Below are 72,089 nucleotides of genomic sequence, written 5' to 3'. Positions count from 1 at the left end.
TGGTTTTCCTTTGTTTCACTCATATCGTTCATGTTTCTTTTTTTTATTGTGTCAGATCTCTTCACTTCCTGTCTTTGTGTGTTTTCCCACCAGTTTTGGACGTCTGTCCCGTCCCGATTCGTTTCACCTGTCCCTCGTTAGCCGTGCACTCGCCACACCTGCTCACCTGTTCCCCATTAGTCAGTCACTATTTATACTCGCCCGGTTCCTTTGCTGCCTGTCTGTTCGTCTTCGTTGCATCATGTGTTTGGAGTTTTGTTGTCTGTTCCCTTGTTGCCTTTAATCCATTTATCAAATAGTTGAATTGCTCCTGCTGCCTCCTCTGTTTCTGTATTTGGGTCTTTCTCCTGCTAACTGCACTCAAAACTGTAACAAGTTTCTAGCTGGGAATATCTTTCCATTAATAAAAAGATAAAAACAAAAAGGGAAAGGAAATTCAAAAGAGCTGCTCTGACACAGTCCTTCAACGTAACAAATAGATACATAAACGCTTAAAGTGCAGAACAACGTGGTGTCACAGATACACATGAAATGAATAACGAGGTGGTGGCACCACGGACGAAATGCAGGTTTAGGAAACGAATATCGTGGTTTGTGTGAAAATAATTAACTAAATGTTAATCTACTGTTCTCTTTGTATATTTCTAATAGTTATCTGTTTTTGGTGCATCTTAATATTTATATGTTATATGTATTTATAGAATTTCTGAGTGTGATAGTTGTAAAAATGACCTTTACTGGTTACACACACATACACACACACACACACACACACACACACACACACACGCACACTAAATTGATTGACGGCTATCACAATCTTTACAGGCCTTGGACATGAAGTATCTGGATGCCCCTACCCAATCCTGCTCCACTGGTTATAGCAAAAACACATGAAAACCCACACATAATCCCTCTCACACACACACACACACACACACACACACACACACACACACACACACACACACAGTCGATGCTTCTCCTCGCTTCATCTTCCTGTGAGAACATCCTACAGGCCATATATGGCATACAGTGATATGACTCTCTGTGTGTGTGTGTGTGTGTGTGTGTGTGTGTGTGTGTGTGTAGCATCTTTCCTTTGGTGTTTGCTCTCATGCACAGAGCCTCGGAGCACAATGAGTGCAGCTAGCATGGGTAGCTTCGATATGAATTAGCTCGTAAACAGTGCGAGTATGTCAGTGAATCAAATTGGCAGCGATCTAACTTCCCCTCCCCCGCTCACTAACATACACTCCTCCATGTTTAACACCCAGCTCGCTGGTTTTCCTTCCTCTGTCCGTCCACCGACTGAGCCAAGCATTAACAATGCCTGTGCCCTGGAGTCACCCTCCACTACCACACACACAGGGAGAGATTTCCCTCACCTCCTACACAAAGTCACAGCTGCTGTTGCCTGTACTCCGGTCTCTCTTTGTTGTCTTAATATATGTCACTTAGCATTTTTCTCTCTTTCCTTCCTAGTGCTGTACCTTCCTTTACTTACTCTCCTACTTTATCCATGAATATAATTAATGTCTTCTTATTTCACCCTCTGAACTATAGGGCGCTTCCGCATTGCGTCATTGTGTAATTGTACGTCCGTTTTGGAGTGGAAGTGCGATTACTTTGCTTAGCCGAGTCTGCTTCAGTACTTTTGTAGTTCCTCATGAGAGACACTACAACGTTATAAAGAATATCCTTAAATGTGATTTCAGTCCATTTTAATGTCGGGCCTCAGACTCACTGATAGCTGATGGATGTGATACTATTAAAACCTTCCGATCGCTGCGGTGTAGCTGCCGAATGTTCCTAAATATCATTTTATTAATGGGAAGAGCAAATGCATTTGAACCGGATGTGAAACATTGGAAGGGCAGCATAAGGTGAACACTTTATTCAAGGTACTCGATATCCGACTATATCTTTCATATATCCATGTATCTTTTTTTTTTATTTCTATCTTTTACCTTCCTTTCATCTGTCATCATTCATACATGTTCTGCGTGTAGCATCTTCACATTAACAAGCTATTATCACATTCTCACATCAAGTTTGTGACCTGACTACAAATAGCATAAACAAAAGGCACCATCACAGCAAAGACGGGACGAGAATAGTGTGCTGTGTTTGTTCCTGTTGTTTTCTGTGTAAACCCACATGCCAGCAGCAGCAAAACAGCCAGACAGAATACACCACTGTCCTATTTTACAGTGTTGAAACTCCAGAAAAGCAGCATTTTTTGTAGATTCCCTCCATTGCTTATAGCACATCCAGGCAACTGTGCCGACATCCTTTCCGTGTCAGGTGTGGTGCGTCTTCTGTAGTCTTGTACCTGTCACGGTGGACAAGGGGAGGCTCATTGTTGAGCTGTAGAAATATCCTGGCATTATAGAGATAACGTTTGAAAAAAAGAAAGACATTGGCTGGTGAGACGGAGCTGGAGAGTTTGGATATTCAGGTGAGAAATAAAGGGAAGTAACATAAAAGTCTTCTGAATCGAGGACCGCACTACAGATTCACTCTTTATGCTACATATTGGTATTCATTTTAAGAAAAGATTGGATCAACAATAACATTGTTGTGTGACACAGACCAAAAGAAAATACTTGTGTGCAATGATTGCCTTTACATCAAATTAAATAATGACTAATGACTTTAAGGGTTCTTTTTTATTTGTTTATCACAAATTTGCTGAGATTTGTTACAAATATCCTGGATATATGATGAGCAAGATATTTACAGTCGCATTACATTTAATGTCAACAATTCAAAAAGACAATGGAATGGTTTGATATTTGGGAAATTGCTTGACGAGAGTTAGATGAGAAGATTGATGCCACTCCCGTGTCAGATGCTTAGCTTAGCTTAGCATAAAGTCTGGAAAGAGAGGGGGAACTGCTAGTCTTTATATCCACCAACCAGCACCTATTAGGGGGATGTGGGTACTTTCAGACCGAGCCAGGCTTGCTGGTTCTTCCTGGTAAAGTCCAAACGAAGATGACTTGCGCTCGTATGCAGATGATATTGTACTAGGTGTCTAACAGAAATGCTTTTTCTTCCTCTCCTTTCCAATCCATCCCATTTTTCCTCCTCTTCAAATTCTTCCTCGCGTCATTCCTTTCTCTCCTTCACGATCTCATAAACTCCACCTGCAGAGGAATCGTCGGGACACCTGTAACTTTGACAAGGAGTTCACCAAGATGCCGGTGGACTTGACGCCGACTGACAAGCTCGTCATTATGAACCTGGACCAGGACGACTTCCTCGGCTTCTCCTACACTAACCCTGAATATGTGGCTCCTGGGATTTAACACACGCTTTGATCCCACTGATGGACTGGTAGAGAATTTGTTTTTTTAGAGCAGATAAGAAGGCAAGTTCACTTGTTTTGTCTACGTTCACTAAATGTCTGCATTCCTTGTAGGCCACGCTGAGGTTTGTCCAATACTTCAGCACAAGAAAGGTATCGCAACACCAAACTTGCACAGTCGACTGGATGCCAAAGATTGTATTGTAAAAAAAAAAAGTATTGTATCAATAATGCCCAATATGTCAAAATGTGCTTTTTATACAGGACAAAATACAATCTAGATTTGTGTGAAAATATTAATTCCAAATGACTATAATTGACCAGTTCAATGCACGATGCATTAAAATGATAGAGGCAGCCCAGATGCCGACACACCACACCAGTGTTGCTTGCCAGCTTAACACGTGCTCCCTTTTCTTAATGTTGTGCCACAATTATATTAACGATACAATTTGGTTTGCTTCTGGAATGCGTCTGCTCCAATCCTACAGCCAACCTAACCCAGCTCACTCGCTTCATCAAAGTCTGGTGATACGTTCTCTCGTGTTGTCCCACCAGTTTTAACTCCGTCGTTGTGGCATCTCAACATCTCAAACCAAAACCATGTAATGAGAGGGAACTAATCACTGAACGTGACGTGACATGTTGAACAAATCTGAATGGATACAAGCAGCAGGCTCGGTCTCCAGAGTGTGATTTGCCTGGTGCAGTTAAAATAGCTGCCATTCATGAGCAATGTTTAAAGGAGCGTTGTCTTGAATATGTGGGAGGACAATATGGTACAATCTTTCTTTTCCTAATTTTTAGTCTGTTTTTTTTTCTATCATAATGTTAAGTTTCAACAAGGGGACTAAAACGTGTACCCTGGGTAGTTCTAGATCAACAAATGTCTTTAGATCATGAGTGGACTAAATTGAGTAATTGTTAGCATGTCGTGATGTTAGCAGTTTTATATATTTTAATGTCGTTACCCTCATCCCTTTGGTGAAATGCATAGGAGTAAAACTGATCAATTCTGCAGCCATTTAACTCGAGGCGTAGCTACGCAGGCTCTGCCTCCACTCGTAGGCGTTTTTTAACGTGCGCACCGTGAGTAGCCGCTGTGTATCACTTCAGCTCATGTGTCTTGACCATTGTTGCCTGTTTCAACCAGCCTGCGCTCTATCATGAGTTGCACTGTGCGAGTGCCGACACACTCGAGACTGAGCGTCTCACACTGGGCCGTCACAGAGGAATATGCCTAATGAGCAAACTTCACAGCCTGTCAAATCTTTTCGTCCTTCTCGTCCTCCTTTCCTTTGGCTCTCGCCCCCCCCCCCCCCCCATTCCCCTTGTTGTCTCTCCTTTTTATTTATTAATTTTTTTTGTTTTTTGGCTCTCATCCGTACTTCTGACGAGGCCTCACTGGGAGCCTCGTATGAGGTGGTGTCACAGGGTTGGCGATGCGACAGACACTAGTGGAGCACACACACACACACACACACACACACACACACATGCTGATGCACACACAGTGAACGAGAGGCTGCTTTGACAACCCCCGAGTGAGCGATTTCACAAACGGCAATAATAACAAGAGCAATGCTGCTTTTCTCAATTATTTATTTTGCACTTCTTTCTCCTCCCCATCTGCATGTGTGTGTGTGTGTGTGTGTGTGTGTGTTAGTGCTGTGTTTGTGTTAGTGCTGTGTTTGTGTGAATAAACGTGTGCATGTTCTGACAAATGTCCATATGCTAGAAGGTGTGTGTGTGCGTGTGTGTGTGTGTGTGTGTGTGTGTGTGTGTGTGTGTGTGTGTGTGTGTGTGTGTGTGGTTTATAAGGCTTCATTGGATAATGCCAATTATTTCAAATTCAGCTCAAATTCAACAAATCTGCCTTCCAGCTTCAAACCACATTACATTGGCTATAATGCCATCTAGCTCTGTGCACTGTACGCACACACACACAGACACACACACACACACAGACGTCTATACAGTCCAATCCATGACTGAGGGTTGGAATTATTAGGTGAAGCGTAACAAGGCGGACAATGACTGTGAAATGTTCGCTCCTGGAGGCACAAGACATATACTGTAGGTCCATTACACAGGCCTAGAATGTTTTCCCCCTTCTTTAATCAGCACAAACAGTACCCTCATGTATATTATATACAGTATACATATGCATACGTTGTACATATATAAGCATACAGGATCCTCCCTGACACACTGGATCTGACTCTGCAGTCCCGTTCTTTTGTTTCAACGTTGTATAATGTCGAATATAACGTATAATTTGTGTGTTGGCCTTTCTCAAGCGTAGAGCTGTGTATTGCTCAGGTCAAGGGTGTAAATATCTCCTAATGTTAATCACGCCTACTCTTCAAATCTGCTGTTGGGAGTCGTAGACCCTGAAGCATTCAATAGCACTAGACAGCCGTGTCTACCTGTGTGTGTGTGTGTGTGTGTGTGTGTGTGTGTGTGTGTGTGTGTGTGTGTGTGTGTGTGTGAGTGAAGGAATGTGTAACTTTACATGCATGTAGTTCAGATATGTTTAGCACTGTACTATTTAAAATAAGTCTTTAAATCTTGTAATAAATCTCCCTTTGTTTTGGTAAAGACAGAAGCTAGCTGAAATGAGTATCTACTGAATCACATGTATAAAAACCTTTTCCTCGCGATGCTCCGTTCTCAGTGTTTTAAGAAGCGGTAACACGATCAGCAGCCAGTTACTGGTTAAGGTTATGTGATGGTGTTAAAAATCCCACATCAGGACTATAAGGAAACATACTATGCATGCATGTGATGATCTCTCTTTCTCTTTCATATCTTGTTCCATGTGATATGGATTTATCCTATATTAAGTGTTGATTGATGGACCGGTGTGTGATTATTACTTTATTAGGCATTGGTAGGGTATGTGTTTACTTAATTTATGATAAAAGTACGTCATGACATTGTAACCTATTTCTGTAATATTATACAAGAGCCGTGTTCTGCTTCATTTGTACATATATATAAATATTTTTAAAATGTTTAGGGGTAAGAGTCTTCCATTTCCATAATTACGTTTATACACCGAGACGTTTATGTGTTTCGGGACAAAATGATATATATATATACATATATATATATATATATATATATATATATATATATACATTAATATATGATTTGCAATAGAAAACAGACAAATATCTGAGGACTGAACCATAATTACATATAACATAAAAACCATCCCAGTATAACCTTCCAGCCTCTCATACAGTGTTCTAGGTTCTGCAGAGTGGAACAGTAACGACCTAAATGTGTACCAACTTGTCTTCCTTCCTTCACTCCTTTCTTTCTTTCCGACCTTTTCTTTGATCACGCTTTTCCATCTGTCATTTTATTTTTTTCGTCTGACCTTTCCCTCCCCCCCTCCTTCTCCTTCCTCTCTCACTCAGCTTCCTCATTGTCTTTTCCTTACCTCATTTTCTTTCTCTTGACCTTTACCCCTCTCTACCGTCTCCACCGCTCTCCTCTCCTCTCCTCTCTTCACGATCCATTTCCTGCTTGTTTTTTACTCTTTTACTTCCACTTGTCTCTAATCCGTTCTTTATCATTCTCCTCTCATTATCCCTGATGTGTCTCTTTATATTTCTCCTTTTTTCTCTTGACATGAGATTGAAATCTGATGAGCTATTAGTACGATTTAAATTTGATGCTTGCCTCTTGAAATTATTTCTGCTTTGATTTCAGCCGGACTTACGAGCTAAGCAACAAATAGTTTAACAATAACATGAAGATAATTCTGACATGCTGAGAACAGCAAAGATACTGTAAAAGAAGAGTAAGAATGTGTTTTGTGAGATAGTTTAGTAATAAGACAATTTGTATTGTGATGTGTTCAATTGTAGGATAATAAATCATGTTGAAAGATCTATTGTCTCGTTTCCAGTCAAATGTCTAATGTGGATGCTGGTGCTTCTTGTGTTGTCTTCTAACTAAAAGTTAGTCTACATCTTCTGGGTTCGGCTGCACCAGCGCTTTGTAAAGTAGTAGCTTGTGTGTAAAGTCCTAACTTCACTCTTAGTAACTATGGCTTCAAACAACACATTGTCTAGTTGTAGTAAACTGAAGTATGTTTAAATCTGTTACGAGGAAACATCTGTACAATTGTGTAAACAGGAAGTTGCTGTAGCGTCACAAGCTGTAACATAACTTCCAAAAGTAACTAAAGTAATTAAACTTAACTTTCAATGCGTTGGAAATAGATATGACTTTTTTGTATTTGCATCAATATATACTCTAGTATTCAGGAAGTTAGGAGTGAGGGGGAAATGTCAGATTATTGCTAACCTAACCGACGGGGTCGTCTGTTTTTATGCTAACATTATTAGCATAAAATATTTAATTTGAAGTATGTTGTGTTCTCTTCATTAAACAGCATTTTAATCCAGTCACTTGTCAGATGTGTCGACCACATTCCAAATGGCCTCTTTTACTCGTCAATGAAAAATATTAAATGTACCATATTATATACTAACATTTGCTTCTTTTTTTTTAGTAAGTTCAGTTAGCTACACAACAGCTACACGTGGCAGTGAGTGTATTTAGTTACAACAAATCTCTAAGGAAGAGTCTGTGTGGTGCAACATCTTAATGTAGTGAAATCTTCATTTAAACACTACAGTTACAACTTGGCTACAAAAACCAGCTGGTGCCACTGACGCCTGTTCAATTATTCGGTTAGTTTCAGGGCACATTTAGTTGAAACCAAACTGAAAGGAAAAGTCATGGTCTTTTCCTACAGGGCCTCAGTAGGTAACCTGTTTATTAGACACAGTAAATCTGTATGTGTGCTACTTGAAGCACAGAGATTAATGGGGTACCTGTTAATGATGTGTAGTACATTGTGCCGGCTTGACAGCAAAGATAGAATAAATCTTTATTATTATGCATACTATCAATTGACAGGCTGCCATCACAGTTTGCCATTTACACAAACACACACACACATACACACACAACTCTATATGTACATCCCATAAGGCCATGCTTGGCTTCATCTGCCTCTGTGATAATAATAATAGTAATAATGATCAGCATCAATATAATCCTGTGCTACAGAGAGTATGGGGTAAGTCAGAGAGACGGAGCGAGAGAGATGGAGTTTAAAAGAAATAGTGGGATTAGAAAATAAAAAGAAGCAGGAGATAAGAACACAGCGGGATGCTTATATACCGGTGTACTCCCGTATACACACACTTATACACAGAGTACTACAGTACAACACACACACACACATTCGTTCCATATGAGAATACACACAAAGAGACAAATACAAACATTATAGTCTGTTCTGCCAAACAGTTACCTTCCCTGAAGACACAACATTTTTCAAATAAACCAAAGTCACACATTCATACACACACACATATACACACACACACACACACACACACACACAAACACACACACGCGTATGTATGTATGTATGTGGAGTCGAGCTTTCTCTTCTCGCATGGCACATGCAAACTAAAGATCGTTAGTTGTATTTAAGCATTGGGTCCTTAAAGAGGTAAATGAAGGCTTCTCAGATCTAGCTGATGAGGACCGTCAATGTTTCTATCTGCGTTGACAGCTGTCGCTAGCAGATGTGATTAGCTGTAGCTAGCTAATTAAGCTAACATTAACTTCATGGGTCAGTTGCCTCTGGATGCCTTTTAATGTTTCCAGCTGACTGACCTGCTTTAAAAACAGGAAGCCTGTTAAAGTGTAGATTGCTGCAGAGATGACATATTTTTGTAGGCCAACCATTAAAAGTTAGCATCGCACTGATTCCTTTGACCAAAAGCCAATGGGATTTTTGCATTGGATTTTAGATTTTTGCATAAAATAAGTTCTGTGGCAGACAAGCGTTCATGATACTTACACGTTTAGTTCAGCAAGGTAATCTTCACCACTTTTATGATTTCTTGAAGCGTGAATGCAATCTTCAGAAGTAAGAAGGTTGAGGCTATGAGTGAACTACACCGCGGTCACATGAGAAAAAAAAATCCCATTTAAAAAAAACATCGACTTCGAGACGAGGGAGCCGGTTGTGAGAAAATGCAAACTTTGGCTCAGGTTGCTGGAGTGTAAACTTCCCCAAACCAACGAGGAGCAGAACAGAGCTACCAACATTAGCTGACCCTAAACTCTTTTATCTCTCTTTTATCTCTCGCTACGGCTAACGCTTCACAAGCTTCTAGAGCTCGACGGGCCTTTCCATACATAGTTGTGGTTTCTAAGCTATGATTGGACCGTTGCTGTTGGGGGGTTAGGGTTCAGCGTTCAATTAGATGTGTTATCAATGCTCGTGATTCTCGAAGGGTCTCTGCACTGACACTGTGGCAAGCTAGCTAGCAAAGAAGCTAGCTGCTGTTGCTGATGCAACGAAAAGGATGAAGAGAAAAGATGGAGGCTGAAGTGAACGACAGTTGGGCACTGCAGCACACTGGAGAGAGAGAGAGAGAGAGAGAGAGAGAGAGAGAGAGAGAGATGAAAAGGGGAAACTGACAAAAGCAAAAGAATCTCTTATTTATTTCATTCAGTGGATCTTAAAAACGCTCAAGAGGGGAGCATGACGGAGGAGCTTATTGGATTTATTTCACACTATCTTTCTTTCTCGCGCACTTCCTCTCTCTTTTACTCTCTCTCTCTCTCGCTCTCTCTCTCTCTCTCTCATGCAGCCCTACACACATTTTCATTAGGCAAACATATTAGACACACTTTCACACCATGAGACATGCGCCTTCCCAATTAAGATACATCTCTTTCACTGTGTGTCTCCCCTTCATTCACTCTCCACTTCCTCTCTCCCGCAATCAATCAATCGAACTGTCAGTCCTTCGCTTAATCAGTGTCCAACACACACACACACACACAGACACACACACAGAGACGCATACACACACACAGACGCATGCAAACACCCTTACACACATTTTCATTATGCACGCACATTAGAAACGCTTCCACATGATCACTGACCTTGTGTCTTCCTCAAAGTGTCCGACACAAACACATTATTATGTCCTACACAAGCTTTAACTTCAACAAACATACAGATACAATTGTAATCTTTGGAATTTAAATCTGGCCTGTAATCTTTTTTCTTTTCTGCTCCCAAACGAGTCAATACACACATCTCACTTCTCAACCTACACAAACGCTCTTTGGTGGAGCGTTTCCCGGGGCTGTGTCTGTGACTTCTAAGTCATAAATCACAGTTTTGACATATTAGCGTCACGCCAGAATCATGCCACATCACCATATGTCCTCTCTCTGCCCTGGAGCCTTTCCCATCTGGTAAAACACAACAAAACACAGAAACACAAATACAACCACAGACACACACACACACACACACTGTGATCCTCACAAATACATACTGAAATCTCATAAACTGGTCAGTCAGAGCAAAAAAACTGCTTCGTGATATTTCATTGAAACTCACTCTTTGATGCTAAAAACATGTGTGTCTCTGTACTGTATGTGTCTTATGCCCCCCCCCCCCCCCCCCCCACACACACACACCTGAATGTCCACAGCTCACTCACTTTGCAGTATATTTGTGTTGCACTTCCTCCTCCTCTCTCTTCCTCCAAACAGTTTATCGTTCCCTCTCTAATTTCTCTGTGGTTTTCCGTTTCCTTTGATTTCTTCCTCTTGTCTTGCCTCTTCCTCCCCCTCCTCCTCCCCCTCCTCTTCCTCCCAGTCTCTGAGCACTGGCCAGAGGCGTGAGAAGGTTCCAGCTCACTGAGCAGAAACCCTGCAGTCCTTCTCCTCCTCTTCCTCCTCTCTTCAAGAACCAACCCCAGTCTTCCTCTCCTCGTCCTCCGGTTGTTCAGCCGATAACTGAGAGAAGACAAAAGTGAGACATGCAAAAAGAGAGAGAGACAAAAGAGAGAGAGACACATCAGTGATTTTTAAACTGCATTTCCCATGATAATCAGAAAGTCTAGTCAGCAGTCTACTTCTTTTCAAACACACTACTTCTTCTTTTCAGACACGAAAACAGAAGAAGGAACATATTTCTGTATACATTCATTGTATCCATATTACGTTATGTTTTGTAATGTAAAATATTCTTCTCTGATGAATGATGGCAGTCAGTGCTAACTGTAGTGACAAATGCATCGGGTTTCCCCACAATAAACGCCAGCATCTTTTTCAGCATTTGATCACTTTTAACGTGAAGCGGCAGCAGCAGGAAATGTGCAGTGTGCTTTTTTTTAATGAACAGTGAGGCTTATATCAATGAGATGAAACTATGATGGATTAAAGGTGGGATTAGGAAGGCGTTCTGAACCCAGTGCAGGTATGGCGGACTCCGCCACCGACACTAACTGCTTTATAGAAAGGATATTACCAAATGACACTGAGGGGCTATTGCAGAAAAATGTCAAATAGAATAAAAAATAGGGTTTTGTTTGATTTTATATTTCTATCATTAGTATTAGTGTTGTTGTATTATTATTATTATTACTTACATAACTTTAATGTCAGGGAAAGATGTTGGATATAGAAAATGCACACTACACAATGTTTTTACAATTTTAACATGTAACCGAAACCCCCATCTTTCCCAAACCTTAACAAAAGTATACTTTGCCCCCAACCTCCTACATTTCTTCCTCCCACAGTCTCTCTCACCTCTTCGTTCCTCTCTTCTTCCTCCCTCCTCTCCTCCTGTGTTGTCACTCCTCCTTCCTCGAGCTTCCCTCCCTCCCTCCCTCGCTCCCTCCCTCCTGTCTCTCACCAGAGGTGAAATGCTGTACTTCTCTTCCTGAAGTCATTTCTATGTTAATGAGTCTCCTTGTGAGATAACGCAGGCTGCAAGGGCCTCGCACACACACACACACACACACACACACACACACACACACACACACACACACACATACTGGCAGAGCAAGTGAGAAGGATGATAGGACCTGTCACTGCTCTCTCTGTTGATCTGTTCATGCAATTATTTAATTATATACAGTAATCCTTTTTCTTCCCTCTCTCTCTCTCTCTCTCTCTCTCACTCTCTCTCTCTCGCTCTCTCTCGCTCTGTTTGTTTTCAATCGCTTTAATTCTTCTGTTTCGTCCTCTGTTTATTTCGTAGTCTGTCCGACAACCACCAATCCCATCAGCTACACAGCCGGCCGCCCTGTCAGTCAGCTTATCACTCGCTCCATCTTTAAGTCACTTACAGCCTGATAGTGGGTCAGTAAATCAGTCAGTTATGGCAGTTAAACATTGAAGCCGATTGACACCAACATACAGTTCACACAGTTACCTAAAATAACAACCGCTTCACAGTTTAACTAAGCATCACTGTCCACTCGTCTGTCTGTTGACACGTTGACAAACATGCACCAAAGGACAGACAGAAAGAAATGACTGAAGGAATGTTTGTTTTTTGTACACTATGTGTGCATGTGTGTGCGTGTTAATGCACACACACACTGAGCCACCTCTCATTGATTAATGAATATTGGTCTGAATGCTCGGAGAGAAAGAGATAAAAAAAACTGCAGAAATCAGTAAATAAACATATCAAATAAACAATTAGAGAGGTTACATGCATTTATTCATCCCTGCAGTCTTGTCATCCTTTCACTTGAATTGTCTCAAGTGACGAAGACAGGCGTTCATTCATTGCTGTTTAAACAAGCAACACAATGAGCTTTTAAACAGTCAGATCTGTTCAGCCGCCTGAGGCGCGCACGCACACGCACACGGACACACACACACACACACACACACACACTGACTCGCTCTCTCTCAAAACGCCTCACCATGACACTTACACATGTTCATGTGTGCGCACATTTGCACACAGCCGAGTCACGTGAACAGAGAGACAAACAGGCGCACGCCTGCACAGTGCATGCACGCACACTCGTGCATCCCACGCGCACGAACGCGCACGCACTCCCCGTGTGTTAAGTGAACTGTGAAGAGGCTCAGACCGCCTTGTGTGGAAGCCTCGCTGGAGTGGAATCATTAAAAACGGTCCGTGGCTCTTTAAGTGGCATCTCTGCTTCTCTCCCGGGCGCGATTCTTCATGCATCGCTTGCCAATCTCTCTCTCTCTCTCTCTCCCTCTCCCCCCCCCCCCCCCCCCCTCTTTTACTCTCTCCTCTAACTAATCAGTGCGGTGCAGGGACTGCTGGCGCCGCGCAGGCGGAGGACAGAGGGAAACAGAAGGGACGCTGCGCTAGGACCAAGGACAGCGCCACGGCGCGTTTTCAGCACCACGGACAGCTCTTCAGACGCGGCAGAAGCTCCCCACGCGGCAAACGGCGCGGTGCTGCACTGCTTAAAAAAAGACACTGAAATCTGCATTTAAGACATTAGAGGCAGGTGGTTTGTGAACATAGCTGATCATCCCTATTTGTATAACACTTGTGCTTAGATATAAAGCAACATGTAACTACAATGAGTTTGAGTTTGAGCAACATATGTGTCTCTGATGAGACCCTCACTTTAAGAAGTAACCCTCCTTAGCTATACATATTCTCTCCTCTCTAGACTGAAGCCCCCCCCCCCCCCCCCCATGCTTTATACTGACGGCGTTGCGGCGCTGGGCGGGACCTGCAGAAATGACGGATACGTGATTAGCTCCTGAAGGGCGCTGTCAGCCACGAGCCCAATCCGAGCCGAGCGGTGCGTCCTCAGGCGGAGTTTGAGGAGACGCGCGGTTAGTTTTAGTTTGTGTTGGTTGGACCGAGAGGAGGAGGAGGAGGAAGACGAAGAGGAGGAGGAGGAGGAGGAGGAGGACGACGAGGAGGGAGGGAGGGAGGAGGAGGCGACGGCTGTCATTTTTTTTTTCATGTGTACCAACAGGGCACGTTTCTCGGGAGCAAAACCCAGGCGGGTGTAAACTGTCCATGCAGGCTCCATCAGCAGGCGTCTTACCGGACCCGGTCTGTCCCGGTTGCGGTTGAACTTCGGCGGTCAAGAGAGAGCTGTTTTTTCTAGAAGACATTACATTAATTCCGTCGAGGTTTCATTTTTTGTGGTTGCCTATTTCAGCCCGTCCAACGTCTCTCCACTGCAGATAATGTGTGAGGAAAAAACCTGCATTTATTGGCCTATTAGCGGCTGATCTGGACATCGAGGAGGGAGAAGAAGAAAAAACATGTCAGTGAGTCAACAGCTGGAGTGGAAAACACACGACGGATCTCGGTCAACGTCCGCGCTTTCTTCATAGCTGACGTATGGGCTTTATTCAACCGTCCATTCATTCAGTAATTCAGCAGGAAAAAACCCAGCTGTACCGCCTCATATCTGGTCCAAAGAGGACATCCTTCAGCCAACGAAACCCAGCGGTGAGTGAGGGGCGAGCCGCCTAATTATGCTTTAGTTGAAACACACGTTTAGAAACCCGCCTCCCTACCTTAATGCTGTGCGGTTACACCAGTCAAGAAAAACAAACTAACCCCCCTTTTTGTTGTTGTTTTTAAAAGATGGACTCCCCCCACGCAGACCTTGGCTGTTAATGGTTAACAGATTGATAAGGGAGCTGTGTTGGAAGAGCAGAAGTTGAAAAGGAAAGGAAGGAAGGAAGGAGAGGAGATCTCCGGTTGCTGGTGGATAACGCGGCTCTAACGCAGCTCGTCTAACCCCCGGGACTAGTAAACGGAAGGAGGCAAGGAGAGGCGGAATGTGGCATCGCTGTTACCCTCCGCTGTGACTGAGTGAGGCCAGTGTCGGGGGGACAACCGGTGGTCGTTAAACCTCCGGTGTGTGTGTGTGCGCGCGCGTGTGTGTGTGTATGAGGGTGGTGGTGGTGGTGGTAAAAACCGGTTTTTGATGCGCGAGAAAGTGACGTGCCGCCCTCCCACCTTCCCGCCCTTTGCCACGAGCCTCTTGTCAACCCAATGGACGAGGCATCTCCACACTAATAAAATCATCGATATCTCTATTATTTTTTAATTTTTTTGGAGTGCCTGTCTGTTGAACCCTTTCACTCCGAGTCTCCAAAATCTCGCGGGATATAACAATAAAATAAAAAGGGGGTGAATCTAAAAGAGAGGCGGATAACAGATATTAAGACAAAACAGGAGCCGCCTATATGAAGATGCTGATGTGTGACCGCGGCGTCCAGATGCTCGTGACGACGGTGGGCGCGTTCGCCGCCTTCAGCCTCATGACCATCGCCGTCGGTACCGATTACTGGCTGTACTCGCGCGGGGTCTGCCGCACGAAGAACAGCGGCGACAACGACACGAGCCGCAAGAACGAGGAGGTGATGACGCACTCCGGCCTCTGGCGAACCTGCTGTCTGGAAGGTACGTGATCAGTCTGACTGACTGTCTGTCTGTCTCTCTGTCTCTCTCTTATAGCGGTCTCTCTGACAAATACTGTGTGTGTGTGTGTGTGGACGAACATGTCCCCTCTGTGTGTGTCTGTTTGCTCTGTATTTTCCTAGTGTGTATCCATGTGTGTGTTAGTATTTATCTTTCCCTGCCTCTCCACACACATGACACACACATCCTGTCTCTCCTGTCCAACACCAGAGGAGCGTTGGTGTACCCAGTGTGTGTGTGTGTGTGTGTGTGTGTGTGTGTGTGTGTGTGTGTGTGTGTGACAGCATCCCATAATGCCTTGAAACCCAATTCTTGAGAATCTGTCCATTCACGAGTACACCCTTCCTTTCCTCTGCATCATAAAAATACAACGACAGAATATTTATTGATCTGCTCTTGTTGTCTTCACACTGCATTTAGAGCTGAAGGCTAACAAGTAACCTGAATCTGCACACTGTTGCCGGGACTCTTTGCACACACACACACACACACACAGACACACACACACACACACACACACACACAGTGTTGTTAGGAATTTGCTCTTTTGAAGCCATCTTGTTTGTCTTGTCATTTGGGAGCCAGAAAACACAGATACAGGCAGCGCGGCATATAGGCCGGTGCTGGGATCTGGTGTGCATTTGGCAACCAGAGAGACCTGTCGATTCAAGCAAACGCTCCCAAATAACTTCCTGGTTTAAGTCCTAATTCTCAGCCTAAGAATCCAGGACATGCTGACCGACATGCACAGTGACCGGTGAGAATATTGAGAGTAACAGTGTTGTGGAAAAATCTTTTGATTCGATTGTTTTTTGGAGAGAAGTTGAATTCTTCCCATAAACTCAATTGATCATTTTTTGACAACTTTCATCACACAGGTGTGCTGGTCGTCGCTCGTTCCTGCTGCATCAGTGACATTTTTTGACTTCCTTAAAAGTCCAATTGTCGACTCCACCAGTCAGAAAGAATGTGCAAATTTTGTATCTTTTAATTATTTAAGTGAGATCATAAACCCCCCCAAAAATCAAACTGCCCTGTTAAATCACACTTTGCGACACGTCCCACTAGACTAGACTGTCTGTAGCTTCATACCCGGACTACAGTCCTGGACCAGCTCTCTGGTTCTTGAGGCCATCTGATTTGCAATCCTCATGTGTCGTGGCTGTACGTTGATCTTGAAAAATCGAAACCTCAACCTAAGTCAAGGGGGTAAGCGGGGCAGGGATAATTGAGGCAGACAGATAAATAAGATAAGATGGATGAGATCAATTTAAAGAGGTAAAGTGGCCCTTTCTCATTTGAGTTTAGTTTAATTGCTGAGCAGTTAAAGCATCGTTTATCGCAGCATGTTTATGAGGGCACGGGGACAGGTGGATGTGTCTGTGGGGCATCTTGGTGGTGCATCACCCGGGCAAGAAGTTTGAGGTTGCAACATTGGTGTGTGTGTGTGTGTGTGTGTGTGTGTGTGTGTGTGTGTGTGTGTGTGTGTAGATTGGAGCCTGGGCCTTGACCTTGGCTGCACGTCTCTCTCCAGCTTTCCTGTTGTCTTCCCTGTGGAATCTCAAATGGAGCCGAGAAGCCACAATATGATTTTTAAAAGGTGTCTTTTTCTGTCAGAGGTCAAATCACTTGTCTCCAACCAGGAGTTCCAGCCACATCCATGAAAACCGGCAAAATGTCTCTAAACAAAGCTGTTTTTAGCAGCTGTTTATTGACACATGGTCGTGTGTATCAGTGCTGCCTGATGGGGCTGGGTTCCGCCTTCAAGTTGTGAGCTTTGGTGGCCTATTCATCTGACATTTGATCTGTGGTTATTTGATTTAGGAAATTATTGAATTGGCCGGGTTTTAAGTTGTGACTGGGCTGAAAACGGTCAATCTGATGTGGCAACACTGGTCTTTGTACTGTAGGAGTTATAGGTTGCTCGGTAGCAGTATCATGTTTTTAATGACACTGTGTCCACTACGACGGGGCTACCATCCCAGAAAACCCCCCAAAAACAAACGCATGATTGGATTCGTCCCCAGGATAATGAACATTTTGTAGTTGGGATCGGACTAGTGGTTTAACGAGCAGACAGTTCAAGCATCGGAGCTATTTAGTGACCAATGGCAGCTGGACCAGTGACCACATGCAGGTGAGTCTTTGGTGTTTTGGTGGCCAGCTGGCTACCGTTGGGGCTGTTTGAGGGTGTTTTTGTCCCTTTTTGGCTGGCTGTTTTCTCCTGCTTCTACCCTTCGTGCCAAGCGATGTCTTGGACCAATTTTGCTGCCACCTTTTTGTCGATTACTCAACTATCTATTTCCTTTTGGTCTTTCGCCGATTTGCTTTTTTTCATGCTGAATGACTTATTTCCAAGAAACCTATGAACACATCTCTGGTAAACACACGATCTAAAGTGGTGCTTTTGTGTGATTCTTTGAGGAGAAACTCTTTACACATCTGTCAATAAAATAAAGAAATGGATTAGTTGACAAAATCTCATGAGTGTTGAGTAAGAATTTCCCTTCAGCTGCACTTTCAGATAAAGGCAGAAAGCGCCAAAAACTTTCTTCTTCGAGGACAGCTTCACTTGCTACTGAACATGCTGACATGAAAAGGATATTAATCCTCACATCTAGCTCTTTTTAAGACAATAAACAAATATGTGATTATCACTTCAAGACGGGGGGAGGGGGGAGTTGCCTATCACCTGTATGGGGTCAATGGTAATTCTGATGTTTCATTATGACTCGACACATATTACATTGTAAATTATTTGACTTTGAACCTTTTGGAAATTGTCTGCATAGGGGCTGGAAAACTTTGCTTTCAATTACGAATAAAAATATGCATTGCCTCTGGTAGGAGCATGTGTGTGTGTGTGTGTGTGTGTGTGTGTGTGTGTGTGAGAGATGCAGCCAGTCATAACCATCTCATTCTGGGGGGCAGAGAAGGCTATTACAGGGCCAGATGGTGCAGGTATAAGGCTTTATTGAACACACAGTCTCATTTACACACACAGACAAACACAAACACACACACACACACACACACTTGTAATTGAATGAATAAATAGACAAATTCTAGGATATTCCCAAGCCACCAAACAAGCACAGCTGTGGGAGCAGCACGCCAAGTTAACACAATGTCAGCACAATGTCAGTGCATGCACACATGCACAGGCTCACATGCCACAGACAGACGTGCACACGCTCGCTCACGTGCGCACACACGACTAAAGTCAATGAGTCCTCTTATCTCCCTCTGCCCATCTTATACTTATGCTCATTCCGGGTCCCCGGTTGTGACGGTTTCATAATTCATAAACACCTCATAAAGTGACAGGAAATGGATGTCTCTGACTCGTGTACGAGGGCCTCGTCGTCCGCCTGACATCACAGAGTGAGCGACGGAGAGATGGAGGGGGATAGAAGAACATCATGTATGCAGTGTTCTTACAGTAAATGTATAGAGCGCTCATGCATATGAGCTGTGCGGCATAAAGCATGCAGCACAACATAAAGCATGCAGCACAATATGGAACAAGAGGAAGAAAGCCTTTGAGAATCATCCTATTTTACCAGAGAAATGATAAAAAAAACGGCTTTTGCACCAAACATCATTTATGAGCTAAATGTGAAATATGTGTATTTTCTGTGTTATCGGCAATCTTGTGACTCGCGACCCCATTTACGCCTTGCTGCCCTGCGAAAAAAGCTACTAACCATCCTTTCTCGGGCAAAAGGAACAATAAGTAGAGCTCATTGGCTCCCGTGACCGGGGGATGTAGTTAGTTTAAAAGTCTGCCAGACCTCGTCATGACCCGCTCTCCTCTGAGGTTATGCTTTCCCAGTTTTATTTTGGTATGCTCACCTTTGTTTCTCGTCTCAGGTACTTCACTTCCTGCCCTCGTGTGTTTTCACCTGTCCCTCGTCGTCCCCCTCCCCTTTCATTGTGCATTTACTCGGCGCGCTCCCATTCATCTCAGATATCCACAGTTCACGCTCCGGCCTTCTGTTCCCCGTCACTTCCTGGTGTGATTTAAACCTTGCATCTGTATATTTAGACTCCGCCTTCTGCCTGTAGCGATTCTGGATACCTGTGTCTGGTTCTGGACTGAGCTCCTGTGCACCGAACCCTGTTTTCTGTCCTGTGAGTCTGTTAGAACCATTGTTACACAGACCTGACATCCCGGACTGTCTTTCATCAATTTATTGCAAAGCCTCAGCATAACTTTGCTGCAAATTGTTACGAAACAAAGCATAAAAAATGTCTGAAATGAAAAGAGAAGGAAGAAAGCATAACATGCACACATGCAAACACACACAAAATATTTATAAAAGTCTCATCAAATAGATAATTAAACCAAATCACATTCTTTTTCCAGAAAGATATTACAGCAAAACCATATCTATAATTAAATAAAGCCACATACCTGCATCTTTCTTATGAATATGCAATATTGTCGGGGGTCTTGTTATTGTTAAGTAACTGTAACTGTGCTTTACCGTTATTCCCGATTGTATCTCTACCCGCCAACAGTTCTATGTGTGGTCAGGTTGGGATTTCTTGCATGCAGTGAGTGTGTTAGTGTGTGTCTGTGCAGGTGTACTGAGGTGTTAAGTTCCCACTGTGATAAACGAGCACGAGAAAGCCAAGAAATGAGGAGAGGAGGGAGGAGGAGGAGGTAGAGCATGAATGAAGAGGAACCAGAATGTGCATGAATGAAGCGGGGGGGGGGGGGGGGGGGGGGGGGGGTGATGGATGAGCTGTTCATGGCCTCTGTTCCAGGTGAATCTCCAGGGAGTGTTTGACCATGCCGGGGATCTAAATGATCACCAGGTAATAGAGAGAAGAGGGTTTTAAACAGGGGTGGGGACAAAATTGATGGCTGCGGGAGGAAGGAGAGAAGATGGAGGAAGGAATGAAGGACATAGGTGGAGAGCAGAAGACAGATCCACAATATGTATGTGGACACCCGTTTCCTCATTCCTTTGTGTGCCTTTAGTCTGGGGCTGTTAAGGGAAATCCTACTACCACAGCAAACATTGGACGCATCCCAAGTATCTTCATTTCCCATCACTTGCATCTTTTCCTTGCATCCCTCCCACCAGGGATAGATGGAGAGAAAAGACACAAGTGAGGGAAACGTGGACGCAGTTTGAGAGACAGAAGTGTTCTTCCAGCTTTGTGGAAACTGTTTTGGAGAGACCTTTTGCTGCTTTATCACAATGCCCCTCTGGACAAAGCAAAGCCCATAAAGAATTGGTTTTCTGCATTTGGTGTGTAAGAACTTGGCCTGCACAGAGCTCCGACCTCAACCACATCAAACCCGTCTTTGTTATTAAACTGGAACTGGGCCTGCAAGCCAGTGCCTGATTTCTTTAATGCTTTAAGTGGCTGATTGGGAGCAAATTGCTGCAGCCAGGTTTAAAATCCTGCGGACAACTTTCCCAGAGAGCACGCATGCATGCAGCATGTTAATGTCCGTGGTTCTGGAATGAGATGTGGGCGTGAGGTTGGAAACAACCATGTATGTGAAGGGGAGATGAAAGAGAGATTGGAAAGGAATGAATGAAGGGATGTTTTGGTAATGAGAGGAGAGAAAATGAGGAAGAGTATAAAGGAGGGATGATGAGACGATTTGAAACAGAGAGAGAGAGAAAAAATTGAACATGGGCGTTTGAGGAAGAACAGAGTGAGAAAAGGGGGGAAGAAGAGAGAGAAAGAGGAGAGGTGTGCAACCAAGCAGAACCTGTCCCGTTCTCTTTCATCAGCCATCACCCTGGAAACTAGCCTCTTCCTCCCTCTGTCTCTCTCTCTCTCTCCCCTTTTCCCTCTCTCTCCTTCGCCTAGAAAGAGGTAATCAGAAAGAGTGAGAGAGGTAGAGACAGAGAGAGAGAGAGCAAGAGAGAGAGAGAGCGAGGGGGGAAGAGGCACAGTCACCCACACTGAGCTATCAGAGGCGCTCTGAGGAAACAAGCAGTCCAATTTGCTCTGCTTTTCAACTTCCTTTCCTCCCCCATGCTCACTCCCTCCTCTTCCTATCCTCTGTTTTCTAGTTGACAAAATGCTTTATATCCTGCATGTGTTTGTGTGTGCATGTGGCTGGGTTGAGACAGGCCACACACGTGCAGCTTATTTGGACTCCACATCATCTGATTAGGTGCAGCCCCCCCCGGGAACGAGACTGCAATAACAACAGCATTGGAAATTACTTCCAAATGCCTGAAACAACCTTTTGTTTAAGCTTTCCTGACACAGACCAACTGTAGCACCGGAAAACCTGAACACGGTTCGCTGTTTGCATCTATTAAAGGTTGCTTTGTTTCTGGTTTCTTTTAACCAGGACGGAGATCAATTCCTGACCTTAAACACAATGTAGCCAACAAGGCTCTGGGCGAGGTGACGTCTGTCTCAACAACTGTTAGATGGATTGCAATTACATTTTGTGGAGACATTCATGGTTCCCAGAGGATGTCCCTGATAACTTTGGGAATCTTTTGACATTTTCTCAAGTGCCCCCGTGACGTTCACTTTGGCGGGGTTGAGAGGAATGTCTCGACAACTATTAGATGAACAACCATGAAATTCAGTGCACACGTTCATGTTCCCGTCTGGATGAATTGTAACAACTTTGATGATCTACTGCAATCATCAGGTCAACATTTGAGTTTGTGCGATTTTTTTGTTTTGTGACGATTTATGACATTCCCACCCGCCTCTGCTGTACTTTGTGTTCAGTGCTAATGTGCAAACGCTATCGTGCGAACACACTGAACTAACATGTTGAGTACGGTAACCATTACCTGTTAAAAACACCATGTTAGCATGTTGACGTTAGCATGTAGCACCTGTTTGGTCACTCAGTTCAGAGAACGTGTTGCTTGGAACACATTTGGTGTTTTAACTGCAGCTTGATTCTGGATACGCTCAGGTCCTTTAACCTCACTGGGGTTTGTTAGACATCGGCATAGTTGTTACAGATAGATATGTTAATAATTAAGGTTATATTAGTGTGGTGGATCTCAAACTCTTTTCTGTCATGCTGAAACACATCTATGCCCCCTCACATAAAGTCAGCTGGTAAGAATATTAGAAAAACTCATAACATAAAGAGATTATTCTGTTATCTGGAACATAGAATGCATTTCTCTTTTTGCACATATTGCTCATATTTTACTGATTTTCTGGGAATTACCATAAATATGCAAGGTCAATTTTGCCCAAAACTGCTAAAGCTTTTCCACACAAAAGGCTCAAAGTTCTGCAACTATATTAAAAGTAAAGCAGCGAGAAAGATAAGCCTCCCGTCACGTCAGTCTCACATTTGACTGACATTTTTGCTTCAAGAGCAACACCTGATTTCTAACCCCTAACTGTCAAAATGAAAAATACATTTTAGCCTGAATCTTTGCTAACACCCGAGATCTATTGGTTGATTAGCGTTTCTGATTACTTCAGTTGTTTTTTGCGTGGGTCTAGTTTACGGTGATTTATGGTGTTTCAGTGTTTGAACTGTACCTCAGCTGTAGATAGTGTGTGCGTGTGTGTGTGTGTGTAGGTGTGTGTGTGTGTGTGTGTGTGTGTGTGTGTGTGTGTGTGTGTGTGTGTGTGTGTGTGTGAGCGCTAGAGTTGGATCAAGGACAAACTGCTGGCACCTCACGGCCGGCTCGTCACAATCGTGGGGGCATCTGGACACACCGTGTTGTTTGTGTTTGTCTCTTTTTTAACCTTGATTTCAGGCACTATTTTATTCTAGTGAAACGTTTCCACTGTTTTGTATGCGTGCTGCGTTATAGGTAGAACTAGACCGGTACAGAAGGCAAATGTTTCAGTTGTATCTCATTAGAATTCTCTACATTGATATGTCAATATAGTTTGATTATGTTTCCGTGTTTATCAATGCAACACTGATTGTACAAAGAGTTTAAGCTGGACTGATTTTCTGTTGTGGCATTTTGAAGGTACAACAAATGTGATTATGAATATATTATATAGCTGCCCTGGAATTTATTGAATAGTTTTAAATGCAAAATTCCAGGAATAATGAAGGTTGGAAGTTTGCATGGGAAAGAAAGGGAATAAAATGGAAGTATAGGGGCCATTTGTTAAGTGTCATGTGCAGATAGAAACAAAGCTTTCACCATATCAGAAGCAGTGTAAGTGTCAGCATGTCCCTTGAAGACAAAAATCCTTCATTTGCCAAAACAAAATCCATCAATTTGTCAAATGTGAAATGTGCCACGCAGTGAGTTAGCTCGCCTTAACTAATGAGGAAAGCTACTTTGTAAATTTGAGCCTTCTCCTGAATCAGTTGCAGTGTAGGCAGTTGTTGCCAATGCTGGAAGAGCAACTTTTCCTGCAGGATGTTTCGCCGTTGAATCGGGCTTTCACTGTAGGGACGTGCACGAGCATCTGCATTTGTAGAACAGCCAATAGGAAAGCCCTCTCTCTGAAATGACCTGTGATTGGCTAAAGACTCCCGCTGCGAGCTAGATTTTCTAAAGCCTGAAAACGGAGTCAAGAGGAGGTTTTCTCTCACACCGCCTCTCTTGATTAATCAAGCTACATCCCATACATGGTAACAGCTAGCTAGCCCAAACTAGCACGTTATGAACTGTATTCTTTCTTTGTTAGCTGAAGTATCGTAAATATTAAATACTGATCAAATAAGATGATGAAACAAAATAGAAGGAAGAAAGACAGCAGGGAGCAAAGGAGAGACTGAGGAGAGTGAAAAGGAAGGTGCAAAAAGAGAAAGTGAGATGTTGGGTAGAGCTAAATAATAAAAGTGTGTCTGTAGCTCGCCACTCTTAAGAACAGCCGGCAGTTAGTCAGGAGGCAGTGAAATGGAAAGTGTTTCTGCTCTACCTCTGTCTGTTAGCTCTTGGACTTGCTCTACTACTGTTTTCATACATACCATTAAGACGAGTGTGTGTGTGTGTGTGTGTGTGTGTGTGTGTGTGTGTGTGTGTGTGTGTGTGTGTGTGTGTGTGTGTGTGTGTGTGTGTGTGTGTGTGTGTGCGTGCGTGTGTGTGTGTCTACCTGCAGAACTGGAAACGGACTGTCTTGCATAAATGTTTTTGACGCTTCAAACATATATTCATAAAGCTGTAAATAATATTCTATATAGAACAATGAAATGTTCCCCTCTCTCTCTCTCTCTCTCTCTCTCTCTCTCTCTCTCTCTCTCTCTCTCTACTGTGTTCTTTTTTTCTTTCTAAATATACTTTGAACTTTGACGTCAAGGTTTTACGACTTACTAAGAAATAATAGCGCACAAGAGTGTGCATGTGCACGTTCAGATGTGCATGTGTGTCCACGGAAGTGACAGCAGCAGTGCACTGGGCCCAGTAGGAGAAATTAAACCACATGACTCACTGAGACACACACACAGGCAGACAATCACGCACAGACTGGACTTCCATCCCCGTTTGGCTCCGTGTCCCATAATGCCTTGCTGCGGCTGTGGTCGCAGCTGCCCTCAGGCCACGTTGACCTTTGTGAGGCAAATGTCTCCTGATAGATGCTCCCAGTGTGTGTGTGTGTTTGTGTCTGTGTGTGTGTGTGTGTGTGTGTGTGGGTGTGTGTTCATTAGTTTGCTGTTAATTAGACTGATAATAGAAAAACAGCAACTTTGCGGTTTCATCTTTGTCACATTCAACACACATACATACACACGCAGGCACGCACACACAATGGCGGTTCGAAGAAGGAGCAGCTTCTTCTTGACGGTTTTTATTCTGCCAACTCCGGATAGTCGGAGCAGATCCCAGTAGTTTGTCTTGTTTGAGTTGTAATAAACTGGAGGAGGGAAATGAGCTTATTAGAGATTCTAGTTGTCCATATTCCAGGTTTACATTTAGAGGTGAGCTGAAAAAATCAGTCTGAGAGACATTGGTATCAGTTTACCTTAAAGCCTCAACTATGAGCGAATACAAGCAGTACTTTAAAGGCCTGTGGCCGAGAGGAAGAAGGTTCTTAAAGAAGAACATCGTCTGCATATATTGGTAAACTTTATGTTCTAACTTCTTTTTATAAACAGGTTGCTATGAATCGCTGTAGTGATAACAACAAGAACGGACAACCCTGTCTTGTTCCACACTGTGAATGGAACTGTTGACTTATTTTATCATTTATACAAACAAAAGAGATCCAGTGGGTCCAAATCTGAACCTTTAAAGCACTTAACAACAACTCAATACAAATTATTTTGACTTAATATGACGACATCCAAATAGCCCCTGATGTAGTTTGACTGAAGTGTTGCTGCGTACATTTGATAATGAAGGAACTGCGGCTGTAACTGGTCTTTGTCCTTCAGTGCTCGGTGAAGAGGAAAGGCCTTTAATGCAGTAACCTCTGCTGCGGTGAACAACTTGTCAATATCTACTACTTGTGTTGCATCTTAATCAGGGCTATTAATTAGAAAGCTCTTATCGGTCAGCGATCGTGACGTGTGTTTACCTGGACGTGAGTTATTGCGGTTATGAGGCTGATTCAGGTTCTGATCGTATTGGATCAACGTGTGTTTACATGAGCACAGAACACAGTTTACATGGTAAATACTATATCCCGGGTTACTAATCACTGCTTTCTATTTGAGCATGTGCCTGTGATGTTTACAGACACAAGCACTACTCTCATAAATGTGTTGTGATGCAGATTAGATATTAGCATTTGTATATTGAGTGGGGGGTGATTCATCACCCCGTTTGATAAATGTAATGTTTTCAAGCAGGAGCTTAATGCCGACATTGAATGAAAGACCCACGCTTCCACTAAAATACTTAATTAACTTTAGCTGACAGGTTATAGGTGGTCTTTCTCTATCTCTGTCTCCCCTGGAGGGTTTTCTCCTGAGCCAAAACGCTCAGTGATATTCAAATGAACCAACATGAGTGATAATATTATCGAATTTGAGGTTTACAGCATAACCAATCTGAATTAACATTTGTTACGAGGGAAAATGATGACGTTGAGTCAGCCGATGTTAAAGGAAGAAGACACAACTACACAGGAAAGTAAAGTTACATGGAGGGATGTAATCTAGTCTACAGTCTTGGTATGCTGTTGGTATGCTCATATACAATACATTGTTTGGCCCAGTGCGTGTGTGTGTGTGTGCGTGCGTGTGTTTGTGTGTGTGTGTGTGTGCGTGTGTGTGTGTGTGTGTGTGTGCGTGCGCTGGTCGATGAGATCATAGGCTGGTTATGACACTTGACACAAGTCTGTGCGACAGCTACTGACTCACTCACTGATACAGCTCTACAAAACGTCATTGTGTGCTGAGAAATACATGACGCAAGTACATCCACCCACACACACACACACACACACACACACACACACACACATGCTTGGTTGTGGAAGCTGGGCGGTGACGATGTATTTGAACAATGACCGTGGTACCTGTATCTGTTCTGTTGATCCAGATCGATATTCTGCTTCCTGGTGCTTTAATCCTTTTTTCATTACGATTGATCCGTATTGATCCACTGCTGTCAGGTGCGTACCTCAGTCAAAGCTGGACAACCATGGTGGACAACCATGGTGGACAACCATGGTGCCAAAGTGACCTGTCAAAAGAAGTCCTTACACGGTTTCACTGGTTTCCTCAGCTGTGGCCTAACTTTCAACCAAATTTCATTAAAATCGGTGATCAATGTAATTATAACGGACATCTATTTGTGGTAATGAAACCACTTAACACAATGGCAAACACGAAAACACATTAAAGGATGCTGATATTATATATTTTGGACACAAAATGTCCCAAAACAGCTGTTGTTTTTACAAAACAATACTCAAACAGCACAATTTTCAGTCGTGGATTAATACACATTAGGTGAATATTTACGGCAGGAGGACTGTGTTTGTGCAGATTCAATGTAATATAATATTGTTAAGTATATTTTCTTATGTGTAGAATTATCTAAAAATAAGAATTATTGTGTATTTTTTACCTTTGAATGAGCCATTTATATCTAAAAACGGAGCCGGCCGCCATGTTTCTACAGAAGCCCGGAGCAGAAACAAACAAACACAGAATCTAGAAAGGGACGTTCGCGTTTTTAGTTTCAGTTTAGTTTCCAAATTCTACACACCTCACCTTTTATCAGCTACTGTGTCAAACTGCGCCCCGAACATTTGTCTGTCAGATTATTAAAGACATCTCGTGGAAAGCTTCTGGTTGCATGGATACTAGTGGCACCTCGTGAGCGTCGTTGTCGTTGGCCAAAGTTCACCGTTCTCCTCAATCACACGCTGGCTCCCTGAATCGCCTCTCAGTCATCAACACATTGAGCCCTTCTGCTCTAATAGCTGCTGAATGCTCTAAACATATATTTAACACGTTTGATGGGTTCAGATTAGTTTATATAAAGAAACCGGTGCAATGTGTTTCCTATAAACAAATTCAGGTTTTCTTTTGAGGACGAATGAACTGACAGCCAGAAGTCAAAAATATCAAAATGATCAGAACATGAGGCGATTTTTAACCGTTCTCTACTGCTGGAGTAGAGACATTTATAATAAATATGAACATTGGTATTGCAATTTTGGCTGGCATGGACATTGTTTTTGTGACTGTATATCACACATACACTGCAGACACCAACGACAGTTTTGTCAGAAATTTGGGAGATGATGCGACCAGATGTGTCCAGTCATTTGTCATTTTATGATTGGCCAAGATGTCTTTCATTGAGTCATTTTCAGGCTTTAAAAACAGTGAATTGCTTGTGCTGTTGGTGTGTGAGTGCGTGTGTGTGTGTGTGTGTGTGTGTGTGTCTGTGTGTCTGCTTTTGTGTGTTTGTTCAGGTGTGATTTAGATTCTGGGCCACTAAGAGAGAAATAAAAGCAGCCATCTATCTCTCTGTTCCTGCCTCCCCATCCTCTATGTTCGTGTGTGTGTGTGTGTGTGTGTGTGTGTGTGTGTGTGTGTGTGTGTGTGTGTGTGTGTGTGTGTGTGTGTGTGTGTGTGTGTGTGTGTGTGTGTGTGTGTGTGTGTGTGTGTGTGTGGCGTATCGCTTCATTGGCATTTCATTGCGTGGGGCCGTTCGCTGCTCTATACATCAGGATGGTTTGATACATTAAAAGGCGGGAGGTTTGATAAACGTCCGGTCTGACAGTCACGGGGCAGAGCTCTGATTGACGATCCTTCACACCTTGATGCGTTCAACAGCCGCGGCTGTAGTAACCAGCTGTAGTAAAGTCAAACCAGGCCACATTACAGAGCACAGAGAGCAGCACAAACACCATGAAAAGACCAAATCCAACAACGAAGCCATCCGACGAAGAAGTGTGGTCCGTCTAAAGTCAGATATGTCTTATTCCACCGTGTCATGCAGCTCCATTACTGTCCACAAACTACATCAGTGAGCCAAATTGTTGCACTGGCTGACATGTTTTTTTCATTACAAAGAACATGGGCACTGTAGTTTAGTTTGACTCAATATCACAATCACCGTCATGCTGCTTTAAACACTCACTAGTGCACCGAATGTGGATTAATCCTCAACAAATGTGTTTTTTTGGAAGTCACAATCAATTTAGTTTCATATTTATTCTCATCATTATCTTCCCACTTCCTCATTGTCAGAGTTTTGGTTTTCATGTCATAGCTTGTCATTTGCAAGTGCCTTCATCATTTCAAGTGTTAATTGTAAAAATAAAAGGTTTCATTCAAAAATGAACCCTCCGAATGACACTAGATACTATATATTTACATCTTCAATAGGAACCAATGGACGTGGGGCTGAGAGCCACAGACAGGAAGTCAGAAAATATATTTTTTAAAATAACATATTGTTGGTTTTGGTCTTTTTGGGGGATTTCTTCTCAATAAATAGATCGGTGATATTATCTGTGTGGTTTGAGGCTGAAATTATTCAGCCGTTTTTTTAAATATGTTTTCCTCAAAGAACCAGCATTTTCCAACCAAAAGCAATCTGTTAATTATTAATGAAAGTGTGCAAAGGATAAGTGTGAGAGATGAATCCATCATGTGTGTATTTGTTGAACTGGTGGTACATCCACCAATGTGGCAAAACACACTTTGATTCATATGAAAGTTTTACAGATTATTACTTTATGAAATCCAGATATCAAACACTATAAACGCCTTTCTTGTTAATCAGAGTGTCAGTCAGAGGTTAGTCGCTATCTCCGACTGCGTGAGCTCGGATGAATCAATTTATGAATGATTTTCTGAGTGTGGGTGCTGGAAAGAACCTCTTCATATGCAAATAAGCAATTAGGGTTGAGTCGTCCGTTGTTCGTCGCCAGCCTCTATCCTCCCGTTTTCCATCCAATCCTCCCGTGCCGTTTTACCACCAAACCTCTTTCAACCAGCACTTCCTCTCTCTTCATCCTCCTTCATCTCGCTTTCTCTCCTCTTCCCCTTCATCCCACTTCAGTCCTCCCCCTCCTCTCCCCCGCTCTCTCTCTCTCTCTCTCTCTCATATCCCCTGTGGTGTTGACCATGTGTGAATGGGACTGAATGATGGGTGGGTATGAAGCTACATGCAGTGTACACACACACACACACACACACACACACACACATATAGATGGGTGTGTGTGTGTGTGAGTGTGTGTGGAGGACTTGCACAAAGGAGGATGAGTCACTCTTTGCCTGACACGCTCGTAGGAGACTGCATCCTAGTCAATACACCACAAACACACACACACACACACACACAAACACTCTCTCACACACACACACACACACACACACTTTGACATACACTGATATAAACAAGAAGGCTTTTACTTACATGCATGATTGATAGTGTTCATGTATCAGTTTAATGAGCTCGGTTGATGTGTGTGTACACGTGATGTCTGTATTTTAGTGGCTGTGTGTGCTGGTAATTGTGTGTGTGTGTGTGTGTGTGTGTGTGTGTGTGTGTGTGTGTGTGTGTGTGTGTGTGTGTGTGTGTGTGTGTGTGTGATAAGGCTTTTCATTGGTGTTTTCCCTCACATACCCTGAAGGCTACAGCTCCGTCCTGCTTCAACTGTCATATCTCTCTCTCTTTCTGTCTCTCTCTCTCTCTCTCTCTCTCTCTCTCTCTCTCTCTCTCTCTCTCTCTCTCTCTCTCTCTCTCTGTCTCTCTCTCTCTCTCTGTCTCTCTCTCTCTCTCTGTCTCTCTCTCTCTGTCTCTCTCTTTCTCTCTGTCTCTCTCTCTTTCCTTGTGCTTGTGATGTGTATTCACGTCCGTGTACAGCCGGATGTGAACATGTTCACTTTCCTGAAGATGTGATCTGATGCAGTAGACTCACACAAGAAGATGAGTGATTATTGATCGACAAAAGCAATCACGCTCCATGTTTTCTATTGCTATTGTATTTGACATTTTTATGACTAAATAAAATGATTAATGGTTTAATCAGAAACAGAATGGCTGATTAATTCAACCTACAGGGCTGCCCGTTTGTAGCCAATCAGTCGACTGATTGGTCTTTTTGTTTCTTAGTCGACAAAGATTTCGTTTAGTTCATTTGTAACTTTTCATGCTTTTTCATGCTGAGTGACTTATTTCTAAGAAACGTATGAGCACATCTCCAGTAAGCACAAGTTCTAAAGTGGTTTCTTTGTCTGTCAGTATGACCATCAAGGAGTCACGTCAGCAGCACCTTATTTAAAGATACAACTTCCCGTTACAAAGTCATTACATGACACAACTGCTTTTCTCCTTTTCCAGTTTGCACTCCCCGTCAGAACGCAGCGCTGACATTTTGATCTGCAGCTGGTTTGTTGTGAGAAAAGCAACAACTCTAAAACCCGGCATCTCACTGACGGGTGGATTAAGTTAGGAAATAGCATATTCTGGTACAGATTGATTGATTATTCCCCCTGTCATTGTTTATGATATTCATGTAGAACGTAAAACAAATCTGATCTCATTTCCTCACGCTGAACAATAAAGATCTGAACTGAACTCATTTGTGTTTCTCCTCCGCAGGAACGTTCAGAGGTGTGTGTAAGAAGATTGATCACTTCCCGGAGGACGCGGACTATGAAGCAGATGCTGCTGAATACCTCCTACGTGAGTTTGATGATGATACATTAAGGACCCATCTTTAAACATAAATTTATCAGTCAAACCTATTAACAACCTCTTATCAGGCGTCACTGTCAGGCCCAGATTTCTATGAACTTTGCTGGACTAAAGGGACAAACATTTCTGCTTTCGATTCGATCACTCTTGTTCGTTTTATCCACTATTTTGATAATGTACTAAACTCTACAATCACTAGAGTGCTTTTTTTTCTTCTTGTGATTAATTTGCACGTAAATATGAGTACAAAGATTACCCTGCGAAAAAGCGGCATACCTTTTTCACGGGAACAAGGCTGATTTTTCGGAGCTTTTGCACCGCGAATAAAGGCCGAACACGATGCGTTGCGCCTATATTTATATTTATACTTTGTTGCTGCTTTCAACCTCGACAAAGGTTTTTATGGTTGCATCCGGCTTGTTTTATAACAAGGATCTTTATAAAAAGGGTCTTAAATTTGCTCTGTATGGATTCGTACATGATGTCACACTAACAGTGTGGAGGCCGTAGCTGCAAGATGTGTCAGCTTCGGATCATGAATGTAGAAGATAATAAAATAAAGAAGCATTGTTTTTGTTTTGCAGTGTACAGCTAGTTATTCACAGTGTTACATGTATGATAAGGAGACATGTGAGATCTTATTACATTCCGGATGGATGAACAGAGAGTGTCCAATGGAGAGAAGAAGAGATTAAAGAAACAGGTGCCACAGTTTTATCAGCACATACATGAGGAAAATAAAAATAAATGCCGTGATGAGAAAATGTCAAAGGAGAAAGGAGGGATCACATTTACAGAGAGAGTGAACAGGATGCAGGCAAAGAGATATAAAGAGGGTGGTTTAGTGGAAAGCAGAGAGGAGGGGCTCTCTCTGTTCCTTCTCCCACAGTAAACACAGAGTAAAGATGGACGGAGAGAGAAAACGGTAACAACAACAACAAGAGGGGAAAAAAAAGGGAAAATGGATTCAGCCTGTGCTTCTTTTTTCACTGCTCCACTGAACACAGAGCAACATCCCCAGAGGCAGCCAATTAGATCACAGGCCTCAGAGCTGGCCAGCCAATGGGGAGCGGGGACCTAGTGACCGGCATTTCATACAGCCCAGGGGTGTGGGCCATAGGGGGCGGGGCTTATACGCTCCAACGCACAGCACCACTGGTCGCTGCAGCTGTCAGTCACGCCCGGGAATGTTTCGGAACGCAAGAAGCGTGAAGGAAAGAGACTCAGAAACACAAACACGTTTCTTATGGGGTGATTTATTTGAGACTTTGTGACTATACACACCTGTGATGTATGGGTGCACATCAGCTGTGCAACACATCTAAACACACCGCACCGCTCGGTTCTGCACGACAAGCTGTTTGCAAATATCCTCCAATATGTTATCACGTCATGTACACATATGGGCTTCTGACAAATATTTCTCTCCTCCTGCAGCCTCCCTTCCGTTTTCATCATCTCTGCTATTCATTATTTTCGCGCTGCATATGTGTCAGCGCGCCTCTCCATCTGTCTTGGTTTTAGTCCATCTTCTCCCTCTACATCCGTCTCTCTCTCCCTCTCTCTCTGAGGCGAGGCCTCTGAATGCTTTAGCATGTTCTGGATTCAGACTCAGTCGAGCATGTAGCAGCACACACTGGCCCACGTGTGTGTGTGTGTGTGTGTGTGTGTGCATAGTGACACATCTTTCATTGTTTCAGCTCTGCCCTCCAGCACAGTGGATTTGAAATGAGACGTTGATGTTCTGGCTTTCAGCTTTGAGTGTTAACGTCCATCAAACCAGCAGATTTACTACACAATGGGAGTCTTGCATTGTTTTCAGTTGACCTCTTCAATCACACTATATAGTCTCAAAATGAACCAATCATTACAGGCAACATCTTGGCTTCATAGGAAAGGTTGATAGGTAGATCTTTACATCGTTTTTCCCACAAGTGTAACTAATATTGGAAAAATAATAATTGAGGCTCCACGTGCTCTACAATATTGAACTATTTCTATTTTTACAGCTTCTCCTTCTCCTCAGTGCTCTGTGTTGGTGTCAGACGAGTCAATCAGTGCTTCCCAGTTGCACTTGGGAGTAAAAACTATATTTTTTACAGGGTCTGGTTAGTGCAAATAGTTTATTTCGGGGTGCTTATGACATAATAAAGTTTAAAATGTGTCTGTCGCTCACACCAAGATGACGGTCAAAGGATCTTTCAACAAAAACATAGCGGGTGAATGACGAACATAAAGGTCAAAGCTGCTGATCGTTTGTCACGTCAGCAAAGAGCAGAAATTAGGAGGCAGTTTGTGGAAATTTGGCCAAATTTCCAAACTTCCAAATAAAAAAAAAATCAATCTTCTGAGTCATTCTGCAGAGCCAGAATGGCAACATCTTTACACGGGAAAAAACGTTTTGTACTTTTCGGTAATAACCGTGTTCCCTCTCTTCTTCTTCTTCTTCGTGTTTGTGTGTTTTAACAGGTGCTGTGCGTGCCTCCAGCATCTTCCCCATCATGAGCGTGGGTCTGCTGTTCCTGGGGGGGCTCTGCGTGGCCGCCAGTGAGTTTTACCGGAGCCGACACAACGTGATCCTCAGTGCAGGAATCTTCTTCGTCTCTGCAGGTCGGTCTGCACTGCGTGTGTCTTTTTGTTCTAGTCACAATGTCTGTCCTCGTTGTTTCTTTTGTGTGCACCAGCGTACATAAAGTCGGCTCTGCATTCAGAGCAAGAAGGTGTTGTTCTTCACTGACGGACACTTCTTCTACATATTGATTATATTGTTTCTCAGAACAAAAACCTATTGATTAAGAATTGTTGCTTTTTAGCCTGAATTTTAAAATGAACCCTCTTGGCTGCACATGTTTTATATGTTCGTTGTATTGATTTTGTATGGTTTGCTGGTGTCACTGATGAAATGTTTTGTATTGTTGTTTTTTCTCCCCGGTGTGTCTTATTATTTCTGCCATGCAGTGACTCGATTTCCCCACAAGAGGAAATAGGTTCTTAGGGTTTAGATTAGATTGAAAGGAGCAGATCTGTTTCAACTGATTGCTCTCCCCCAAAACAAGTCCCTCAATGTTGTAAAGAAAATAGAAAAATGGTGCTTTTATCATTTTTTATATTTTAATTATTGATAAAATCCCAGACTTAAAAGAATGAATAACGAGCCCTCTGTAATCTCCTTCCGTACACCTAAAATTGCGACTACAAACGTTGGTGCAGCAAACTGTGATATGTAAGCATACTGATGCTCATCTCCATGACAGCACAGTTAAACACAATGTAGCAGCCATCTTAGCTGCATAACCAGCCGCACTTAAAATACCCCGACCCGGTTCAGACACGTCGAATTTCTATAATTCAAATGTTTAATGCAAGGATGCATGCTTTTGAGATAGCAACACGGGGCTAGTGTGTGTGTGCGTGTGTGCGTGTGTGTGTGTGTGTGTGTGTGTGTGTGTGTGTGTGTGTGTGTCGTTACTGTGGAGCCACTCTAAACAGAGGAGGTGCAGCACTCAAATATTTGCAGAGAAGGAGCCCGTCAGGCATCTAAAGCACACAGAAGTGGCTGTGTGAGTGTGGAAATTTGGGCACAGCAGCTGATTAATCAATCAGCAAGAATACCACGATGCCGCTGTGATGCACTGCGAGGGTGTGAGCGTGTCAACACGCATACATGCTCACACACATAATCTATCAACACGGATGCTGACACTTGGTCTCCCATAAACACACACACACACACACACACACTTGTGCTCTTGCCCCTGACACACACAAAGGGCTGTAAAGTACTTGCTGTTCAGTGGGATGTGTAGGGTCCCATTGGGTTTTGTAGTAAATTCATGGAGCCAAATTGGTAATTATTTACCACAATAGTGTGGGGCTGATTCTGGTTAATTACAGCTGGCTAATTGTCCCCATTCTGTGCGTTCCACCACACTGCATGAGCACTGTATTCTGGACTAATGATATGGAATAAGAGAGCCCAGCTGTGTGCAATGACTCTCTCTGATGCTCTCCTCCCGTTACTTTGCTTTATTTCATTTGGCCGTCTCCCCGTCGTCCTCTTCTCATTTCTCTCAAGTCTTGGCTCCGACATTTTTTCTTTTCTCAAATATTCATTCACTTGTACTCTCACTAATCTGCCACTTTATTGTATATTTAACTGTGTCGGTTGGCCCTCCACTTTGTGTTCAGACTGAAATACCTCAACTACATTCAAGTCCCCCTCTGGATAATTAGTAGTAACTTTGGATTCCTTAGCTTTTCCTTATAGCGCCACCACAGTTTTAATTTGACCAACGCTTTGTTTCGTGAACAAATCTACATTATACTCTCCAAACGTCGTCGGTGTGAACATGTTAGCATGCAGATGTTAGCATTTAGCTCTAGCACGGCTACAGACGTGTGTGTTTGTTCATTCTTCTGCATTAACTGTACATTTGTTCTTTGTTTTCTTTTAGTGGCGGATCTCCGTCTCTTGCAGTTTTTGACGTGTGCTGTTTGTCTGGATGAGTATGGAGTCATAGGAGTGCCATAATAAAGAAGACATCTGTGAATGAATGAGAATAAATTAATTGTAATATATAAAAATTTAAAAAAATAGAGTAGTTTATATGAAAAATTTATAAATATATATATTAAAAAAATGTATGAATACAAACAGAAATAAATGAACAAATGAATGGAGGAACATTTTAAATGCTTTTCTTTTCCTTTATATTTAGATGTCTTCATATTCGCACATTTAATTATTAACTGTATTTACCTATTTAGTCTTTTATTTATTTCTCTTTATACTTTCCCATTTATTTACAGATGTATTCTTTATTATGATACTCCTATGACTCCATACTGTTTGCCTGGATGAGGAGGTCACGCTTGCACCATTTCCACTTCCATCTCTTGATGTTTTCCTTCTCCTGTCCTTCCCTTCCAGGTCTCAGTAACATCATAGGGATTATTGTCTATATCTCAGCCAACTCGGGTGACCCGGGTCAGAGCGACAGCAAGAAGTCCTACTCCTACGGCTGGTCCTTCTACTTTGGCGCCCTCTCCTTCATCATGGCAGAGATGGTGGGCGTGCTGGCCGTGCACATGTTCATCGAGAAGCACCGCAAGCAACGGGCCAAGTCCCGCACCGAGCTCATCAAAAAGTCCGCCTTCAGCCGCATCCCTTCCTACCGCTACCGCTTCCGGCGTCGCTCCAGCGTGCGTTCCTCCGAGGCCCCGAGCCGCGACACCTCACCGCTGGGGAAAGGCGGCTACACGGGGCCCGCCGCCTCTGAGATGCCCATGTACACGCTGAACCCACGTGAGGCAGGCAACGCCGGCACCAAGCCCGGAGGCGGCATGGGCGGGCTGCTCAACTCGGAGAGGGAGTTCCTCCAGAGCAGCACGCTCACTAAAGACTACAGCAAGGACCCCAACCGCAGGACCACGCCCGTCTGAGAGGTGCCGGCTGCAGATATCGCCCAATCAGAGTATCAAAGAGAAGGATGACGAGAAATACAGGGGGGAGTGCAAGCTTAAGCAGGGGGACGCACAGGGTTACGGGGGTGGGAACGGGGTTTGATAAACTATGACTGTGAACTGTGAACTTTTAGCCTTTGAACTGTGAATCCTGAGCCCTGTGAGAGTTTCAGTGTGTGTAGCAGGGTCGGTTTTGATGGAGAAGTTGTTCCCAACTCCACTTTACCACATATCACTGTAGTTATACCTGTGACTCCTTACATATGAAGGCACATTCAATTTATGTCCATGAGTGTTATGATCATAAATTGATTCTCTGGCTTTTTTCGAAGGGGGAAACGGGATTGACCCAAGATCAAAAGCATATCGTAAGTGGTTTGCTGTTTGGGGCAACTTCTCCTTAAAATTTTAAATAATGTGAACTAAAGGAGAAAGGGGAAGGAGGTGAGAGACTCTGTGTGATCTTTACCTTTTGACCTCTGTCCTCCCGACCTTTTTTTGGGTAGCAGTTGGATTAGTGGCAGGGAGCAGCCTTAGAGCTCCGAGCTGTCTCTCTGATGACGATTTTAAAAAGTGCGGACGTTAACACCTCAGGATCGGGATTGATTCATTTTCAGTTCAGCTGGACTCAAAATATAAATTGAAGTTGCGGTTTGTCTATTGATGGCGGCACATTTGTGACACTAGTTATTATTTTCTTATACATATTGTATATATATACTCCTTTCATATTGATTGATGGAAAAGCTGTCTTCTTAACAGACTGAACTGAAACTGAGTTGAGCTCATTCTTGGTAACATTTACCCCCGTCTCTCTGATCCCAGGTCAGTTGTTAAAACCTGCTTAGTGGTTTTTGGGGAACCGGGTACACTGACTACAGATCAGCTGTTAGAGGAGAGGGGGAAGGTGTGACTCAACTAAACTAATGAATCTCTTTTAGACGGTAACATAGATCATTGGTGCTTCCTTTTACCCGTTTTCAGCCACATAAGTCGCATCTTTATTTATTTTTTCACCTTAAAGAGGTGATCCGATATATGTCTGTCCGTCCGCCTTCACTTGTCACCTTTCACCTTCCACATTTTTCCGTGTAGCCCCATAACTCACCTCACTGCCACCCTCTGCACACCTCCTCTCACCCTCTCCTTCTCTTTTAGGTCCCGTCTTCCGTCGGTGTCGCTCGTAGACTAGCTAGGCTTTGTGGAGGTTGTTGGTTCAGGGTACTGCGGAGAGGAGACCGCTGAGCTGTGAATATGCTTTAAGGCAGAGCCAAAAAGACATTAAAACAAACAGATGGACTTTTCATTTGCCCACTACCTCTTGGTGAATATATTTCAGATGCGTTTAATAAAAAGTTGTCTTTTTCTTGCCAGAACAATTGTCAAATATTTCAGCTGCAGAAATAAACACTGAGGAAATGCTCCCTTCAGCCTAAAGTACACCTCTCTCTCTGCTCTAATGGAGGATCTGCTGGAAATGAATTTTAAGATAAATAGATGGAATTGGCAGAAGTGTCATGTATTATTCAAAGGATTTGCGCCCCATCCATTCAGCTGTCACTCACAGCCTCTCCTCCTCTTTATCTCCACACATACTGTATACATCTGCACAAATGCAAACACACACACACACACACAAACACACACACTGTGGCTGTGACAGTCATGGTCTTATCATATTTCAAACACCTGTACATTTCTTTTCTGTGACAGATTCTGGAGAAACATCAATACGCTTACGTTCATCTCTCTTTCTCTCGCTCTCTTGCAGACGTATACACATAAAAAAAAATACTGAATACAAAGATGGTCCACCCTCTGACCTTCGCTGCGTACTTTGTCGGTGCCGTTTTGTATTGAAGCGTTAGATAAGAGGAGCGATGAAAATATATGGTGTTGCATACGTACCTCCCCATTGAAACACACTGGAACACTTGTTGCAGTAACCTAAACCTACACATTATCCGGCTTTAGTTTTGCTTTTGAAATCCTGATCTTGAAGTGCTTCTCTTTTTCTTGGCTAGTTGCATCATTCAGTTCTCCACTGGATCTCCCAACAGCTGGCGGTCTGTGGCTACCTCTGTCCAATGCAAATGTTGACAAAGAATTAGCTGTTGGAACGCATACAAAGACCCAAAAAGGCATACTTTGTGACACTATATTACAGATAGTGTCGTCTGAGGTCGCATTAAACACCTGATCACACACACAGACACAAGGGGAGGAGACAAAATAGCCATAAATCTGAGAGGAAGGGAGAGAGAGCACGAGCAACTAGTGTAAATGTGAACCGCATTGTTCTCACACTTTTTCTGGGGCTGTAAGTAAAAGGTGAGAGTGAAACTTAAAGGAAGAAGAAAATGCATTTTTTTTGTTTCCTTCTTTACCTCCCTAAGCCACCATTGCACTGTTTTGTATAAACTAACCATGAAGCATCACCACGCTGAAACGTCACACCACAACAGTTATTACCCTGATAATAAACGATGTTTTAAATCTCAGTCATACTGTTTAATTTATGACGCTGCTGTTTTATCCGCTGTCTTTTTTACGCCATAAAGGGAGCTTAAAGGGACAAACGTGCATCACCGCGGACTCGCTCTTGCTTGTCCTCCACGTGTAAATATAAATTTTGCAAGCTAACTACAACATCAGCAGTTGTCATGGGCTGTGAAAAAAAAAGATTTAAAAAAACGCTTTTCTCCAAGCAAGGGCTTTTAATTTTTAAAGGACAGGAGCACACAAGGGCTTTTTATGCTCAGCGCTGCAGCGGCGTCGTTTTAAGGGTGTTATGTGGAAGGAAAGGCAAAGTACATTTGCACACGAACAACCAGCTGAATAGCTAACGAAGGATATTACACGCTTCATGCTAAAGAGAAGCGGAGGTAGAGAAACTGTACTCTCCTACTCGTGTTAGTTAGCCTACAGGTTAGCCTTTAGCTGCTTCTTATTGGGCTAACTTTAGGTTAGATGGGTAACTTCCTGAAGTAATTAGAGATTAAGAATATTGCCTTAAGCAGAGGTAGGATAATTTTGATTAAGAATTATTTGAGTTAGCTTAAGGATGAAACATATATTAGCAAAATATTGTTAATCATACTTAGTGCCAAATATTACTCAAGATGTTTCCAGTATATCATGGCCTCCAGGTTTAGCTTCAGATCACTGCTCCAAGTACTCTTCTTTTTTCTTTTTCTTTTTTTTTTTTGCATAGGATTTCCTGCAGTATACTGACTCAGCAGTAGTAGCTATGTAGCTCAGCACATCAGGCCCCTCGGATCCTGAGGGCCTGCTGGAGGTCAGAGTTCAGAACCGCATCCATGAGCCATGTCAGCATTGACCTTTCAAACCATGCATGCCATATCCATCCGCTTCCAGTGCTTACATTCGCTGCATCTCTAATCGAGTCTCAAATGGCGCCCTGGTCTCTATGCTCCGTAGGGATTCTGCTACATTTAAGACGCCTTACAAGCGCGTGTGGGGCCCGGAAAGCCCGTACTGTGTTTAACGATGTTTACTCCAATAGAGCACGGGGCGCTTTTTGAGACCTCACCTCTGTCTATCTCTTCCTACCGCCATACAGCTTTGATACTCTGATATCAACAACAAATAATTGTATTATTAGTAAAAAAAAAAAAAAAAATTATTCTACTCTAAAGGTGCCACTGTGCAGAGGATGACTAACTCTGTCACATATTATAGTTATTATATCTATTAATAGGGGGGGGGTGTGGGGGGGGGGGGGGTCGAAAGGGAGCAGCGTTGGGAAGCAGGGGTCGTAGTCTTTGTAATATTATATTATTCTAGTTTCATTTTCTACTTTGATGTGGTTTGTGAGATTGTGTTGTTTCGATCACATCGGACGCCTCTTGACAGGAGGCGAAGGAAGAGACAGTGGAGCGCTCGGACGATCTCTCGTGGACATGAACCTCGCCTCACTGGTGCCAGAGGTCCACTTTACAGTTCATCAGCGGGACACTCAACACTGAAAGTGCAATACACACACACACACATGCATTCAGAGTAAAGTTGCTATACTTGTGAGGACTTATTCGCCCAATGCACTGCAGGCTAAAGCTCTGTTACCCGATACAGGAGCTGCATGCAGAAAACAATGCAATCCAATACAGCAGTCTGTAAAAACAGATACTTTTATGAAGCTTAAAAGTATCTGTTTTTTAATAAGACTGAAAGGGACAAAATAATAGAGACAGTTTACAATGTGAGGCACTATAACATAACTCAACCACAACCTCAACAATTTGATCCAAAGTGTTACCAAAATGTTTTTATTTCACAGATGTAATGTTATTTGACAGCCGTGATGAATTGTATTACATTATGACGGGGTTGCCTCGCTGTCTGCATTCCTACTTATTCTGTAACACCTGTCTAGATGGTTAGAAATGTCGTTACCTCTTACCTCCTTCACTTTCACTGTGGCTCCGAAAATAAGTCCTCTGTCCTGGTCCCTAAAGTAAAGAGAAACACAAAGCAACGTGGGAGCTTTGGAGCACATATTGTGATTAAATAATCAAGTTTCTCTTAAAATATAAAAAATCCTAAAAAACATAAATGTACCATATTGAGATATTAACCGCAAATTACGATATTAAATAAACTGAAACAATGGCCAACCTAAAATAAATTCAAATACAAAAGAACATCGTTATTTTAGATTTATTTTTAGGTTTTATGTGTGGGATATAGGTCCTTATAAGTATAGAAACAACAAGAACACACTCCATAATGGTCCCAGACATATACACAGACAACCATTTATGCACAGAAACACACACTCACACAGCACACACTCACAGCTTCAGCTTCGGCCAGTGCGGTGTGGGGAAAAGTGTGTCCTGTTTAAAAGAAAAGATCACTGTGTTGTGTTTGAAAAAAAAGAAAAAAAAATCATTGTAAGTGTTTCTTTGGGAGAAAAAAAACAACAACAAACTGTTTCTGTCGCTGATGTGTCGCTCCTCAATGGAACTACAAGTACACTGAGCCAGCCAATCAAACACGGAGGACCAGAAGAACTGTTTGAGAAATGTGAATTTAATGGAATACACAAACACATGCTATAAGCACTCTACACTTTGCACTTGCTACCAACACACACACACACACACACACAAACACGTACAAGGTTACTGTGTGAGGAGGGCTTACGGGTGGAGTTATGTGCCTGCATGTTTGTGTGTGTTAGTATTTGTGTGTGTGTGTGTGTGCGTGTGTGTGTGTGTGTGTGCAGTTAGCCTCTCCTCACCCATGCACCCAGTGCCTGCCTGTCCTGCCTTCAGACAGCTCCCAGATCAGCCATGGGGCTTCCAGTATGACCTCCTCTGCATTCCCACAACCTTTAACGGTTGCACTGGGATCAGTTTTAGAGCTAACTGCCCCGATCATTCCTCAGCAGACGCAGCCATACAAGATACAAGGACTGTTTCGGAAGTCAGTGGTTTCTGGCGTGTAATAATGACAAAATTCAATGAGTTTATGTTACAAGTCTAAGAGGGAAGTCATGTTTTTTATTTCAACGGTCCGACTGGTTCTGTTGGGTTTTTCATTTTGACGCTCCTGCTGTTCAGATCTGACTTGTGGTCTGTCTGTGAGGCTGATTTAGGATCGGCAGAGGGGGCTTAGCGGGATAGACAATACTCTATCGAGTCCCTAATGACAGCTGGTCTTGAATCAGCACAACCTGGTGTAGCCTGCTGTTCCTCGAGATCTCAAACTTCCCAGAAATCCGCCAAAAAAAAAAAAAAAAAACGTCTAGCTCGTCGTGTTTAACTTGTTGTGTTGCTGAGGATTTGTCTATAGGAGCTCTTACATGAAAGTGTTTCTTCTTTCAGATGACGTGAGAGGTCGTCCCACTTGTACTGCCAATTAGACCTGAATGTTGTTAATGTGGGACAATACATGGAGAGACTCTGGACAGGTACATTGTTAGTTTTCAAACAGAATCTATGATCGAAATAGCAGCCATGATTTCATAAATTATTCTGGCCTTGGTGCCTATTAAGCCCCTTTTCCAGACTGCCCGCTTCCTGTTCTTTTTTTCTTTGTGTGCCCGGCTTTAGCCCTTTAGCTAGAGAGATTTCGTACCTGTCTTGCATTTTACACATATTACTTTGACAGGAAGTACAGAGCGATTAAAATCTGCTTTTTACGGTTTTGCCTCAAGCCCCCTCGTTCAGACAGTGTTGTTTACATGCAGAACATATCCGAGGCCGGCATGGTTGACTGGCCAAGGATGAAAGGCCCAAAATGGCAGGATGTTTAAGCGGGCCTCGAGAGTTTCGCTCTGCATCAGGTGCATTCAGGCTCCCTCTTGCATGAATTGCTCATGAGCAGTATGGCAACGGTACATGTTAAAGTTTTCTTCCTCTTGAACGTATGTTATTGGAGTTTAGAGTGAAATCACGAGTTGGTCTTATACAAAAAAAAAAAAGATAAAGTGATTCTTGTTGAGACACTTTTTATTGATACTCCCAACAGAGTCACAATAGATTTTCACACCAATTCCTACAATGTCTATGTGATATTGGATTACTACAGATTTTTGTATGAGTCAAACTCTCCTCTGAGGGAGCAATGCCCCAAAGAAACTAAATTGCCCATCACCTTCTATGAGCCATGTTTTAGTGGGTAGAGTCGGGCTGCGAGGCAACAACGCTAAGAGGAGACTCAGGAAGATGTCACTCAATTAGTCTCCACACAGTGCTGCCAGATTAACTGGAAACACCTGTGTAGGTGTTCAGAGGCTTTAGCTTTTCACGCTAACAGCACTGCTATTAGCATTTAGCTCAAAGCACCACTGTGCAGCCTCACAGAGCCGCTAGCATGCCTGTAGACTCTCTGTCTTGTTATTTAAAAATTAAGATACAAAAGAATCTAAAGCGGTAAATGACTGTAACCTGACTTTGTCCACTTTAAACTGACCTGACGACTGTTAGAAAACAAATGCCAGAACACAAACTCAGGAGAAGAGAGGGAGTTTAGTGACATTTTATCTTTTTAATAATCTATTTACAGTACAGTGACAAAGATGGAGCAGTCCGCAAAAAAAACTGAGTGAAAGATCCAGAATATCAGTAAAAACAAGGCTTAATATTGAGTTGTTATCGTGTTTATTATGTGTAGCAATGACGTGGCAAAAAGCCAAACGTTTCTTTGTTTTTTTCAGGGAGAGTATGTTGCAGGCATGTAGCAGTTTGCTTTGGGTTAAAACTATTCAGCGACAGTTTAAGCAAAAACAAATTCAGGCAAATTGGACACTCGGCATAGTTTCGTCAAAAGTTGGCGCTATTCGCTGCTCATGGCTGTAATCTAGCAGTAAACACAGTAGAAGAAGAAGTAGAGGAAGCAAACCCTGAAAGGAAACAAGTCGACCTGATCATTCACGTGAGTTAAGTTTAGGAAAAGATCAATGTTTGGGTTGAAATGAACTCTTTCTGGCAGAAAGGCAAACTTCTCCCATGTGAGATAAATGTTTGCTACGTCCGAATTTATTCGAAATCCATTTAAAGCATCATCTCTTTTCAACAAAGGCAAATCCCTCAATCAAGCGTAAAAAGATGTTATCTCTCCAGTGAGGAGGTTTTATCGAACTTTGCCGTTTCTATACAGCTTTTCTATTGAGATGCTTCAAAATGTCAATGGAAGCACGGCTAGTGTTGCCTCGCCGCAGTGACGAGAGGGGAAAAGGAACACCTAAAGACAAACAGCTGATGCAGCATCAACACATAAAATCCCCCAAAAGATGTGGCTCCTAATTTTAAAACACGTAAACGCGTGGCGACGGGGGATATGGTTGAAAGGTTGTAGGTGATCAACTGTTTTAAATCTGTGTCAATGGGCAGCTTTTTATCCTGCTCCATACCTCTGAGCCCTATCATGAGATACTTAGTCCTCTAAAAACACACACACACACACACACATGCATGCAGAAACATGCTGGCACTCACATTCGTCTTTCTATACACAGGCACACCGACTGTATAACTATCACAGCTCACACACACACATATATATACAGACACACACACACACACACATAGCTGCCAGCCAGTTTCACTGTATACTTTATAATGTAAACCTCCAACTAACAGCGGTCTGACACGGACACATGCTGTGAACAAAAGCACACTTTTACTTACATGATATAAATATGATTACCTATATCTAGAGAGAAGGAATATTATATACAGTATAATGAGTAGAAAATAAAGAGTCACCTTTTCAAAGTGCCTGTGGTGAGTTCCTTTTGTATTTGAATGTCATGTGTGTCAATGTATGTGTGACCTGCTCAATATCGATGAGAAAACGCACATGTCCTCCCTAAACCTGCACACGCATACAGACGCACTAAGATGCGGATCAGATGCGCTTGTGTCAACCGTTCTGAACGAGCTGTCCGATAGATGACTCCCCTGCTTATTGCCACACAGATGTCTGAGTGACGGACAGAGAGAGAGAGAGAGAGGGCGGGAGGAGGATGAGAGTTAAGAGGGGCGAGAGAGAAAAGCTAATGAGGAGACTGGAGGATGTGCCAGATTTGAGGTGTTTGAAGATGATAAAGAGAGGGAAGCATGCGGACTATGTGAGCACGCGTGTATTTATGTTTGTTGTGTCACTTTTTCTGATCAGAGTGATTTTGAAAATGATAATATTCCTTCATCCCTGTGAGAACATTCATGTACAGTGTTTGAATCCACGTGTCACATCAGGTCGACCTCCATCTGTTCCCAGAGAGCGTTGCAGGAGCCAATCGAATCCATTGATTTCGAGGCATCATGGGTGATCGGTGCAACCAGCTCAGTATCGTGGCAGTTCTTGAAATAGTCATGAAAATGTAATTCTTTGGTTCGTGTACGGGGACACGAATTATCTGTTTTTTCTTGTGCCGCTTAGGACGAAAGATGCAAGATGATCATCCAGGTAGAGAATCAGAAAAGAAACCTACATTCGCAAACACATTCAGACTTATTTTTCATACCTCCTCAGGCCTCTGAAATGAATTCCAATTAAACGATCTGAGAAGAGCAAATCTTTGCCCACGATTAATACACACAACCCGTTCTCACTCCCAATGCGTCACATACCGCAGCTTGGTCAGTGCGTCTGTTTGCGACGCGTTGGGCTTTCAACCGCCTCCAATGTAAACACACCCGTGTCCTTATTACACACTCACGGCAACTGACGTAGCATAAAGAGCGAGATAACTACCAGAGGACTTTCGTCTAGACCGCTGTTCATGTCCCGTCTGAAACTAGAAGTATACGTCGACATTTTGTCACACCGTTAGTGCCGTTAGTCACGGGACTCACGTGAGTCGCTGGTCACTTGTGAGTCATTATTTAGTTAAGTTAAAGGAACAATGTGTGAGATTTCTCTCTCTTTCCTTCTCAGTTTTCACCTCTTTGATCGCTGGTGTGTAAGTGCGTGTGTGTGTGTGTGTGTGTGTGTGTGTGTGTGTGTGTGTGTGTGTGTGTGTGTGTGTGTGTGTGTGTGTGTGTGTAGTTGGAGGAGCTCAGCCCGGCAGAGAGAGCATAGATGCACGCTGCAGCGAGCTGTTAAATTACACCAAAACATAAATATGTACTAATTAAAAGCACCAGCAACGTCGGAGCTTATCAATACGCTGATCTTCACACAGAGTTTCGGTAGCCATCTCTACCTTGATGTAATGTAAAAACACAAACTAGAGCCAGTTTGTCCATTCAGGGCTGCTGTAGAAACAACATGGCGGTGCAAGATGGCGGACTCCCTGGAAGAGGAACTGCCCCCTATGTAGATATAAATGTATCTTATATTTATATAATATATTCCATTTCTGCCAATTAATCACCCTTAAATGTTTCACACTGTTCCTTTAACGTCGACCACGTTCTTGTCCTCAACCTAACAAAGTGGCTTTGTTGCCTGAACCTAACTTTCTGTAAAGATGAATCACACTTCCACATCAAAAGGACAAGAATTTCTGTGTTTCGACACTTGGACCGATTTTACTTCTCCTCGCATTTTGCATTCGTGTGTGCGCGTGTCGAGCCTAATTTGTTTCTGATTTCCTTGTCACACAGCAACACCACATAGAGTGTGTGATGTGAGACGGAAGGATTCAGCGGAGAGCTCAGATTCCTCTGCTGAATATTCATGACTGCGACGTCACCGATGGAGCTCCGCGTCGTCGTCATAGAGATTAGAGCGGATGACGGGATTACGGGAGAGTCTCGGCCGCGCTGGGATTGGCTGCCACTCTGCTTTTGTTCCTCTTAACTGCCTTTATACGTGACGTTTTGTCGCTCAATCTTTCCTCCCGCTCATCTCTTCTGCTGCATGGAGATACTGTGACCATCGCCCACGTTTCATTTTTCCTCGTTTCCCCTTTTCACCCTGGCTCTCTCTGCTGATCCTCTTAGCCATTTTTTCCCTCCGCCACATTTTTCTGTTTTTGAACACCCCCCCCCCCCCCCCCCCTCCTCCCATCGAGCAGTATGGTACTGTAGTAATTGCTTTCTTCAGCTCCATTGGCCCAATAAGAGAAAATGGCCCCTTATGCTAATAGCCCATAAAAAGACACTGAGCATTTCCCAGCAGGAATCCCACATCAGATTATGTGTTAGTGCTGTGCCAGACAGCAATGTCTTACCTCCATGTGCTCTAAAAATAAAACAGGAATTTGTGAAAAAGATGTGTTCCGTATGCTGAAAGTCATTGAGTTAATAGTTCACTGGTGACAAAGCATCAAAAACGTTTAGATTTCATGCAGTCCAATACAAGAGTACCTCTAATTTAAGCTTCAAAGACACTTACAGTGAGCTCCTATGGAAAAAGAAGAACAGCCTGATTTGATTGTTATCACACCATCCTCCATCAGGCGTTAAAATCACACCTATGTGTGAGATTTGGGTCAAATCAAACACTGGTGCCTCATTGGATGAGGCCACAGGAAGTCCCTGTGACACGGCGATGATGTCACCAAGGCTCTATAAACGGGCTCGTTTGAGATGAACTACGTCTCGCCTGGAAAGTGGTCGAGAGCAGGCGGCAGCAGCAGGGGTCAAGTCGGAGAGTTTTCAGGACAAACAGGACATTTTATTTTTTTTCATTTTAAATTCTTATTAACAAGGTGAACTGGCAGAAGGCAAAGCATCCTGAGGGAAGGGGCTAAAAAAAGAGAAATGTCAAAAGTTAAAAAGACAGCAGCACACATCCAAACATTTCCAACACACCCACCATTATTAATATTGTATTAATATCAATAACTTAATTGTCATACTTGATAATAACCAAACATGCTTCTGCCAGATCCCAACAGGGCTCTGATTCGTCTGTGACCAGGAAACTGAGGCTGATATCAGCGTCACTGATCACACGCTGCATCGTTTCCTGTCAGTTAGCCGTGAGTCTGAAGCTATGACGAACTCCGCCACCAACAATATAAAACACTGCACACAGAGATCATTACTGAATATACATTGATTGCAGAAATATTAATTTACTACATATATAATAATATATAATAATAATAATGTTTGTGCGAGTGTGTGTGTGTTCTCTGATTTGAAAATCCAACAGTAATATTTGAATAAAACACGTCATCTCTAAATCAGAGTCCTACCTGAGCCCCACAGCAACTGCAGCAGCATCGACAGGGGATCCATGACGTCCAGGTACACCGTCTCTCTGCCCGTCTGTGTGTCTGCGTGCTGTCCTCGCTGTACATCCGCGTACAGGAGGAGGTGGAGCTTTGCTGATGTAAAGATCTGTCTTTAGTTTTACAGAGAAGAGTCTCTGTCACATGATCAGGTTCTTCTGTCCACCATGTTTCCAGTGTGACCAGTGGATCATACAGTGTTTCACACTGGTGTCTTCGTTCTCACTTTAGTCTGACACAAATCTGTTTAGTTATTGTCCCGTACAGCATGTGGGCTCATGGAAGTAGTGTAGAACCATAGAACTACAAATCTATAGAGCAAGAGAAATAGAAATATAGGAAAAGTTAGATTCTCTTTGCGGTCATTTTGAGTCTCTTTAGAGTTGTTTTAATATGTTTGTGGTTGTTTGGAGTCTCTCTGTAGTTGGTTCACGTCTCTCTGTAGTCGTTTTAAAACTTTATGGTTGTTTTAGTCTTTTTGTAGTAGTTTTTTGTATCTTTGTAGTAGTTTTAAGTTTCTTCGTGGTTGTTTTACGTCTCGTTGTGGTTGTTTTAAAGCTTTTGTGGTTGTTTGGTGTCTCTCTGCAGTTGCATTATGTCTCTTTGTAGTCATGTTGTTACAATTTGTTGTTGGTAAGCTGCAGGATGTTTTTCAGCTCTGAACCGACGGTCCATCTGACTGTCGATCAACAGATCAATATCTCTCTGACCACATCCAGCCACCTTCCTGTGTGTTGCTGTGGTGATCCATACATCATGTGTGCGTCAGTTTGTTTCTTCTTCACTGAATAGTTTATAGCGATTTATTAGTTCTGGTGATTTAGTGAACTCCTGATTAAAACTGACTCTGTTGTTGCACTTTATCAAGTTTCTCCTGTGAGAGATGGAAGAAGTACTCACATCTTTTACTTCAGTAAAAGTACTAATACGACGACTAATACCAGCAGTCTTTGCAGGGGTTCTGTCTCTTAGACAACCTGATATCGAGCCTCTCCAGTGTTACCCACAAATACAAGTTTGTGTGTGTGTGTGTGTGTGTGTGTGTGTGTGTGTGTGTGTGTGTGTGTGTGTGTGTGTGTGTGTGTCCCAGTTGGATGTTGCTAGAACAGCTGTTTGTCACTGAATGAGGCTCTGAGGGAGAGTGGCTGCCAGCTTTGATGTCCTAATTATCTCTATCTATCTATCTATCTATCTATCTATCCAATGGAAATTTAACAACAAAGTTTCAAAGTTTACATTACATTCATTTATGACATTACGTGATATTGCACACATATTGTGCCGTCACTTTGCATCTTGGGGCACAAAGTTTGATTTGAAATTCCCTCTAATAATCACGTTTGAACCACCGAGCGGCAACATTCGGGTCTGAAAAGTGAAGCCAATGCTGAAGTGCTTTAAACTTGCATTCTCTCTGATGGCTATCAGATGATCGTATAGAAGTCTATGAGAAAATGACTCTTCTTCTCTCTTGATTTATTACCTCAGTAAACATTGTAAACATGAGTTTATGGTCTCAATCTTAGTTACAAGTCCTCTTCAATACAGCATGATGTTCATTTAGTAAATTATGGTCCATTTAGAGTCTAATAGATTTTTAAAAAACACAGTTTGCTTCGGGAGGGACTCTCTCACGATTGACAGGTTGCTGCCACTGCATTTGTCCGCTTTGGCTGTTGTTGATGATCACCGCGCATCAGATCAGCGACTGGGTTGACAAATTGTCTGCCAATAGAGTTTTTGAGGACAAGAGACACTTCTGCTCTCTGAGAAGGGCAAACTGAGAGAAGAGCTCTCTGAACCATTGTCACTGACGAAGAGATCAACGTGTGTGTGTGTGTGCGTGTGTGTGTGTGTATTTGTGTGTGTGTGTTTGCCTTTGAGTGGAGTAACACTATGGCCATCTGCAGTGTGAAAAAGAAAAGGCCTTGGAGCTGTGAACGCTGCTCAAGCAGAAAGACAAGAAGGAGAGAGAGCGTCAGGTGGAGAGAGAGCGAGCAGGAAGAGGAGAAAGTGTTTGGGGGCTGAAGAGACGATCAGGGGGGGTGTGGCATCAGGGAGGGAGAGGAGGAGGGATGAAGAATGAAGGGGGAAAAGGATCTTCCAGCCACAACATGGAAAACACTTTGTGTTGTAGTGACAATGAGGAACAAACAGAGATGAGAAACTGTAAGTGCATGAGATCATCACAACTCTGCTGCATGTCTGCAGAACTCACCCAAAACATTTCGAAACCTGCCGTAGCTCCGTAAAGAAACAACACATCGTACCTCCTCACAATACGTAACTACGTCATAGATATTTATGGTTTATGAATCTGACAGATTTTGATGCTTTTGCATGAGATGGCTCAAAGGATGAACAAACGTTTAGAAGTTGTGAAGAACATGACAGCTCAGTTCTGATCAGAAGGCCATGTGCATGTGTGGTTATTGTGACAGTTGTAGAACAATTGTACTCACTCGTTTGAACACGTGTGTTCAAAAACCAGTGCAATTAGCTTGAATGGATGAGAAATGAAAATCTGTTGTGAACAACAAACTAATCGTTCAAAGATTTGAACTTATTTGTATCATTTATCCAGTTAAAACGCCAAACATTCGCTGGTTTAAGCCCCTTGTTTAAGCTCATGTGAGGACACGTTTCTGTCTTTCATATGACTGGAGAGGGAAATCTTTAGCTTTCAAACAGTTGGCCAGGCTGAATGAGAGATTTGAACACATCCTCTTGGGCTTTCGATACTTGTGATTTACATATTTCGTAATGATCATTATTGTTATTAGCATTATTTAATGTAGCCTTCAGCTGGTATGAAGATGTAGCACTGAACATCATTAAAGATACAATTTTTCAGTCGTGACCCTTCACGAGACGCCAAAAACAAAACATTATACACAAATTAATGAATTCAACCTTTTCTGTTGTGCATTTCATTCCTCGTTTTACAATTGGGTATTTTATTCATTTATTTTTTGTCATTCCTAGGATGTCATCTGTTTCTTTCTTCCTCTGGTAGAAGTTAGGCCTCCACCTACAATATACAATATACTCCTCATCAAACACGTCATTTGCCATCTAGACCTTACACACACACACACACACACACACACACACACACATACATATAAAGCCGAAGATATAATTGTTTCCAAGCAGCTCTTTGATGGCTGAGTCACTGAACATGTCTTGTATCATATCACGATAAGAAGAACATCAGTTTAAAGGCAGCAGCTGTTTCCCTTTCATCCTCTCTCTCTCGCTCTCTCTCTCTCTCTCCTCCTGCATCCCTCCATCCTCCCACTGCTTTCACAATGGTGTGCTAAGCCAGGGAAGATAGGGCAAATCCCTCCTCTGAGCAGAGCAGGCAGGAGAGAGAGAGAGAGAGAGACAGAGAGAGAGACTGAGGAGCTGAGGAGAGAGAGCACCGAGTGCAAAACTCTTCCTCAAACACTCCTCTCACTCCTTCTCTTTCCTTCCATTCATCTGAATCCAACCAATCGGCTTGCAATTCTCAGTAAACTGCCGTCTTCTAGCTTCACCGTGTGCTTCACCAACATATGGTGGTGATGTCAGAGAAGCTTCCTGCTTCCTAAGCTACATGCCCTATACCCTCAAGTTGTGTGTAGGCTGTATCGTCTTCATTTCTGCTGCTCCACCTTCTGTGGGCAAGCTATATAGCATCAGCTATATTTCTCTTTGAAGTGATGTTTTAATTTATTGAAATATATTCATATCAGAAATGCAGTCCAGTTTTGACTAGATAAAAGGAAATAACGATTATTTGTGTTTTTGCCGGCGTTAGATGAGACCATAGATACCGCTCTCATATAAATATAAAGGCAGGCCAGCAGCCGGTTAGCTTAGCTTAGCATAATGAATGGAAACAGCCAATCTGGCTCTGCCTCAAGGTAACGAAATCCACCAAATAGCAGCTCTAAAGCTATCGGAGAGTAAATACACTGCAGTATACTAGCCCGTGTAGGAAATAGGGAATGATTTCGGAGAATCTCTTGGTTGGGAACAGTAACATCCTGCCTGGCAACAGCCAAGAAGTAGTCTCATTACCGCCTGTAAAACAGCAAATCGTCATTTGTGCACTTTAATGTACAGATTTAAACAACATAAATATAATATGTTAATGTGTGAGCTTTGATGTGCTGGTAGGTGGACTTTGTTACCTTTAGACAGAGCCAGGCTTGTTTCCTGTTTCCAGTGTTTGTGCTTTAGCTTTATATTTACAATAACATGAAAGTGAAATCAATATCAATTCTCTCTGCTAGACAAAAAGTAATGTATCAATAGTGAGGAATGTAATTGAATTTAAAATGTTTTGATGCCAGGAGATCAACTGAAATGATCAAGAATGTAATTGCTGATATGAATAATTGGCATTACAAGTGGTCCAAATCAAATTAAATCCAACTTTTGTATAATGGATTACTTTGAGGCTGTTGGCTGCTGTAATCACACACACACACACACACACACTGACTGTGATGCACAATCTCAATGGCATCGTTATCCTCTGTAAAGGAACCTGATTGGAGAAGAGAGGTTTGCATTTAATCTACAGCCAAATAACACGGGGAAATAATATTTCAGTCGAGGATAGTAAAGCATGTTTTATTATTGCTGTGGGACCCAACGTGGCCAGATATGAACCCTTCAGCCTGATGGCACACTGCAGTACAGCTCACACACACACACACACACACACACACACACACACACACACACGTGCACACACATCAGCATCATAAATGGTGCTTTGTCTCCATCTAGTGGATTGTTTAGGCTAGACAAGTGACACAACTGCAGTCAACAATTTGGTTTAGTTGAAAATGATTTGCATTATAATTTTGTGATTTAAAAAAGAAAAAAGTAGGCCTATGTTTCTTCTTATGTGGTCCTGAATCACAGTGAGCTGGGCTGCTTTTTGAGTGTGACTCCCACTATGACTACAATGCGGTTTAGAAAGCATCATGTCGAATCTCATGCAGAAGAAAAAACAAATTATTAAATCAGTATCGGGTGTGAATCTGGTTTGCTTTCGAGCCTGCCTGCCTTTGGTCCCCTGAGGGCCAAACAGGTGCAGGGGCACTGCACTGCGCGTGGAGGCAAGATGCTGGCTTCAGGTGTAGGGAGGAAATCTGTAAATGTCTAAATCCTAAATTGGACAGGCATACAGATAGACATGTGTTCTTTTAGACATAATAGCACATGCTTGAATAAAATGGTTGTGACTATGTCGACTAGGTATTATTTCCTCTCGTGTGTATGACTAGGCTATATGTTATTAATTGGCATGTTTTGCAGGCAAAAATATAATGTTGTGCGTCTTCTTTTTCCGTATTTTAGGAAACATTTCATCGTCATACCCAACAATGAGCTATTTATTTATTCTCTCCATGAAGATTTTTTTATATATAAAATATATATAAAATGTATATAATACATATATATATTATATATGATAAATATATATATAACAAATATATATAGGAAAACAACAACAACAATATAGTATACATTTTCTTGAAGCACATACCCATAAAAACTAAAAAACACATCTACAATCACTATAAAGCGATGCAGGATATTATGAGGGATAAATGAGTTTTGCAACATTGACATTAATAAACTTTCTTGAACATTTGGAGCGTGCGGGGGGGGGGGGGGGGGGGGGGTGTCACGTGAACGCGGCATCAGACGGCGCGTGCACTGTGCTGACGAGCCGTTGGTTGGGGAAACAGCTGTTGGTTTGGTTTGCCTGCGAACACTCCGGTGGTTTGAGAGCAGCGTTTGGGAGGAATAAAAAACTAAACAAAAGTTCAAATTAGACTCGTAACTGACTGGGTTCGCTTTGATTTGAGTCGCCGCTTCTGTTCCGCCAGACGCCGGGAAATGTCATCCGGTGAACGCCACTTTATCCGCGGCAGTTTGTTAATTCACGACAACTAGCTTGTTAGCTACCGGCTGCTAACGCCAGCTAGTTCACGCCAGACTCCCATAGCAACTTAAGCGCGAGACAGGTGTTCCGTCACCGCAGGCAAACTGTCAGCTTGCCGTGCTTCCTGACAGCGCGAGGGGTTCTTTTTTTTGTACCATTTCAGCATGACTCATGTTCACTACAAATTCTCCTCCAAACTCAGCTACGACACCGTGGTGTTTGACGGCCTGCACGTCACGCTGAGGGACCTGAAGAGGCAGATCATGGGCCGGGAAAAGCTGCGAGCCGGGGACTGCGACCTGCAGATCACCAACGCACAGAACAAAGAAGGTAACGGACACGTGTGACACATTTTTTTCGGGGGACTGATTAGAGACGGCTTGAACTGAAACAACTTGGGAAAAAAAAAAAAAACACGTGGTCCGTGTTTGACAGCTGGGTTACGTCACCTCTTTGACAGCGGGGGGTCTAGAAAAGTCAAGCATGAACAAAAAGGGTCTAATGAATGGGCCACATTCCTGCTGCGTTCACGCTCCATGACCCTTACTTTAAACGGCCTGATGGTGGTGGCGATGGTGGATAAGCCCGGTCAGTGCCACCATGCATGTTAATGGTCCCGAAGAGAGACGAGGGGTAAAAATAGCAAAGGTTAGGTATAGGAGTACAGCCTAGTCATGACCATAAGATTAGAGTTCAGCCTGACACACACACACACACACACACACATATAAATCACAAGCAAAGTGATGCATTATAGGTAACATATAGTCACTAAATCAAAAGGCTAGAGAGGGAAAAAAGAGATTACATATTAAGATATGAAGGATTATATCAGTGTGAGATACAACATACGCTGATTTATGTGTTTCCACCGAAAGCACAATAAAATAAGTTGTGCCCCTGCTATATAGTTACAGAAAGTTTAATAAAAGGTCAGTTAAACCATGAGGAACCGTAAAACCATGACGGGAAGGGTTATGTGAGTCAGACTGTTCAGACCTCTTTCATCAGACGGTCTAGCAGTGGTGTGTCACACAGTCTCAATGGAGGATCCAAAGGGCGTCAATATTTACCTTAACTCGGGTTTGGTTGCTGAGCTGTGAAGTTAACATAAAATATTTTTGGTGTTTTGGCGAATAATCACATTCAAAGCATTTTGTCTCATGTCAGAAATGATCTACCTTCTCTGTTAAATTTAGCAGATTTACACAGTAGAAGTGACTAAATGTATCATTTAGTTATCTTCTGAAACTGTTGAGTGATTGATTGATTATTCCATCAATAGAAGTAAATCAGCTGTTTGTTTTTAAAGCAAAAATGCCAATAATTCACTGGTTCCAGCCTCTATGATAGAAAACTGAAAGTCTTTAGGATTTTGTCAGACAACACAAGCCGACTGAAGACATCACCTTGAGCTCTTGATAACTACAATATATATGTTTCACCATTTTATGACCCATCATTGACTGAACGATCAATCCATGAATCAAGAACATAATTAGCAGATTAATTGACAGAGGAAATAATCATCAGCTGTAGATTTATCAAGTCAGAATCATTCTGGTTGCAGTCCCAGACTAGTAGTGAAAGACAGCACTCAAGACCCTGAAGAGGAGAGATATTTCCTCCTGATTAATATTAAGCAGATCCTTCAGACTTCAATATCTCTCTCTTGCGCTCTCTTTTGCTCTCTTTCTCTCTCTCTCGCTCTCTCACTCTCTCTCAGAGTACACAGATGATGAATGTTCGATCCCCAAAGGCTCCTCGGTCATCGTCAGGAGAATCCCCGTCATTGGAGCGAAGTCCAGCTCAAGCAAGACCCGCCACGTGTAAGTGTGATTCTTTTTGGTTTGGCCCAAACTGTAGCTGAATCCCTGCACTGGTATTCATGTCGCTGCTACTGCAAAGTCTAAACCTTTAGCTACCACCTCGGAAAAGTCTACGTGTTGCATTGTCGCTCTTTGAGGACTCCAACCAGGAACTCGGCATTGGATCATGTTAAAAATGAGAGTAAATATTGCACAGTTGTGTTTTGTTAAATCAAAAGATGTCATCAGCCTCAATAAAAGGAACATTTATAAAAGAGAAAAAGATTCTTAATTATTGTCTGAAATGTACGTATTTGATGTTAGAGAGCTACATCATGTATTTGATACTAAATGTCGGTCTTGAGCTCTTATCAGTATAAGAAGAAGAGTGCAGGTTCACACATAGGAGCGGTCCTTGTTGAGTTTGTATAGATGGCAGCGACGTGTGTTTTCAGGTAGAGGATCATGATGAAGAAACCAATGCTATAAACATCACGATGAATCAATACAGAAGCCTGAATCTTTCAGTTGGTGGTCGACCGTTAATGAAACAAGGTTTTTATGAAAACACTTGCATGTTAGAATCTGCTCACAGGAAAAGAGGAGAAGTGGAGCTCCATGGTGACGTTCAGGGGGATTACCCAGATATTAGTCGGGCTTAGACAGGACAACCGGCAGTGGGGTGGTGCTTTATGCACAGGAGGCAGGAAAAGACCTCACTGGAACAGACTGCCGGTCATGTGATCAGCCCCGTCAGCACCATGCAGGCGGGTGGAGAGCAATGAGGGCTAAAGAGTGTTGGAACGCTGCCCACAAGATCAGATGCAGCAAATCAATTCTCCACCTGCACACGCAGACCGACGGTCACTCAGCGTCAGCGTTAGCCTGGACCTTTGAGTCATTTAATGGTTTTACGGTCACATTTTACATTAAACTTAACATCAGATGTTAAACTCAACTCAAGGGAAGTTTCACTGTAAACACAAAACAGTAGTGAGTGATTAGAAATGACTTTTATAGGTCCGTTTTATTGTGTTATTGTGTTATCAACCAATCACGGTTGAGCTTCTATTTATGAAACAACAAGAACATGGAGACTCGATCGTCCAAAGCAGGACGTCAAACTTTATTACCCCTTTCAACCTTTACAAAGGCAGCGCAGACGCCTTTACACATCGGGGGCGTGACGAATAAATGGCACCAAAAGGCGAAATACTTGCCTTGCGAATAATTATGTCCAGGGCTTTTATTGTGAAAGGTGAGAATGAAAAATGTTTCTGTTTTTCTGTTTCAGTGAGCGATCAGATGTCCAGACTCACCAAGCCTTTGGAGCCTACAAAGCAGTACGTAACCAAACCAAATCCCACTGCACCTCTCCTCCTGCAGCCCCACTAAACACACACACCACCCGGTATCGGTGCTTTAACAGTAGTTCAATGTGTGCTCTGGTGGGATTGGTTTAAACAAATGAAACCTCAATCTGAATCATTGAACGCCTCTATTTCCTCTATTGCGGTCTAAGTTCCTGTTGCAAAGAGGAAGTAGTGCGCTTCTCAGGATGGGATTTACGGGGAGCTGCTGCTCTAATATAGAACATACTTTATAGTGACGATACATTTGTTTATATTCTCTCTATTAAAGGCCCTCAGCCGTTAAATAACACGCTGCTGCGTCACCAGACGTTCACTGGGTGTCTGTCTGTGGGTGTGACGGGAGCTGCTCGGGCGGGTCACTCGTTATCATGCAGACCAGCTATTCACTGCTGATAAACCCAACTGTTGTTGTGTGAGCTGCTGGCAGTCATTGCCCAGTCGTCTCTTCTCCATGAGCTGCTGTTTGCCCCTCGGTCACTCGCTCTCTTGGAGATGTATTTGTAGCCTTTTTTAATAGCCGTGCAGCTTGTGCTGATGTACGTTTAAGTTACATTAAAGTAGGTTTTTTTATTTAGTATATTGGATCTCATTCCGGTGTCATCAACCACAAAATAATCAAAATGAATAATCTAGTATCGGGATAATCTAGATCTACAGAGTACTCTGAAGTGAACAGATGCTAGTAAATGTCTCATTAACACCAAACAAACTCTTCAAATACAGGAAGTAAATAAATGTCTCGGGAGCATTTGGACTTTTTAAAATATAAACTATACACTCCCATAAAACAGAGTCCAAAGGTTGGATTCACAGTGTTTCAGGAGGGAATAACCAACGCCTCTCTCTTCAGAAAACCAAGTAGTGCACCGTTGTTATTTCATCAGTTCTGTTTCTGATCCTGTAAACTAGCTGGAACACGTCTCCAAAGCTTTGACTTGAACTAGTGTGCACTGACCTGATTCTCTCTCTGGTGTCTCGGTAGGAGAAGCGTCTTCCACTCGTCTTAGTGCTTTGAGTCTAACGTACTGCACAAACTTTCCTTTCTTTTGTGTTTTTCTGCCAATAAAGTCGTTTGTATGAAGCCGTCTGATGTATTGATTATATGTTTGACTTCACGAGAGAGAGTGACGTTTATACAGATAACACTTTTTGGGATTTTGGATAACAAAATCTTGTGTTCACATTTTCATTTTGCAGGAAAGACAAAAATAACAATAATATTGGGCGAGCTTAGATTGGTACTCCAGCGATTGAGTATTGCAGTTTCACTAAAAACAGATTAAAAGGAATAGTTCAAATCCAAGCAGCAGGGGAAGAGAGATGCTGACTTTTAGTCCCTGTTATGGATCAAGCTTCAAAAACACTTGATCTTTTCTTTCCCATACTGCAACTTGATAGCGTCTTTTATTAGAATTGGCTGAACAAAGCCAGACAGGAAGATCATACTGCCATCAACGATATAATCGAGTGCAGTCGGTCTCTATTCCAGCACAATGGATTTTTCACAACAGTCGCGGTGCTTTGAGCTAAATGCTGATGTCAGCATGCTAACAAACACAATGCTAACATGTTGTTTAGCAGGTATGATTTCACCGTGTCCACTCTGTTGGTGTAGCGTGTTAATATTCACCTCAGGCTGATGGGAATGTAATCATATTTTCAGATATCTTTTCATAAATCTAAGTGTCAAACAAATCCAGCTGAGGGTGGTGCTAGATGAAAAGTAAGGGGACCATTAATGGGATTTATCCTCTGGGGACCATGAATGTTTGTACAATGTTTAAAGGCAATTCATAGTCTTGGTGAGATACTTTAGTCTGGACCGAACATTGAACATAGAAAACCTGATGTGTCCTCATCTGTCACACACATTGATTTTTCTTTTTTTGGTTTTACGATCTACAATCTGTTCCAGCTCATACAGGAACAAACTAAGAACGGGTGCACAGGAACAAATTATTGTAGGTGATACGAGGTACTGAGGTGGACGTTAGGAGAAGAAGAAGAAGATGTTTTTTATTCTACAAAATGCTGTCCTGACATTGTTGGCTTCTTCATTATCATAGCAAGTTCAGAGAGATGAGAAGAGGTAGGAGGTAGTAATCGTGGGATGAGAACAGAAATGTATTCTCCACTCTGTGTGAAAATCACTGCTGGATGCTGGTGGACATCTATACTATCGGTTATTAAAGTCAAGTTATGATTTACAGCAGTAACTGTGCCACCATGTTGCATAGAAAATCACCAGTGGTACCGCGGGTAAAGCATCAAGACTAGCAGGACAAGTGGTAACAAAACTTTGAGCCTTTTTTGTTTTTCTTTTCCACTCGATATGAACATAGAGCTGTCAAGACTTGAGACCTGGAGGCTCTCGTCGTGAATCAGCTAAACTGATTGTGTGTTTAATTGTAACAGATGGATGACCAGAGTTCTTCCAGAGCCATGCCTCTTTTCTCAAAGGTATATTTTTTTTTTATTGCACAACTCTATGCTGGATCATGTGAGTCCGCTTTAATTAAATACTGATCCTCCTGTTTGAAACCTTTGTGTCTATTGCACACATGCATGTGTGTGTGTACATGCAGATGGCTAACCTGGCTGATGTGGAAGGGTCAGAGGAGGATAAGATCAAAGTTATGATAAATCAGTCCACCTACGACATGAAGTGAGTCACATTTTAATCATTTCAAATCTCCTCCTCCGTGTCTCCTTTTTCTCTTCAACTACTTTTCTCCATATTCTTCCTTTTACTTTCCCTTTTCTGTAATTTTCTTTCTTCATCTGTCTTCATCTCATTGTCTGTCTGTCTCTCTGTCTCTAGTTACAACAAGAAGTTTGGTACGGTACTTCCTGCAAACTACACCTGTTACCGCTGTGGAAATACTGGACACCACATCAGGAACTGTCCCGTCAGCGGGGTAAGAGCAGAGCGTGTGGTATCTCTTAGAGGCCGATTCTGTTGAAGTCTTTCTCTATAAAGAAAACGAGTTGATTAGTGTGTCTTAACATTTATGCTACCCAGTATGCGTTATTTGTGTGTTTTGTTGTTGTGTGTGTGGAGCAGGATAAAAACTTCGAAGCCCCCGTGAGAATTAAGAAGAGCACAGGCATCCCTCGCTCCTTCATGGTGGAGGTGGACGATCCCAACACAAAGGGAGCCATGCTGACCAACTGTGGACGCTACGCGATTCCTTCCATAGACATGTGAGACCAAAGAGTCTGTTTGTGTGTCTTTTGTTTTAAAGGAATGGTTTGGCATTTTAGGGGAAAACATAAGGACTGAGAACAAGCGTCAACGTGTAGCCTGGCTATTCCATCTCATCTCTAAAGTCAACGTGTTCTGTCTTGTTTCCAGTATTTAAGCTGAGCTGAGCTAAGCTAAGCTAAGCTAAGCTAAGCTCACCTGCTGACAGTAGCCTGTAACAGACAAACATTAATGGTATCAATCATAACTTTTGTCAAGAAAGTGAGTGTATTTCCCCAAATATTGAACTATTCCTTTAAAGATGATACAGAGGGAAGGTGTGCAAACAATGTAAATGCTGATCAAGAGTGTTTTTACAACTCCAATCTCACACTCTGGTGAAAGGCATCTTTTTATACATAAAAAGTGAATATGAACTTACAGCGTGCACGCTGTTGTCTGTCCGTAGCGCGGCGTACGCCATCGGCAAGAAGGAGAGGCCTCCGTTCGTTCCACAGGAGCAGCCGAAGTCAGAGGAAGAGGAGGATCCTGTCCCCGAGGAACTCCTCTGTCTGATCTGTCTCAACCTGCTGAGTGACGCTGTGGTCATACCCTGCTGTGGAAACAGCTACTGTGACGACTGTGAGTCTCTGCTACACACAAGGGCATTCTGGTCCTGATGTACTGTGTCCATCAAAACGTAGTTTTGTACTGTGGCCGTCTGATATTTACATTTCAACCGTGTTTATCTGTTTCTCAGGTATTCGCACTGCTTTACTGGATTCAGACGAACACGTCTGCCCCACTTGTAGCCAATCAGAAGTCTCCCCCGACACCCTGATAGCCAATAAATTTCTCCGACAGGTGAATTGACTGAAAATACTGTATATTGATGTTAGAGTTGGAGGGGAATGGAGATAATTAAGTTGATCCTAAAAGTGTCTGACCAGGAGCTTGATTGTTTTTTACACTATTGTGTAGAAATGCTCAGACATGATTCAGCTTTCTGTCTGTTTCTCCCAAACCAGGCCGTGGACAATTTTAAGAAAGAGCGAGGCTTCACTAAAACTGTGAAAAAAGGGTGCGGTACCTCCCAATCCCAAAATCCAACCCCGACACCGAGCCCTGTGCCCACCCCGCCCCCTCTCGGTGTGCAGAGCCAACCTCAGAAGTCTTACCTGCCGACCCACAGCCAGCAGGTGAACCTCTTAATGATGTGTTTCGTCTCTGGAGGCAGAAATAAGAGAAGCACTGTACCTGCGTGACTCAGGAGCAAACAGAATAATTACTGTTTTCTTTTCACAATCACATGTTTGTCTGGTCTCAAATAGTTATCTTCTCAACACTGTGGAAACAAATGTTAGAAAGCACAGAATACTGCAGGTTTTAAACGGCACTCTTCGTATTTAAACTAACGTGAATTGTGCATGTATGTTCCATTTATATCTTCACGTGGAGATACCTTTGTTAGTTAATTAGTATGTCTCTGCCGAAGGTTTTCGCAAAAAAGAAACGTTTCCTCTTGTTTGCCCGACTATATTCTGATCCACATACGTTGTCTTGTTGTCTTCCTTCTTTAGGATCCTCTCCTGCACCGCTCACCGGCTGCAGACACACCGCCACCGTCTCAGGTGTGCAGGGCTCCGCCCACAGCAACAGGCCCCGCCTCTTCTCCCGCAACACCGAGCGCTTCCCTCGAGCCTGTGGAAAGCCCCCTGGAGAAACCCGACAAGTACGTACACACGTAAACATACTCGCACACCAGTAACATGATTATGTGGTAGAAGAAGACTCGTTACTGAATGTGCAGCTGGTCAGAGGGATATTTAATGTTACACCCCCTGCTGGAGTACAAGGCAAAGTGATTCAAATGGCCTTTGCGTTTATAGACTGCAATTTGTCAGCCACTGCAGATTTGATGGATAATGACATTTATCCATCAGTCGCCCTGCATGTAGCAGAACAAATGAATAAGGAGTACGTCCACACTAAGCTGGTTACATTACAACAGTTTTTATGTTTTTTTAGCATATAATAAACATTTGGTAGCATTAGTCTAAAAACATTTAGAACCGCCTGCTTTGCCAACAGAAGTTGAATGTTTTTCTATCAAAATGTGTCATTTGTGTGGATTTGACATAAAGAACCGGTGAACAATCAGACGTTACGTTCATGTGGTTCTGTGATGTGTTGTTTATTCAGAGAGGACGAAGAAAAGACAGACGAGGACTCAGCGGCTGCTGCCACCTCGTCTGTACCGGTTTCACCCAAAGACCCCAAAGACCCCAAAGACCCCACTGATGCTCCATCACAGCTGATACCCCTGGTGAGTACACACACACACACACAGCCATACTAACACGTTGCAGCAAAGGTTCTCTGTTTGAAATCTGTGTTTGTTGCTGCTCAGGTGAACTTTACTCCGCTAGTAGAGCCCCAGACAGTCAGTGTGAATCTAGAGCCGCCCTCCTCAGGTGAGAAGCATTCATCATCCTGTCGTCATGTGTTTGGTCACTTTATCTGAGCAAACATGTTATTGATTTATTATTATGTTGAGAACTGCAGTAACATCAATAACACAAATACAACCATTTGTATCCACAGGTCCAGCCCCAAAGCCCTCGGGACCGTCAACGTGGGAAAGGTCAGTGAAGTGTGTGTTTAGATACTCGTCTCTGTTTGACTCTGCCCTCTGTTTCCAGATGTCTTTACCTCTTCCTTCCTCTGTCCCCAGCTCCTCCTCCTCATCCTCACTTTGTCCCACTGGAGGCTGGAATGAATCCAACACCCAGCAGCTTCGTCCCTCCATCTCTTCATATCCAGCAACTCCTCCTCCTCCTCTCTTTCCCTCTCCTCATTTCCACACATTCCTTGCCGCTCAGCAGCCTCTCAGCGGTTACCCCCCTGGATACCCTCCCCCTACGCCTCTCTGGACACTCCCAAACCTCCAGGTCCCCATCCCTTCCCTGTGCCCCTCTACCGCCATCCCTGCCCTCATCCCCAAGGAGTGGTACCAGCATCAGAGAAATAAGAAGGAACGGTAAGGCTTTCCAAGCAGTCATACTCACGAGGATGTCATATGTAAATTCCAGGCAGCAAAGGAAACTATAAAGTGGCCTTATTGAAACTTGGACATTGTGTTTTTAAGTTGATAACTTTGAGTATTTGAATATCTGATTAGATTTAGTAACAGCTGCAGGGCTGTTGTTGTATGAGGACCATACATCGATAGTAATATGAAACACTTGCTTCCTCCTCTGTCTTTGTCCCTCAGGTCACCTCACAGACGCTCCTCCTCTCGTTCTGATTCAAAGTCTTCTAAGTTCAAGTCTTCTCGCTCCTACTCTCGCTCTTCAAGCAGGTCCAGATCCCGGTCCCGGTCCAGGTCCCACGGCAGATCAAGGTATTTAGTGCCTTTTTAATCAAGTTTTGTAAGAATCTTTCGTGTTTTCGTGTCTGTGAAATCATTCTTAAATGTATTGTGTTCCTTTAGCTCTGGTTCTCACTAGCAATGCACATATGACCAATACTGGATATTTGAGATTGATGCCGATATTGATGTGAATCTGATAACATATCGGCCGGTAGTCCTTTAAAAAAATAAAATATGTCCATCTTGATACAGATGTACTGAGCAGGACGTTTTACACTTCAACGTCTCTCACGTTGGACAAAACTTCCTCTTCTTCTATTTTCTAGGCCCCACTCGCCTTACTCGCGCCACAGAGACCTCCACAGCCACTCTCATTCCTCCCGCTCCTACAGCTTCGGTTACAAACGTTCCCCCACACCGTCCTCGTCGTCTTCCCCTCGCGTGGGTTACCGTTCCAGGCCCAAGTCGCCGTCAGATCACCGCAAAAGCAGCCATCACAGTCGGCACCACGGTAGGAAATCGGCTTCGAGCAGCTCCAGCTCCAGGAAGCGAGGGGAACATCACCAGAGGGAAGCGGCAGCCTCGGGGGGAAGTTTACCCGGACACCTGTATGCTCAGCACGCCAATCAGAGTGGCAGCCTGGAGCAGGACAGAGAGCGCTACCTGCAGTGGAGCAGGAATTACAAAGAGTGGTGTGATAAATATTTCAGCAGCTATGTCGGCCACTTCCACCAGCTGCCTCTTCCCCTCCTCAATATTCCTCCTCCTCCTCAGTGGGTGGACGGAGAAGGAAGCGAAAATCTCTCCCGTTCTCACTCGGACTCTCGCGGCCGACTCACCGGTAGACGCGCGGCTCGGGTGGAGTGCCGCTCCCCTCCATCGCTGTCATCCAGTGACAGCCGCTCCCCTCCATCTCAGTCTTCAAGGGACAGCCGCTCCACGCTGTCTCAGTCATCCAGTGACAGTCGCTCTTCTCCAACTCATTCGTCCAACGAAAGCCGGTCCCCTCCGTCTCAGTCGTCCAGTGACAGACGCTCGACGCCGTCCAAAGACGGAGCTCAGCCGAGGGCCTATCAGCAGAAGGGCACTGAGAGGTACAAACGCCCGTCGGTCACACTCACGAAGAGCAGTAAAGAAGTGGAGCTGCAAGAAAGTCGTGAAGACGAGAAGCAGGTAATCACGAAGAATTTGGAGAACCTCAGCCCCGTAAAACATGAGCAAAAGAAGAAACGTGAGGAAGGAAGAGGAGAGGAGTCATCATCCCCTGATGCTGCAGACTCAATGGATGAGTCCAGGAGGGACAAGAGGAGACACAGCACTGGAACAAAAGCCTTCAAGGATGCCACTCCAGCACAGGACGGAGCAACTGCCAGCGATGCCTTAGAATCAGTCCAACCGCCCGCCAAACCAGATAAACGTTCGGATAAAGACTATGAAAGAAAAAGCAGAGAACACAGGAATTTGGAAATAGAGAAAGGACGGAGAAGAAGCAAACATTCAGACTCCAGGCAGGATGCGGGGAGACGGCACAGAGAAAAGCCCAGTAAAGATCCAGACATGGTGGGTACAGACAGATACCCTGGAGGCAGCACAGCTTCTCACTCAAGATCAGAGAGGAATAGAAAAAGAAAAGGAGAGGACACAAAGAGAAGTTCTCTTAAGGTTGAAAACAGCAAATGCCTGAAAACTAACACTGCAGAGGACCCCAAAACCCGCAAGAGTGAATCCCCGAATCCGTTTGACAGAAAGAAGCCAAAAACGGAGAAGAAAAAAGAGAGGAAAACGTGGCATCTGCCAGAGAGAGACATCTGGGAGGGAGGGATAAGAGTGAAACCACAGAAGAAGATAAGTATCAACATCAACCTGGATGGAAAAAGGAAGGAAGAGAAAACTGAAAAACTGGAATTTTCTTATTTAGAGAAAACAAAGGAAGAAATTGAAGAGAAGGAGAAGTTCAACAAAGAGACAAACATTGAAGCAAAGGAAAAGAAGGAATCCAGCAGAGACATGGAAGGTGTGTCTGAAGAAAAACTAAAACCAGATGAAGGAGAGGCAAGACAGAAATGGGAGAAAGCTACCTTCAGAGATGATGAGATGTTGGAGAAAAAAAACATCGGAGAGAAGAAAGAGGACAGAGAAAAGGAGGACTTTGACTTGTGGCATAATGCCCTCAGAGAAGAGGAGGAGGAGGAGACGAAGGAGAGCAAACAGCAGGGGGAGGAAAGAGACAGGACGGAGGCCAGCAAAGGAGAAGAAGAGCGGTCATATGAGGAGAGGAGCGTGATGGGAGGAGAGGAAGGACCAGCGATGGGAGAAAGCACCTTCAAGCAGAACAGAGACAACCCGGCGGGGGAGTCAAAGGAGGACCTGATGGAGGGACAGAAGTGGAGAATGTGGGAGGAAGACGAAGACACGGTGAGGTCCAAGTCCCAGAGGAGCAGAAACGAGAGCCAGCAACACGGACCGAACACCACGGTGGACGACGGCAGGTCAGAATGTTTCTGCTTTAAAGTTCAGCTCCTTCTTGTCCCATTACACCGTGAAATGTTTCAATCTGATCCGCTGTCAAAAAGAAATATCAGAACTATCTCCGCCATTAATACGTTTCACAGTGAAAGACACTCACGTTTTCACCGTTAAACACTTTCAATGTCAGCCAGCAGTAGACGGAAATGTCCAACAATTAAAACTAATATAGATATAAATACAGTATGGATATACGTTGAATGGATCTTGCTGCCTTGCAGACTATAAATTGTGTCTAAGCAGTTGGATTTCATGAAAATCTTGTAATTGTAATTGAATGTTCTGCTCTACATTCTGCTTCTTTTATTCTGCTTCTTGTCTACTCACACGATGATGCGTTTAGCATTATAGTCAACTTTAATTCTTTATAGTCACCATATAATTAGTTTACTTTAAAATATATGTCAGAATAGCACAGAAAGTGTCTCCTCACCAATTCTTTCACGACCGGTTCCACTGGTAGAACCTTTGGATTAACACTTCTCACTAATGTAGAGGTGTGTGTGTGTGTGTGTGTGTGTGTGTGTGTGTGTGTGTGTGTGTGTGTGTGTGTGTGTGTGTGTGTGTGTGTGTGTGTGGAACAGCAGCTACGAGGATCGTCAGGAGAAGAAGACGGTGGTGAAAACTCTGCAGGAATTCCCCGAGGACAGAGCTGCAGACCAAGAGGAGGAGCTCGTGCTCCCACAGGTACAGGTCTGTGGACCTAGATCATTTTAAATCATTTACTTATAAATACACATTGTAAAATGTATTTGAACTCACACACGCATGCATATACACATACACACACACACAAACAAGAATTGCATAAGAACAGATCTGTCTGTGTTGGCCAATCCCATTTTAAAGATTCTACCTCGGGTGATGTGGGTTCTGTGGATAGTTTTGTAATGTTTAAGTTGCATATTTTGCTGATTTGTATCCAGAATCGGGGTTGGGAGAGAGAGAGACGTCTTTCTCCCATTGTGGGTTTCTGAGTGTTATGGAGACTATCTAATCAGTCTGTGATTTTCATAATCCCTTTGCTTAGTTTACAAGGTTGTAGTGAGTTGTTAGTTATGTTCATTTGGGATTTAATGATGTTTTTAAATTGCTGGTGGTGGAGGAGGAACTGATCTCTGACGTCTCCGTCTCTCAGGTCCCTCGCTCCAAATGGGAGAAGGAAGAGTCTGAGAAAGAAGAGCGTGATGAAGCAGTGACCAAAGCTCAAACAGATGCTCTTGTATCGTTTCTACCTTCGTCATCCGTGTTTGTGACATCTGAGACAACCAACAGGGAAGCACAGGATGAAGAAAAGAGAGAGAGGTCAGTGGACAGGGAGAGAGAGAAAAGCCCCGTTCTGTCCAGTTCACACCGAAGTGTGGCTCCCTCCAGCGGCAAAGACAGAAACGACAGCGCCGCGTATTCAGACAGAGACGGGGAGAGACGGCGGGACAGAGAAAGAGGGAGGGAGAGCGAGAGACCGAGGGAGAGGCAGAAAGAGAGCAAAAGATCAAAAGAGAGGGCGAGGGAGGAGGAGAAAGGGAGAGACAGGGAGAGAGAGAGGAATCCCCCTTCCTCCTCCTCTCACTACTCCTCTCATTCAAAGTCACATGACACAGAGAGGAGAGACAGGCAGCGAGGAGGCGACCCGGGCGACACCAAGAGCTCACCTCGTATCAGCAGGAAATCCTCCGCTGGCAGGAGCAGAGCTACCGAAGTGCCCGATCAAAATACCCACAAATCATGTAGAGACACGTTACTGGACTCTACATTTAAAGGCAAAGACCAACCCCACTACTACCGCAATCACCTAGATCCACCAGAGAACAAAAGACACCAGGACAGACCTGCAGGGACCCACCACTCCCCACCAGAGCCCAGAATGAGCAGCCCTGCTCCAGAAGTCACGCAGAACAGAAGTAGAAGTGAGAGCAGGGTTGAAAAGGAGGAGTGGAAGCTCAGGCAGGTAAAGAAAGAAGGCAAAAGGGGGAGAGTTGAAGAGATGGTGGCCGTGAGAGCAGGAGGTAGTCGATGGGAGGACGAGGGAGCGGACGGACGGACCAAGTGGGAGACGATAAGAGAGGAGGAGGAGGAAGGAGAGAGAACCAGCAGCCGCAGCGTCAGCTCATCAGAAAGCCAAGAGAACGGGAGAAAAGAGAAGAAGAAGAAACAACAGAAGAGACACGACGCCTCGGAGCTGCTGGAGGAAGAGGAGCTGAAGAATCCCCAGAAGAAGACGACGACAAAGAGCAGAGACGGAAGGGAAGAGAAGAGCAGTGGAGAGGTGGACGCCGGCTGGAGAGAGGAGGAAGAGCTCGGCTCAGTTATCTCATCTTGACCATCATAAAAAAAACTGTGTTTACTTGAATGATGTTTTTTCCTTTCTCGGTCCACAAAGTGCCTGGATTTATTGTTTCAACTTAATTTTATTTTCCCAGGATACTTTTTGTATCACCGTAAGATATCTCATGAAATACGCATCATCCAAAAATGAAAGTGAACAAATTGTGAAGGAAAAGCACTTTATACTAAATATAGGAAAGCAAATATAATGAAAGCAAATGTTAAACTTTGGACTTGTTGAATGATTTGCTCGTGCTCTGAACTTGCTCAGGACTGCCACCGGTTGATAACGTGAACCTGAATGTTACATTTAGAAGAGAAGTCATTCAGTGCTTTGATTTGCCTCACACAGGAGCACAGCAGTGCTCACAGAGGATTATTGACACGAGTTTGTGATTCATTGGAAAAGAAACTGTGAATATTTATGATTTGAACCTCTGTGTCGTATTTTGTTTTTATTTTGAATTTTGTAAATGTTTAATTTAAAAACTGCTGGATGGATAAATAATTAACCAAAGAGGAAAGTTTATTTTTTTTTCCTGTTTTGAAGGAAATAAAAAAAGAAATAATATCCATAATATGTTGTTTTTTCTGTCTGGTTGACACGTTAGCAACTCTTCTGATTTCTAGAGTCAACAATTCTTTGACGCCATCGTTTTATTCGGCAGCATTTTGCTCCACAGTCTGCTTGTGTAGTAGACTACAGAACCGCTGGTGCTTTTCACCTGCTAACATACAACACTAAACCTAAATCATTGGGACCATCGGGACATTTTACATTTTTAATCACTTTCAGTTTTAATTAAGCAAAACCCCCTCCTCACATTTTCATCATTATTTTATAATATGATTGTATAAAGAGTATAATCTGCAAAAGAAGATAGACTACAGAAGCCTTATAAAAGTAGCTTTAAATGGAAACGAGCCAAAAGATGTTTTGTGTTTTGTAAATGTCTTTTCTTTTCGATGTGTAGTGCAGTTTTATTCAAACATTCTTTTATCAGTCAGTCTTTAAAGGTACAAGATTCAACATTCAGAGCATTCTTTTATAGCATCAAACCACTATTTGCGACGTAAAGATATATATTATATATATATATATATATACAGACAGACAGTATAAGATGTAATGTCAACCTGAGCAGAGAATGAGTGCAGTGTCCAAATATAAAGTATCAAAGTACAGTTTTCACACAAAACAATCTGAGTCCACTGTCATCGTTTGCATTTTGTTCTCAAAATATGACATAACCTAAAATAATACATTGACAGTTAATGTATTTCAGACTCCATGTCGGCGTCTCACCCAGACGTCCCTCCATTCAACAACGCCTCCACTCGTCACATATGTGCCAAGTATAGGGACGCCCATGCTGAATGCAACATTTCCTTATTTTTCATCTGTGCTTCATCCTGAAAAGCACTAAATTATTAATCAAGACATCGATCGAACACGATTTAACCGCAAACAAAGACGTCGCGTTTCGACAGCTTGGTGGCTGTTTGCCTTGTGAGGGCTTTTTGTTTGTGCAAGAGGTCGGAACATGTTTAAATAAATATAAAAGACGTGTTCAATATGCCCGCTGTCTGTGCTGGCTTTGGTTAGTGTGCCCACTGTGTGTGTGTGTGTGTGTGTGTGTGTGTGTGTGTGTGTGTGTGTGTGTGTGTGTGTGTATCCAAGCTTTTCTTGCTTCATTAACTCCCTACAAGGGAGACATGGCAGAGATCCAGCCCCTCGTCCCTCTCTCTGTCTCTTCCCTGTTCTTTGCTGTTGTGACTGCGGTTACTCGTTGCCGTGCCAAGGCATGCTGGGATAGAACAGAGGAAATTGGTCGGTGTGGGATGCTCGACTTGGCTTGTGTCCAAACCCTGGATGGAGGGTTGCCCGGACATCTCCTATGTGCTTTCACAACAAACGGTATAACATGTCTCATTGGCTTGTCGTGCCCCGCCGCGTGTCCTCATCCAAGATGGCCGCTAAAGTTCATGGGCTCCCCTCATCACACCTCGCCCCCCGCTTCCTGCAGCATCTGTGTTTCCTCTGCACTGATGAGTCTGACTGCTTTTGTGCATTTTGAGGCTAACATGGTTGTCTGTCCGTCTGTGCTTCCATGTGTGTGTACAGATCTGTACATGGCAGACACAAAAAGATGCAGAAAATGTGAGCGACACAAAACAGAGATGTATGCACAGACGGACAGACAAACACAGACAGATGCATAAAGACACACACAGACAGACCGACAAACACAGACAGATGCACAGAGACACAGACAGACAGACAGACAGTCACACAGAACTATAAACTGCAGATTAAGAGGTGAAAAACACCAGGACACTGACCCTGCAGAACACAAAGGCACACTAGTAAATATGAGAGAGACAGACGGGTGCGGATGGCAGACAGATGCACATACACACAGACAAAGATCCAGGCATGCAGAGGGACAGAGAGACAGACAGACAGACAGACAGGTGGACCCTGTAGCAATCAAGAGCAGCATCCCTCCTGCTCTCCTTGTGTGGTGAGGATCAGAAACGAGGTACGCTGTCTTTCATCCTTCTTTATTTCTCTGTCGTCCGCTGTGCTGTGTTTCTTCCTGTGTGCTTATTGTAGCCTTGTTCCTTTTTTGGGGGGGTTTGTCTCTTTTTTTATTTTTTTTGTCTAGGTTTCCTTCGCTCCTTTGTGCCCGTGATGTGTGCCGACATCTCAGGGCACCGTGCCAACGCTGCCTGATGAAGCTGTGTATGTG

General features: G+C 43.3%; 2 protein-coding genes across 4 annotated transcripts; both read left to right on the top strand.

Annotated features, from left to right (window-relative positions):
* Positions 1-15,391: 15,391 nt before the first annotated feature.
* Positions 15,392-37,117, top strand: cacng3b (calcium channel, voltage-dependent, gamma subunit 3b; the record flags this gene model as incomplete). Its single annotated transcript, XM_079177087.1, has 4 exons — positions 15,392-15,608; positions 31,580-31,663; positions 34,145-34,285; positions 36,606-37,117. The coding sequence occupies 4 exons, from the start codon at positions 15,392-15,394 to the stop codon at positions 37,115-37,117; spliced, it is 954 nt and encodes a 317-aa protein (XP_079033213.1).
* A 17,458-nt stretch (positions 37,118-54,575) lies between these two features.
* LOC306709953 (uncharacterized protein) lies at positions 54,576-69,832 on the top strand. 3 transcript variants are annotated; one of them, XM_079178285.1, is made up of 19 exons: positions 54,576-55,077; positions 56,474-56,576; positions 57,850-57,898; positions 60,344-60,388; positions 60,514-60,593; positions 60,750-60,846; positions 60,993-61,132; positions 61,582-61,754; positions 61,873-61,976; positions 62,141-62,311; positions 62,693-62,844; positions 63,315-63,438; positions 63,523-63,586; positions 63,717-63,756; positions 63,847-64,152; positions 64,387-64,515; positions 64,812-66,974; positions 67,599-67,704; positions 68,150-69,832. In XM_079178285.1, the coding sequence occupies exons 1-19, from the start codon at positions 54,912-54,914 to the stop codon at positions 69,329-69,331; spliced, it is 5,394 nt and encodes a 1,797-aa protein (XP_079034411.1). In that variant the 5' UTR covers positions 54,576-54,911; the 3' UTR covers positions 69,332-69,832. The 3 variants fall into 3 exon arrangements, with proteins under 3 accessions (XP_079034411.1, XP_079034412.1, XP_079034410.1); XM_079178286.1 differs by having other exon boundaries at positions 67,596-67,698; XM_079178284.1 differs by having other exon boundaries at positions 67,596-67,704.
* Positions 69,833-72,089: the final 2,257 nt, after the last annotated feature.

The sequence above is a fragment of the Pholis gunnellus genome (assembly GCF_910591455.1).
Source record: "Pholis gunnellus genome assembly, chromosome: 17".
NCBI lineage: Eukaryota > Metazoa > Chordata > Actinopteri > Perciformes > Pholidae > Pholis > Pholis gunnellus.
Note: the sequence above shows the minus strand (reverse complement) of the source record. Positions and strands in the feature narration are given on the sequence as shown.

Coding starts and splice junctions, on each gene's coding strand:
- LOC306709953 (XM_079178284.1), top strand. CDS start 54,912: ATGACTCATGTTCACTACAAATTCTCCTCCAAACTCAGCTACGACACC. Junction 55,078..56,473: donor CAACGCACAGAACAAAGAAG/GTAACGGACACG, acceptor ACTCTCTCTCAG/AGTACACAGATGATGAATGT. Junction 60,389..60,513: donor CCATGCCTCTTTTCTCAAAG/GTATATTTTTTT, acceptor GTGTACATGCAG/ATGGCTAACCTGGCTGATGT.